The 72,089-nt window shown below is 42.0% G+C and overlaps 2 protein-coding genes across 2 annotated transcripts; both read left to right on the top strand.

Annotated features, from left to right (window-relative positions):
- Window positions 1-17,820: 17,820 nt before the first annotated feature.
- Window positions 17,821-18,960, top strand: LOC133384307 (uncharacterized). The gene is made up of 2 exons (XM_061626226.1): window positions 17,821-18,188; window positions 18,519-18,960. Exons 1-2 carry the CDS (start codon window positions 17,821-17,823, stop codon window positions 18,907-18,909), a joined length of 759 nt encoding a protein of 252 aa, XP_061482210.1. The 3' UTR covers window positions 18,910-18,960.
- A 10,429-nt stretch (window positions 18,961-29,389) lies between these two features.
- On the top strand, window positions 29,390-38,673 carry RRM2 (ribonucleotide reductase regulatory subunit M2). The gene is made up of 10 exons (XM_061622784.1): window positions 29,390-29,687; window positions 30,538-30,615; window positions 31,834-31,992; window positions 32,135-32,251; window positions 34,823-34,956; window positions 35,512-35,606; window positions 35,686-35,819; window positions 36,511-36,615; window positions 36,749-36,862; window positions 37,876-38,673. Exons 1-10 carry the CDS (start codon window positions 29,583-29,585, stop codon window positions 38,026-38,028), a joined length of 1,194 nt encoding a protein of 397 aa, XP_061478768.1. The 5' UTR covers window positions 29,390-29,582; the 3' UTR covers window positions 38,029-38,673.
- The last annotated feature ends 33,416 nt before the right edge of the window (window positions 38,674-72,089 follow it).

Below are 72,089 nucleotides of genomic sequence, written 5' to 3'. Positions count from 1 at the left end.
ATAACATTCCAGAATAATATAAAGATCAAATAAGGAACAGATTTGAGGCTTTAAACTTAGTTGATAGAGAACCAGAAGAACTATGGATTGAAGTCAGAGACATTATCAGGGAAGAATGCAAAAAGACAATACCTCTAGTTAATGGATAAAACTCTTAAAATTGTTAAAGAAAGAAGGAAAGCAAGAGCAAAATGAGCCAGAAACACGGTCAGAACCCTAAATGTGATAATACAGCGACTAGTACACGGGGTAAAGAGAACTATTACAATAGTTATTATATAGAAATAGAAAGGGACAACAAAAAGGGAAGAACAAGAGTCCTATTCCAAAAGATTAGAGAAATGAAAGGGAAGTTTAAACCAAAAGTAGGGATGTCGAATAATCAACAGGGGAACATACTGACTGACCGAGATAAAATAAAAGGAAGATGGAAGCAATACACTGAAGAACTCTATAAAAGAGATGCCAGGATGACAGATTCATTCATGGAGGAACCGTATGATGAAGAACCAGGAATCTTAGACTGAGGTGAAAGCTGCTCTTAAAATACTTGGAAGAAACAAATGACCAGGAACAGATGGCATACTAATAGAGTTGCTACAAGTTACTGAGACTGAATCTGTCGAAATTTTGAGAAAAATTTGTCAAGAAATCTGGAAAAGAAAACAATGGCCCACAGACTGGAAGCGTTCCATATACATCCCAATTCCAAGGAAAGGGCAACCCAGGGAATGCAGTAATTATCGAACTATTGCCTTAATATCCCATGCAAGTAAAGTAATGCTCAAGATTCTACAGCAAAGGCTCTTACCATATATAGAGCAAGAAATGCCAGACATCCAAGCTGGATTTAGAAAGGGAAGAGGTACCAGAGATCATATCTCAAACATACGTTGGATAATGGAACGGACCAAGGAATTTCAGAAGAAAATCACCCTGTGCTTTATAGATTATAGGAAAGCCTTTGACTGTGTAGATCATAAAAAACTATGGAATGCTTTAAAAGAAATGGGGGTGCCACAGCATCTGATTATCCTGATGCGCAACCTATACTCTGCACAAGAGGCTACTGTAAGGACAGAATACGGAGAAACCAATTGGCTCCCAGTCAGAAAGGGTATGAAACAGGAGTATTTTATCACCCTATTTGTTTAATCTAAAGCAGGATTGGACCAAGATGAAGGAGGTGTGAAAATTGGAGGGAGAAATATCAATAACTTAAGATATGCAGACAATACCATACTACTAGCAGAAACCAGTAATGATTTGAAACGAATGCTGATGAAAGTTACAGAGGAAAGCGCAAAAGCAGGACTACAGCTGAACGTCAAGAAGACTAGATAACAGAAGATTTATGTAACTTTAAAGTTGACAATGAGGACATTGAACTTGTCAAGATTATCAGTACCTTGGCACAATCATTAACGAAAATGGAGAGAATAGTCAAGAAATCAGAAGAAGGCTAGGACTGGGGAGGGCAGCTATGGGAAAAGTAGAAAAGATCCTCAAATGCAAATATGTATCACTGAACACCAAAGTCAGGATCATTCAGACCATGGTATTCCTGTTTTGTATGTATGGATGTGAAAGTTGGACAGTGAAAAAAGCGGACAAGAGAAAAATCCCCTCATTTGAAATGTGGTGTTGAAGGAGAGTTTTGCTGATACCATGGACCGTGAAAAAGACAAATAATTGGGTGTCAGAACAAATTAAACCAGAATTATCACTAGAAGCTAAAATGATGAAACTGAGGTTGTCATACTTTGGACACATCATGAGAAGACATGATTCACTGGAAAAGGCAATAATGGTGGGAAAAAGAGGAGGGAGTAGAAAAAGAAGAAGGCCAAACAAGAGATGGATTGATTCCATAAAGGACGCCACAGACCTGAACTTACAAGATCTGAACAGGGTGGTTTATAACAGATGCTCTTGGAGGTTGCTGATTCATAGGGTCGCCATAAGTCAAAATCGACTTGAAGGCACATAACAACAACAAAAAAATGGTAGGAAATAAAAATGTTCCTGAAATTGGTTTTCATTTATGAGAGCTTTTCTTGGTGAGTGATTTAGAGGGCATACAGACATACATAAATAGGGGAGTTGCTGTGCCCTTCTCACATTTACCTAATCCTTTGCAGGTAAAACAAGTTCTCCTAGATTACAGAAGCAGCTTGATAGCACAGTGTTGATTGGCGGACACTTGTGGCATCACAAAGCCCCTCCCCAGCAAAGATTTGAGGTGTTTCAAAAAGCTATTTTAAAAATAATAATAACAAGTAGCACTTTCAAGAAAGTGTTGCAATATATCCTCCTCACTTTCCTCCTCCAGGATACTCTGCGCTTCTTGATGTTCAAACAGGACCTTTCTCCACCCCCACCTCATTTTTCTGTTTTTCTTTTCCAATGACATTTAACATTACCTAGTTACTGAGCATGGTCAGACCTCATTGGACTGTTGAGGGGGATTATTTGCACCCTTGTTTAAAAAAATTTTTTTTTTGTTATGTCTGTAAAACTGGGGCTTGCTCTGAGGCCAAGAATATGATACCTCCATCTTGATTCTCAGTGACCCCCTCCATGGCTCATGTCTTGTTAGCATTCACCACCTGATTTTGCTATTAAATCAGAGGCAGCTACAAGGCAATAATTTCTGTGTTTATTTATTTGCAAGAATGTCCCTGCTGTCAACATTAAAAATATCACGGTGGTGAATAGTATAAAAATCAACAGTAAAATTACATTCATACAACAAGTACAACATATATCACAAATCAGTAATCAGATTGATACATCAATATATAGCTGGATCACCCCGCCAGGAAAGCCTGAGTAAACAGATGAGTTTAAAGCTGGTGCCTAAATGCCAATGCTGTAAGTGCCTGCCTGATGTTCATTGGAAGCGCATTCCAAATGGGCAGGTGCGACCACATGAAAGACCCCAGTCTTGGTGGATACAAGATGAACCTCAGACAAAATGAACTTTTAATTGTTGAGCATTTTGATGAAGAAAAAAGATGGACAGCTTGAAGGAAGCAAAGAGGTGCCAAACAGGCCACCTGAATACAGCATTCAGTATGCTGTTTAATATGTCTGTCCACTGAACACAGAGGTTGGTGGGGGAGGAAAGTGGTCTCACTGGGAGGGAGAAAAAGAAACAATGAGTTTGGTCTGAAGGTACATCATGCCTCCATAATACACCATAGTCAGAGGCAGCATGCTTCTGAAAAACAGTTACCAGAAGCAGCAGGAGGGGAGAGTACTCTTGCACTCAGGTCCTGCTTGTGGGCTTTCTATGGGCATCTGGTTAGCCACTGTGAGGACAAGATGCTGGACTAGATGAGCTGCTGGCCTGATCCAATAGGCTCTCCTTAGGTTCTTAACACTGACATAAACTGGTCCGCTTCCTCCTTTCCTCCCGCCCTTTTAGAACTGGTGAGAGGCCTCACAGACCCACTGCGAGTAACTAATACAATTTAAAACTGGAAAGCACAATTATTTGTTCAACTGGCAATTTGGAAGAGCCGGCCTGATTAAAAACTCTATAAACGCCACAGGATCTGACCCAAGATCAGTGGAAGTTCCTTTGCATTGATAAGGTTGCCCCTATAGATGTTGCTATTGATACATTTCCTCACCATTTCATCCACCTGAACGTGTTTTTAGGGGCTCTCCTCATTCTGAAGCACTGTACTCTCTTGATCCAATTGACTGTTGGCCTGTAAAACAAACTTTTTTGTTTCTTCCCCAGTGCTATGGTTACTTAGGCACCTCAGGGCCTCGGATGGCATTTCCTTTTGTGTGGTACATTCCTTTCCAAATAGCACAGCGCTCATGGAGAAGCAATCTCCCTGCCTTTTTAGCAATGAACAGTGAGCAAAGTCTGCTCCATCTTTTCTGTCAGCATTAACTGGGCCAAGCTAAGGTTAATGTTTGCTGACTTCCTCTCACTGGAATGTAAACAGAGCCTCAAAAACAGGAGTTGACTAGCCTCTCTCTTCTGGGATTTACGAGTGTCACTGCTGCCTCCTAGACTATCCTCAAAAGCAAAAGCAGGCCTTCTAGTCATTTTTAATTCAGAAATGAAAAGGAATGAAAATGCAAGATGGGAGGACAGACTTTCCCTGCTTCTTCGAAATACTTCATAGGTACTTCTCTGGAAATAGCATTCCCCAGGGCTGAGGCAAGCGTCTCAGTTCTGAAGACAACTTCCCAGATTCAATTTTCTGAGCTGCAGGCAGAGGTAGTGTTTTTGAATTACTTCACATTTTGACATATGGGAAACTTTTCCGGAGTTTTTCAGTATTCTGCATTCTTGGGTGCAAAATAAACGACAGCTTCTGATATGGCCAGGTTCTGGACTATTTATGACTGTAGTGTAGGCTGGGTTAGCAGCAAGAAAAACCTCCACTCAGTGTGACTTCTTTAATATGGGGAAAGGAACATCTAAACCATGATGGCATGCATTTCAGGTGCCATTCACAGAGGTTGTTCATGTGAGCACATTTTCCAGCTGCCCTGCTCCTGCAAATTGCCACTGGAATAGTGTGTGTGTGAGATAATGCCTATTGCTATTTTGCGATAGGATTCAGTCACATACTGGCAAATTCAGGTTGTGCATTTAAAGATGATTTGCACAACAAACCCGCTTTTCCACAAAACTGGACTTTTTGCTGTCTCCCCACAAACAAACCTGGATGACTACTCAATAAACAGGTGTTCTTTCCTCCCCGTGCAGTTGCACTCATGAGGGCTCACCACATGGAGGATTTTCTAGCCGGGTGAGAGACTGCTCTGGTAGCAGAAAGTTTTCTTTCAACTACAATTCTCATTTGTCTGTTTTCTCAAATAATGTCTTAAGAATGATACCTCCTAAGTTAGGAAAAGTGTCAGCAGCATAATTACCTTTCTGTGTTTAGTTTATACCAAGCTGTTCAACAAAATTCTCAGGGCAGCTTACAAAAGTTTATTTACATAGGGCATTTCCAGACTGTTGCTATTTTTGAGTGGGATGCAATCACATACCAGCAAACTCAGGTTGCACAATTACAGTTGACTGGGAGCTCTTGTGAAACAAATCTGCTTCCACCCCTACCCCATCCTCAAATCAAACCTTTTGCAATAAAGAAAGTGACAGGAAGTGTGGAATAGCATTTGCTTGACACATGGTTGCATAACTTCCCTGCAAACAAATCAGAACAAATGCTCAATAAACAGGTCATCTGGAAACAACCTGACTTACATAAAGTGGTATTCAATGCTAGTCCTAGAGTAAACCCACTAGAGTTAATAGACATGACTAACTTAGGTTCGTTAATTTCAGTGGATCTACTCTGAGTAGGATTAAGTTATCTACAACCCTCAATTTATATTCCACACCTTCAATTTAAATTATTGGCTGATATTCAATGTTAGCCATACTCAGAGGAGACCCATTTAAATCAATGCACTTAAGTGCATTGATTTCACTGGGTCTACTGTATGTATGAGAGCCAGTGTGGCGTAGTGGTTAGAGTGTTGGACTATGAGTCTACGACCTGTGGGGTTCAAATCCCCACACAGCCATGAAGCGCACTGGGTGACCTTGGGCCAGTCACTGCCTCTCAGCCCCCAAGGAAGGCAATGGTAAACCCCCTCTGAATACCGCTTACCATGAAAACCCTATTCACAGGGTCGCCATAAGTCGGGATCGACTTGAAGGCACTTCATTCATTCACTGTATGTGTATCACCCTATGTTCCCAGGGCAGTTGATACAGTAGTGAGAAACAAAAAAGAACAGCAACAACAAAAAGCATATAAACATGTACAGGAAATTAAAATGGCAAACTAAAACAGCAACAACTCATTCAAATAGACAGTAAAATGAAACTGCTCTAAGTTAAAAATGTTTACTTTTGCAGTTCTTAAAAACCCAGTCAAACAGAAATACAGACTGAAAACAGAAAAATATATTAAAAACAGTAAAATTACCAGGAGCCGCATAACTAGTGTTTATCTTAGGGTTTTAGACTTTGAATTGTCTGCATTCAAGGTAGAGTGATCAGATGCAAATATGGACTGGGCTGCTGCATGTTTAACAGATACGGAGAAGAGGGAATTGTTCACTTACAGTAGGGGTGGGGAAGTTTTTTAATGCCAAACAGTGGTGGCATCAGAATTTGGGGGGGGGCACAGAAGGGGCAAAGTATATTTCTAGGTGGGTGAAATATACTAAGCTTCTTGTTTAGGGGTGCTTGCCCCCCTGACGCTCCTTGGCACTGCCCCTGATACTCTTCTAGGCAACCTTGCAGGAGTCACATGCTATTGGTGGGCGGGACCAGAGGCAAAGTGGGCAGAGCAATGGATGTAAAGTTTACCTGTGTAATGGTTACACACACTCCTCCCTATTCTCCATTTAGGCAAGCAAGAGTCTTTATCAGAGCTCAGGGAGATATTCCAGCCAAGCAAAAACACTCAAGGTATACCTGGGGAGAGTCCCAAAGGCCAGACAGAGATGCCTGAAGTGCTGCATTTTCTCCCAGGCCTGAGGTTCCCTTCCCCCAACTTACAGCTTGCCTCCTTCCTCCTCCTCCTCCTCCCCATCCCCTTTTCCTTTTGTGTCATGTCTTTTAGATTGCAAGCCCGAGGGCAGGGACTCACTTTTTATTGTTGTTATTCATTTGTAAGCTGCTCTGAGAGTCTTTGAAGCTAAACAGCAGGGTAAAAATTATTTAAGTAAATAAAAACAGAATGTCCAGTTCCACATAACTAATGCAGTGTAATCTTATATTTTATGTACTTATATATATCTATTCAGAAGCAAGCCCCACTGAATTCAATGAGGCTTAATCCCAGGGAAGTGTATATAGGATTGCAGTCTTAAAGATATAGTGGGGCCTGCCTTTCTTGACTTTGGTTCCCTGAAGAATGGTGCCATTTTAGCTAGGCATTTTTTTAAAACAAGTAACAAAACAGTGGATTAGCTAACAGAGAATAATAGCTTTCCAGTTACTGAGTACCTTAAACTCTGTCATTCTTCACTGAACAGAGTTTATTTATTAATCCATCCTCCTAATATTAACTTGTGTCTGCACAGGGAAAGCCATCTACTAACGTACCATTATTTAGATACAGTGTGGTTCTCACAGAAAAGCAAGAGGTGTCTGGTGTTCACAGCCCTTTTGTACTGAATGGACTTTATCTAGATTTAGGTGTTGTGTCTTTGGGGGAAAAAAGACAGCCCAAAATTTATTTAAAATAAATTATTTTCAAAGCCTGATGAGGATTTTTTTAAAACAAAAAACCCCTAACAATATACTTGCCAAATGGCAAGACTGTGGCTGCTCTGTAGTTAAGCGAGTCTGTGAGTACCCAACTTCTCTGCTGGCTTTGAATCCCATGTCTTTCCTGTTTTTCTTCTCTGCTTTCTTCCTCTCTCCATTCCTTTGGACTATTGCCTCTGCCCACTGCTTTATCTTAACTCTACCTGAGCCCCCTCCTATGAACAAAGGAAGCTGCCGATACTGAATAAGACCATTGGTCCTTCTAGCTCAGTATTGTCTACCCTAACTGGCAACGGCTTGCCAGGATTTCGGACCAGGGTTTCTCCAGGATGTCAGATAGCCCTATCTGGAGATGTTGGGGATTGAACCTGGAACCTACTCTGCCTCTGAGCTACAGTCCTTCCGAACTATTCAGAGTAGCTCCTCCTTGTGGCCATGTCAGCAAAACTGAGACACAGGGCCAAACTAGACTACTGTTAGCTGTGTATCTGTGGCCGAAAGTGCTACGTTTGCATGTGCTGGTGGCAATTTGTGTTTTAACAAACCTCTGCACTTTAGGATACAGATATAGCTTACGTATTGTCTAGTTTGCACTTTAATCATGTGGCAACTGTAGCCAGGAGCACATTTGCCCAGTTTAGGCTGCATCTGTTCCTGACAAGTTCAGACCCAGCCATCATAAAATGATATGTGCCCTAGTTCAGGGGTGTAGCGAGACAAAAATTGGGGGGGGCAGAAGAGTTGGGATCATTATAAAAGAGGTTTCAGGGGGAAAGTTTTCATGAAAAAATGACAACCCCCCATTTATGCATTTTAATTAGGAACTATGACTTGTGAAGTTTACAAAAAAGCAAATCAATTTAATTACAATATTTTCCACATGCAAAATAGTTGTGTAAGCTAAATAACAGTAACTAGGAAGTAAATGTATATTGTGCAAGTTATCCTACCATAATGATCTGAACTGCTAATAAAGTCTAATGTGCTGTGATTTCTCTGCAAAATTGCAGAGGAACTATTCACTTGAAATTTCTTCAGATACATTACTTTCAAAAGCTAACATTACTACGTTTGTTTTTCTGTGATGTACAGTGTCAACACGTGTGTCAAAGTTGAGAATGAATTTTCACACACAGCTGTAGATGCACCAAAGGTGAGTCCTGCAGCATACAGAGTGTGCATCTGTGGAAAGGCTTCCTTGTAGAGGTACAATGTTTTACTAGCATTCACCACCTACAGAGGCTGCCTAAGCACTACATCATTGTTGTCAATATGAATTCTCCCCCCCACCAGACCCACACCCCAAATCCACCAAAATCTGACCTTACCTCACTACATACTGTGTTTAATAACATTTTTGGATTATTGTGAAACAGTGTTAGGAGGAATTGCTGAACAAGGTCAATAATAGAATTTAAAAGCACCAGCAACCATTGGTGTGTTGTATTTAAGTTTGGAACTGGAGATATAAATACGCATGTGTGTCTTTTCGGTCTGAGAGAAGTATGGAGGCTTTGCATTCCTGTTTTTTTAGGTTTAAAAAAATGCTCTCTGTGTGTGTGTTTGGCTGGCTACTCTAAGAACAGGATGATGGACTAGATGGACTTTTGCCTGATCCAGTAGGATCTTCCTATGATGATTGTAAGATGTACTGTTTATACAAAGGATATGCCTTGTGGAATCACCTTATTAAATACAAATGGAGATTCCTCATTGGTGAGGCAAGGGAGGAAGTGTGGGATATAAATCTAATAAATAAATAAATTAGAAGTGCACTCAGTGCATACTCAGGCCACTTATTTCTGAGGCTTGTAGTTCCTAATCATAGTTTCCTTTGGTGGTGCTTAGGCTGCATCACACTTTGATTAGGTAGAATATTGCTGGCACATTTTTCTTCTCAACCAGCCAACTGGCAAGAACCTCCTTGTCTTTATACCTTTAAAAAACAAGCACACCAGAGGATCTGGACACTTGACTTAAAAATCTTCCTCTCTCTCTCTCATTGTGTTGTGTTGGATAAATTACTCTGGTAACCTTTCAAACAAAGGGGTAGCCAGCTAGCCATGGCTTACAGCAGAAATGAACCAATAAAGTAGCACTTTAGAGATTGTACAGAGGAACAGAAATGCAAACAATGAAAAATACAAGAAAATCAGAGCTTGGAAAAGTTACTTTTTTGAACTACAACTCCCATCAGCCCAATCCAGTGGCCATGCTGGCTGGGGCTGATGGGAGCTGTAGTTCAAAAAAGTAACTTTTCCAACCTCTGAAGAAAATATTCAAAAGTAGAAATTGTTTTTAAAAGGCTAGATTTTGGCTAGACAGTTTCATGAAATATATATAAGCGGGGAGAGGATAAAATTGACGTATTTGTAAAAACTGCCAGATTCTGACTATAAAATGTTTGACATCCACTAGGTTTCCCACTAGACAGGAAAATTTACCACCAGAAATGCACCAAACCCCCCCCCCCAGATTTTAGCGGGAAAATCCTTAAATTGGCAACAATAGGAGAGATGTTCTGCAATGCGGAACAATACGGTCCTTCCTGCCTTGCCTTCCTCCAATTGCAAACCCTTAGGTTTGCTAACTCCCTCCCCCATCCATCAAGAGTTATGTTCACTTCATTCACACTTCCAACTCTTACATCTGTTGTGTTTGGTACCTACCCCTTTTATTTATGAGACAAAGATACTGTGGATTCTTGAGGAGAACTTTATTGATCACATCCAGCCCCATTCTTGGCCTAATCCCTCCTGCCCCATTTTCCTCTCCTCCCCAGAGCTTGGAAGTAACTCGTTATTTTTAACGAGTTACTTGTAATTAGTTACAATTTTAGATAATGAGCGGGTATTCCATTACATTTGGCAAGTAAAGGAACGACTAGTAATTTCCCTACTTTTCAGCTGCAACTTTAATGTTTCCACGTTAGGTTGGACGTTACTTGGGGGCGGGAACAAGGGGAAGTCAGCTCCTGGCTGTGATTGGTTAACACAAGACATGTGCCTCACACTGATTGGACCTCTGCGCAGACTGTCTCTTCCCTCGTGATCTGTGTTAGGAGGCACGAGGGAAGAGGTGAATAGGCAGGGGGGGGCCTGGTAGCGTCTGACTCTGAGAGGAAAAAATGGACGCCGGAGGACAAAGCCAGGGCAAGGACAAGGAGAAGAAGGCAGCAGCAAAATGGCAGAGAGCTGTAGAGGTGAGTGACGATGATTCGTGTGTGTGTGTGTGTGTGTGTGTGCCCCGGTGTGTGTGTTTTCAGCTGGAGTCTCTGGTTTTGGGGGGGGGCTCCGGCTCTCTGGCTATCACCCCTTACTCTCCGGACTCTCAGCTTCAATTTAAAAAAAAAGTAAGTTTCTAGGTGGTCTAATTCCTGAGATATACACCAAAACGTCAACTGCCCCCCCACAACTTTTTTTTAAACAGATCCATGCTCTAGCTACAACTCCCATCAGCCCAATCCAGTGGCCATGCTGGCTGGGGCTGATGGGAGTTGTAATTTAAAAAAGTAACTTTTCTTTTCTTTTTTTTTTTTTACAATAATTTTTATTCAAATTTTCATAAAACATAGAAAACAAAATCATAAAACATTCAAAGACAAAAAACAAAACAAAACAAAAATGATTAAACAATAAAATAAAATAAAATAAAATGTTGACTTCCCATTTGTCACATATCAAATCAGTTATAGGTCTACAATATATAACAATCCTGTCTCTTAAATCATATTATAAAATCACTTTCCTCCAGTAGTTATCTTAATTAATCATCAAATCTCATAAACATTACTTTATTCTTTCCACAAAAAGTCAAAGAGAGGTTTCAATTCTTTAAGAAATATATCTATCAATTTTTCTCCAAATAAACATGTCAATTAATCCATCTCGTTAATAATTATAATAATCTTATTGTCATAACCATAGTCCAAATAAACATTTCGATTAATCCATCTCATCAGAATCTGTTAGGTCCAATAATTTCAATAGCCATTATTCCATTATCCCTATTAGTTCCATCTTCCATCTTCAATAGTCCTGTTAAGTCCAGTAATTTCAGTGTCCAATCTTCCATTATCAGTATTCCATAATAATCTTGCTGTTGTAGCCATAATCATATAATAAGAGTCTGATGGGAATTTCCTCTATCCCAAATATTTTCTTGCCATCCATTCTGAATAAGTTGCTGAAATACTGTTGTAAAGTCATATCTGTGTTCTTCTTTTTTACCAAATGCACTGGCTCATCTCTTAAGAGTTTTTCCATTGTCACATGGCTGCAGTTAATTCCATAGATTTTCTCTATATCAAGCTCCATCACATCATTCCAGTCCAGAAGATTATCCAAGCCATTGATAACTTTATCTCTAATATCTTCATTAATTTCTTCAGAGATAACGTTAAATTCCAAACAGTAGATTTTATTTCTAAAATCCATAAACTCCAGATCTTTTTCCAATTCCACATTTGTTCCAATCTCCAGGGCTTGTATCTTCCCTTTATTTTTTCTTTTCTCATCTCTGATCTCATTCTCCTCTCTCACAGGGTCCCCTATTTCTTTAAGCTCCTGCGTCATTTTGCTCAGTTCAATTTTCAGCTCCTTACTACCCTGTCGCAGGGTTTGTTTCGTTATCTCAATCTCATCCATTATTTTCTGAAACATAATTACTTCCAGATTCTCAGCCACTTTCTTGATTGCCATTTTTAAAACCACGAAAACAAAGCAAAACAAAAATAAAGAAGAACCACTTCTTATTTCAGCAACAATTGGGTTAATATTCCAGGCTTGATGACATCACAGTATAAACAGAGCAACCTGCCTTATCTCTCTTGTGCAAGAATGCAAAACAAATTTAGTTCCCAGCATCAAAACAGTTAGTGGCGTCGTGAAGAAGCAGATTCGTCAAAATAAAATAGACCAAAAAGAGAATAGTCCCAGACAATATAATATTCCTCGGAATAGAAATCAGGAATAGAAATCCCTCTTCTGTTTATTATCTTTAGAATGCACTTCCAGGACAGCTTTTTGCGACAGAAACAGAGATAAGCTATTAATTTCGTGAATAACAGAGAAGAGCTATATCTCACCCAGAAGTTGTCCAAAGCCGATCAATCTGACAAATCTCCTTTTGCTGCAACAATTTAAACCAAGTAAAAAAAATAATAGAAAGAAGGGTGCTTGCCTGTTAGTCCGTTCTCTCTTTGAAGAAAAGATAAACGTATCGCTTAAGCAGATAGAGCTTGTTAGAAAGTCCGTCCGGCATTGTTGGCTGGACCTTATCTCATAAATTAATGAAATCCAGTCCTCCCAACAAAAACAGGCTTTGAGGTTGATCTCTACGTTTCTCCCTGCCCGGGAGAAATTTCATCAGTCAAAAAAAAAAATGTTCTGACTGATTTATATCTGAATAAGCTTCTTTTGAGGCGGGAGCCCGTCCCAAAAGCAGGCACAAGCGAAGTCACCCTTCCCGGAAGTCCAAAAAAGTAACTTTTCAAAGCTCTGGCTGTAACCCCGCCCTTTCATGATTGTAGCCAATGACGCCAGAGTTGTGACTTGTTGATCCAGGCATGCCTAGGCTGAACGTCAGAATATGGTGGCTTTGAGTTTTTTGCAGTTTGCGTAAGTAATATGGCTTAATGTTTTTTTTCCTCTTCTGTCCAAGAGTCAGACCCTGGGCTATGAAATATGAAAGTATTTAATCCAATATCTGCTTTTCTGGGAGTAAAGCCATTTCTGGGAGTAAAGCATGTACCTGGAGTAAACCCCATTGAACTCCATTAGGACTTGCTTTTGAGTAGACATGGTTAGGATTGTGCTGTAGATTAATGGGACTTGTGAGTAAACATAGCGCAGACTTGTGTTTTTTTAAAAAAATGAATGAAGTTTATTTATTTATTTTTATTTATTTATTATTTGATTTATATCCTGCCCTTCTTCCCAGTAGGAGTCCAGGGAGGCAAACAAAAGCACTAAAAACACTTTAAAAATCATAAAAACAGACTTTAAAATATATTAAAACAAAACATCTTTAAAAACATTTTTAAAAGCTTTAAAAACATATTTTTTAAGAAAAAGTTTAAAAACATATTAAAAAGCAATTTCAACACAGACGCAGACTGGGATAAGCTCTCAACTTAAAGGACTTGTTAAAAGAACAAGTTCCTTATCACTTGAGGCTGCAGTTTTCCCTGGTTGAGTAAGCCCCATTGAATACATTGGGACTTGCTTCTGAGTAAACAAACATAGGATTGCACTATAAATATCTTTACAGGTTATATAAATAAACATATTTGATAGTCACGCTTATATAAATATTTTCATAGAATCATAGAATAGTAGAGTTGGAAGGGGCCTATAAGGCCATCAAGTCCAACCCCCTGCTCAATGCAGGAATCCAAATCAAAGCATTTCCGGCAGATGGCTGTCCAGCTGCCTCTTGAATGCCTCCAGTGTCGGAGATCCCACTACCTCTCTAGTAATTAGTTCCATTGTTGTATGGCTCTAACAGTTAGGAAGCTTTTTCTGATGTCCAGTCGAAATCTGGCTTCTTGCAACTTGAGCCCATTATTCTGTGTCCTGCACTCTGGGATCATTGAGAAGAGATCCCGGCCCTCCTCTGTGTGGCAACCTTTCAAGTACTTGAAGAGTGCTATCATATCTCCCCTCAGTCTTCTCTTCTCCAGGTTAAATATGCCCAGTTCCTTCAGTCTCTCCTCATAGGGCGTTGTTTCCAGTCCTCTGATCATCCTTGTTGCCCTCTTTTGAACCTGATCCAGTTTGTCTGCATCCTTCTTGAAGTGCAGAGACCAGAACTGGACACAGCACTCAAGATGAGGCCTAACCAGTGTCCCAGAGGGGAACTAATACTTCACATGATTTGGAAACTATACTTCTGTTAATGCAGCCTGATATAGCATTTGCCTTTTTTGCAGCCACATCACACTGTTGGCTCATATTCAGCTTGTGATCAACAACAATTCCAAGATCCTTCTTGCATGTCGTACTGCTGAGCCAAGTATCCCCCATCTTATAACTGTGCATTTGGTTTCTTTTTCCTAAGTGTAGAACTTTGCATTTATCCCTGTTGAATTTCATTCTGTTGTTTTCAGCCCAATGCTCCAGCCTATCAAGGTCCCTTTGAATTTTCTTTCTGTCTTCCACGGTATTAGCTATGCCCCCCAATTTTGTATCATCTGCAAATTTGATAAGCATGCTCTGTACCTCCTCATCCAAGTAGTTAATAAAAATGTTGAAGAGCACTGGGCCCAGGACCGAGCCCTGTGGTACCCCACTCATTACTTCCACCCAGTTTTGTCATGCTGTGTCCCTATAAGTATCCAATTGCATACTATGGTTGTACAATACTTCCTTTACATTTTAAGTATGCCTTGGGGTAGTCATGGTTCTCCATTGTTTTCATCCTGAGGGGCAGATAGGCTGAGAAATGGTGAGTAGCCCATGGTCACCCACTACACTTTATAGCTTATTTCCATTTTGAAAAATTAATTAAAACAATTTACATGCAGGCAAAATTTATTAAGCGGATTCACACAATATGTGTAAAGCACATCCAACTCGCATTTAAAGCGCATGACTTCCCCTAAAGAATTCTGGGAAGTGTCATTTCCCCCTCACAGTTATAGTTCTCACCACTCTTAACAAACTGCAGTTCCCATGATTCTGTGGTGGGATTCATGTGCTTCAAATGGGTGTTGAATGTGCTTTAAAGGAATGGTGTGGATCTGCCCTAGGTATGATGTTCATTCAAGAGTGAATTGAAAAGAACAATTTTAAAAGATACTTTATATATATATATATATATATAAATATATATATATATACAGAAAGAAAGAAAGGAGAGATGTAAAGGGGAGTATTTCTTTAGATGTTACCCTACTTTCCATTTTTGCTTTCTATTTGCTTCTAGCCCTATTCTGTCACTCTCCAGTACACATGAAGAAGGGGCAGTGAGGGCAACTCCCAAACCTGGGTGTTACGCCTCCAAGTTAGTTACTTAGAACTAGGTATGCCTTTCCTATCTACGATGTATTTCTATAAATGAAATAGCTTTTCTTATTTTACTAAGTCTTACGTCTCAGTGATCTCAGTGCAGGGTAAAAGCCTGCCACAAACACACACATTGGCACACACAAGCATCATAGACTGTTGACAATCTCTGCTAATATCTATACAAATGTACATAACATGCATCACCTGAACTCACATGATCTAGAGTTACCTTAGATCTTGCAAGATTTGCAAATGAGAAGCAATAGGGTTTTATATTAGTTCTGATTGTCTATTGGGCTATCATAGGTTATATGTTTTTTCATTTTCTATGGCAAAAACTCCAGCTTCAGTGGAATTTATGTGATGTGTTCTAATCATTTGAATTTGGCTAATGAATGCTTTATTCTTTCATCAGAACTTTAGCAGTAGTACTAAAATATTAATAAAAAAGAAAAGGAAAAGAAAAAATACTTTACATACATCATTCAGCTGTATTGCTAATTATAGATATAGATATAAAAGATAAACGGCATTTTGTCAAAAGTATTTTTGTCTACATTTTATACCTCATCCTTGGTTTTCCAAGCTTGGCATGGAATGCTTCTCATACAGAATTAATTTGAAATGCTGCATATTTATTATCATAATCATCATATTCAAAATAAAAAATATGTGTACCGCCTTCAAGTTGATTCCAACTTATGGTGACCCTATGAATAGGGTTTTCATGAGGCTGAGAGGCAGTGACTGGCCCAAGGTCACCCAGTGAGCTTCATGGCTATGTGGGGATTTGAACCCTGGTCTCATTTTGTTCTCACAACAACCCTGTGAGATAGTAGGTTAGACTGGCCCAGGCAGGGTTATTCAGTCAGCAAAAATGATGCAAATAGGATCTCTTTTAATTGTGCTATCGACCTGCTTACTTCCACTCTGACTGGGGGATCTTGCAGCATGGGGAAGAGATGGGGGCACATCACAGCTGAAGTTCACCCATATAGGAGCATTATCTCTTGTTTATTACAGAGACGCTTGTTGCAGGTTTTGCTGCTGAGAGCAGCAGTCAGTTAGTGCGGCCACTTCAGTCACAGCTTGTTGATCCTGAGGAGGCAAAACTAGAAAGTGAGGTTCAGAAAGGAGGCCCTGTGCACGAGGAGGAGGAGGGCATGAAGCAGTGCCAGTTGCCCACAGCCACATCTGCAGAACAGCAAGTACCATGGTTTGGCTTTGAGAAAGCTTGTACATTTGTGAGCCAGAGTGGGAAAAATGTTGTTGTACGATGCAATTACTGCCTTCCAAGGATCAAAAATCTGAGATCAGCTGTTTCCTCCTCATCCAATGTGAAGAAACATTTTGAGGTAAGCCTTTGTCATGCTGGTCCTCAAAGAGTGTCCATTGTCTATTTATGTTTAAATTGTGACGTTTCTCTTCCATTTTTTCTTGGATTCATGCTTTGTTCTTCTTCCTCAGAGGGCACACCCTGAGAAGCTGAGAGCAATTGAAGAAGCAATAAAGGCAAGGAGACGTGGCCTTCCTGAACCAATGCATGACACCCCTCCTCCCAAAATGCTGAAGCAGCAGCAGACAACCCTTGAGAGGTGGGGATCTGGCAGGGAGCCTGTCACCCAGAGCAATCTCGACAGGAGAATCATTGATTTCATTGTAGAGGAGACATTACCACTTCAGACTGTGGACAAACCATCATTCATTAATCTGGTTCGCATTGGACTCCCCAAAGATCTCACCATCATATGTCCCAAGACTCTGAGAGACAGAATTGAGAAGAGAGCATGCCACATGAGAGAAACTCTTGCAAACCGAATGGGTGCTGTGGCATATATAGCAACCACTGCAGATTGTTGGACCAATGGCAAGAAGAGTTACTTTGGGGTAAGAGCCCACTGGATCAACCCAACTACCCTGAAACGTGAGGTCGGGGCCTTGGCTTGTAAGCGTCTGAAGGGGCGCCATACATACGATGTCCTTTCAAAAGCACTGCATGATGTACATGTTCAGTACAGGATCCACAACAAAGTTATGTGCACTACTACAGACAATGGCTCCAACTTTGTGAAAGCATTCAGAGTTTTCATGGCCAAAGAACCTGTGGAAGCTGCAGGCACCAGTGACGATGATGGTGATAACCAGGAGGAGGAGGAGGCTGAGGTGGAGTTTGTGCCTATCTGTGAGATCCTGGACACAGGACCTGAGGCAGAGGAAGAAGCTGCAGACTCAGGAGAGGATTTTGTTTTACCACCACACCAGAGATGTGCTAGCCACACCCTCAACCTTGTGGCAACACAAGACATAGAGGCCATGCTTTCTGACTCCTCCAAAAATAGTCTTCTTGGTCCTTTCAAGAAACAGTTTCGTTCCTTGATGGGAAAATGCAGCAAGTTGTGATCCAAGCAGAACCAGTCAGCACAGATTGCTGAGTATATCCATGCGCAATGTGGTGTGTATCTGAAGGTACCGAATAAGACCAGGTGGAATTCCACCTTTGATGCGTTGAAGCAACTACATGAGCTCCTGTCAACTGTGCCACTAAAAATGCATGCCATAATGGACCGCTGCTCCTTGTCCAGGATCACAGCTGCTGAGATTGAAGTGGTACAGGAATACACAGAGATTATGGAGCCACTAGCCCAGTCCCTAGATATCCTGCAACAGGAGAACGGCATGTTCATGGGGAATTTGCTACCAACGCTCTGCAATCTGGACCGCAAGTTAGAAGGACTGGAAAACAAACCTGAGAAGTACACATACTGTTTTCAGCTGCTGAGAGGTGTGCGCGAAGCCCTAAGAAAGCGGTTTGCAGCTATCTGGGAGGACAAGAGGTTTCTTCTGGCAGCCTGCCTACACCCTCGCTTCAAACTAGATTGGCTGGAATCGTGTCAGGCCACCACCCATACCAACAAGTAAGAACATTAGGGAAGCCCTTTGGGTGGATTACTCCAAGGGAAATGTTGTCTCAAGGGAGGCATCAGAGGGCTTAAGGTGGTAGGCAGGGGCTGGTCCTTTTCTTCCTGGGGCTCCTCATCACAACCTTGGGTTGCTGCAGGTAATCCTTAAGGGTCTGCTGTGCTGCCCCATGAGTGTGGTGACTTGGTCACCTTCCTACCTTCCATGTCATCATCCACAGGCTCAGGCTGGACCCTGAACCAGTGGACATGACAAGCATCAGGAAATGAAGAGCAGATGATGGTTTCCTAACATATATGTGTTAACATATCCTCTCTCTTTCTTAGATACACAATGGAAGCCTTGCTGAAAGCTGAAATAAAGATGGGTGTACTTAATGAGGACAGTGATCAGTCTTCAGATAAAGACCAGGAAGGAGATGACTTAGAATATGACTTCTTTAACTTTCTGCCCCAGGGCAAGAAGTCAGCAGTGGACACTGCTGAGGAGGAACTGGTGAGGTACCTGAGGTCTCCCAGCAGGGAAGTGTCATCACTCCATGGCTTTCCACGTGTGCTGCAGTGTTTTTTGCAGCACAACACAGGCATGCCTTCAAGCGCCGCAGTAGAACGCCTGTTCAGTACTGGTGGCAACATAATGACTGTAAAAAGACATTCCTTGTCTGACATGCTCTTTGAGCATCTTGTTCTTTTGAGACATAACAGAAACATATTATAAAAGCATTTCAAGTGTAAAATTTGATTTCAAGAGTTGGGGTATCTTCATTGCTTGGGGGGATGTGAGATTTTGTTATGCCATTATGTTAATCTTATGGATAAATTTTTTTATTCTACTACCCCCTGTGTGTGTGTGTTTATTTTTAATATTGTTTTAGGCTTCTTAGATGTGCAGCAGCCAAGGCCAGCACCTTGTAGGAGTTTTTAAAAAAAAGTAACTGAAATCTAATTGTAGTGATTACTTTTGAGAAAAAGGAAAGTAATCAGTTACTTTCAGAGCACTTGTAATTGTAACGGTAATTACTACTTTTTTGGGCCAAGTAATTGTAACTGTAATTTATTACTTTTTAAAAGTAATCTTCCAAGCTCTGCTCCTCCCACCTCTTCCCCATAACTACTGGGCCCTGCTCAAGACAAACTTCTTACAGGGGGCTTGGCTGATGGTACTAGAGAAGGGGCCTTCTTGGTAATCGCTGCCATATTATGGGATTCTTTGCCTGGTGAGACTCAGTTGTTCCGCAGTCTTATTGTGTTCCAATGGATAGTAAAAATATTGTTTATTTTGGCATGACCTTGTTTTATCATGTCAGTAATTTCCAGTCTTTCTATATCAGCTGAACCTGTCCAATATGTAATAAAGGGGTGTCTAACCCATAGCACATGGGCTGGAACTAGTCCAAAAAGCCCCAGGAAGTGGCCTGCCAGTCCTCACAGTTTTGTCTGCTGATCTGACTGGGAGATAAAGCTTTCTGCCTGATCTTTAGAGAGTGATTTCAAAAGAGCAGGAAGATGGATCTTTTATCTCAGATCTTAGCATTAAGCAGCACGTTATAACAGATATATCTGATATACAACAGATATATCTGTCTTTTATGCTGTTAGACACAAGCATGTAAATACACATACCTTTAAAATGTTCAGATCCCCACACAGCCATGAAGCTCTCTGGGTGACCTTGGGCCAGTCACTGCCTCTCAGCCTCAGAGGAAGGCAATGGTAAACCCCCTCTGAATACTGCTTACCATGTTCATAGGGTCGTCATAAGTCGGGATTGACTTGAAGGCAGTCCATTAGGGGGAGAAGCCACTGAAGGGTTTTGTTTCTCTCACTAGGGGGCAGCATTGCCATAAATACATATTTAATAGAATTGTTCCATATTTTTATCCAGGTGGGCTCCAGTGGTACCCTCTATCTGATTTGATGCAGCTAACATATTCCTTACTGTCACCATGCAATACCAAGCCAGTAAAACACATTCCTGCTTGAGTAGTTTCTAATAATACCACAAAACAGTCTGGATCTCCTGCCACTTTATAATTAACCATTCTGGGTTACAGGCACAAAAATAATTGTAACTCAGGAATGATGCATAGGGTTTGCCCTCTAGGATTTTTTTCAATGCACAGTCAGGTATTAGGCATTGTGATATGAATATTATTTTGAAAGTTTTGTTGTTATAAGCCATGACTTACTCATGAAGCCCAAACAGTTGCTATCCTTCCCTCCATCTTGCATTTACTCGCTTCCCCTGCTGCCCCCAGAAGTGATATATCCACAGAAAGTAACCAGCTGCAACTGTCTGAGAAGGAACCCAGTTCTGTCATTTTAAGTGGCAGGCCTGATTACTTATACAAACTTGCAAGCTGTGAAACTGCACATCTGGCTTTTTAAAGAGTCTTCAAATGGTATGAAGGAAGGCATCCCTCCCACACTGCACAATCTGCACACCTTTCTTTTGTTTCACTATGGTACTTCTGATCTAGCCAAGGTAGTGCCGGCTTCAGGTCTAGGCAGAGCTTTGGGAAAGATGCCCTCAATAAGCCCCCTTCCCTCAGTGAGAGTATCCCCCTTGCTGGTGCCGACTGCTGCTCTGCCTCATCATTGCTGCTTGCTTGTCAGCTAGCCCACCAGAGCTAATGAGCAAGAAGTGAGGGAGTGGCAGTTCCTCCTCCTCCTCTCTCAGCAGCCTCGTTGTTTGTTTGCTCATCCCCTTTGGGCCAGAGCAAGATATGGAAGAGCAAGCAGTTTGCAATGGTGAAGAGGAACAGGTTCAGGGGGCTCTTGTTAGTGGAATCTTTAAAGCTGGCCCAAGGAATTAGCTTTGGGACAAGAGAGCAGCATCGAGTATTGCGAAGTCTCTGGTCCAAGTGTCTTTTCTCACTGGGGATAGGACTAGAGCTACCAGTTTCAGCATCTCCCATGGAAAAATGATGCTGTCCATATTATTTGTGCCAAGGAGGTCTTCTCTGCAGAAACGATGGAGACAGCATTGTTCTGAAATAATTTAATTTACTGAAGCATGATTGAAATAATCTTAAAGGTCCCTTCCTTTAATTTAAATTATTATTATTATCATTTATTTATCATAACAGGGCTTCCGAGGCTTTCTGCTCAGTGGAATCATTCCTATCCCATCCCTGGTGGAACAAGATGCTGTCTGCTGGGGCCCTGGGAATGCCTGCTTTCAATACCTTCCTCTGCCCCAAAAGTAAGTTCTTGGGCTTTGGAAGGCAGGCAGCACACATAGGGACTCTATGAGCACCTTCCACCCTTTTTTGAGTGCTTGCACTGACTGCTCACGAAAGCTTGTCACCTTTTGGATTGAGTCATAGGAAGTTTGTGCATTCCTACCGGGGGATTTTGCAGAGTTTTTGTGACAATAGAAAAACCTGCAAAACATATTTACCAGAGAAGAAAATGGGATTAATGTATAGCCATCATGAGCAGCAATTCCTTTTTCAAGGCTGCTTTCAACTCCCTTAAAAAAAGTATCATCTGTCTCTTCAGTTTAAGGGCTCATCCAGACGACTGTAAAATGTGTGACATGATCGCTTTGTGTTTTCATTATTTTTCGGTCGTCCATATGACGCCGCGTGCTTTTGCGCATTTTTGCGTGCTTAAATCCGCTCCTGCAATACCGCAAATCATGCGATTTGCTTTTTTAAACCGGGAATCATCCGCTGTACCTTCAGGTGCTCCGATGCAATACCGCGGACTTTACAGCTGTGGGCGTTTGATGGCGGTTCTTGGGCGGTTCCTCATATCCCTTCCCTCATTCTCAGCCAATCACGTATTTCCACTGTTGCGCATGTGCGCGAATGTCCGGGGAAAGCCCGGGAAAAAGGAACCTATCAGAGCAATGGTGTGGTGTTGGGGGCCCCCCTGCAACTTCTACTGCGCAGATGCAAAAAAGCGCATTTGCACAGAAGCAGCAACAGCAGTTAATTTTTACCCAGCCTGCAAACTGGGCAGCCACTCAGGGTGAGATCTGCAATTGTGGTTGTTTGTAAACTTTTTCAAGGGAGAAAATATTTATCTTTGCCTAACCTCCACCTCCCACCCCTCACCCCCCGCATCAAATGCCCTTCTTGAACATACTGGTCTTTGCTTCCAGGCATCCAGAGTCGAGGAGGGGGGAGAAGAGAAATAGAGGCTTTCCTCTTGGATTACAGACACTCATGCACCCTTAGTCAATTTCGCTTTCCTGCCTGCAAGGCTACTCTCTGAGTCTTGTCAATTTCAACCACAGCCTGCAGGTTCTCCGCAGCCCAGCTGAGCTGAAAACCATACAGTCGCTTTTGCAAAATATCACAAATACAAGCAAAAAACCCACAGCAAAGAGCATCTCAGCCACCCGCAACCATAGAGACTGGTGGTCTACCTTCCTAGACATGACACATCGTTACTTCATGTTCTGGAGAAATAAGTAGAATTGCAATCATGTGTATCTCCAGAAACGTTAAAGGTAGAAAAGGATACAGTCGGTTTTGCGAAATATCACAAATACAAACAAACAAAAATATAGGAATTATAGGCATATAAGTGGTTTGCATGTTTCTTTTATCAGAGGGAACACTGCAAAGCCTGTGCTGGTCGCTTCAGTGCAGATTGACACAGCAGCATGTAGGGCTGTTTGCCCGCATTCCCTGCCCGAGCCAAGAGCGGCCACCTGTGGGGGGGGCTGTTTACTTCCCTCAGGGGCAGCATTCCTGCCACCAAGCCGCAGAACGGTCCGGGGCTGAACCCTGCAGTGAATGAGCCCAAGGGTTACCAGGGGATTCGCCCAGCGATGACCTGGATGGTCAGGGGCACCTGGAGACAACCCCCCGGCCGGCGCTGCTCCAGAGTGGTGAGCGACAAGGAACTCCATTACAGCCACTACTACCAAACCATCAGGAAATTCAAACTTTCACGCTCGTACGTTCAAGCACATGCACCTTTTTGTGCTTTGTTGCAAAGGGGGAGGAGCATACGTCATATTTTTGCGGACCAATTGGCTGATGGGGGGAGTGTTATGGGCGGAGCTGGGAAAAAGCGAGAAGTACGGGTCCTCTTGCTGCGTGTGTGGGCGCAAAAAAAGCGGTTTTTTTATTGGGAAAGAGCGAACAAACAGGCAAAGTGAGGACGACGAACTGGATATGGAAAACGTGGATTATCCCACTGTGTTTGGATGAGCCCTGAATGTATTCGATCCTTTCCTCCTCAGCCCTGGGAGAAAGCAAGAGATCTCTTTAATGCAAAGCAAAGATTCAGGCTTGTCAGTTTCAACGAGTAGCAAAGCAAAGTTTATCCCTAGCAAAGCAAAGACAAAGGCTGGTCAGTTTCACTTTGAAGCAAAGGCACAGGCTTGAAAGTTTATCTGTAGCAAAGCAAAGCAGGTCAGTTTCACCTTTAAAAAAAGCCTTAGTTAAAAGGAGCTTTGTTCCTGGAGGATTAGTTAACTGAGGTATTACTGTGTTTGAGTTTCTTAATTTACTTGGGAAATCTTGCGTTGCAATTGCCTATACTATACAAATGAGTGGATTAGCTGGAAGTGTAGGGAAGTTTGATACAGATAGAAGCCAATTGCCTTTTTTACTTCCTGTTGAATTATGCAGCATTGTGTTTCTTTCCTTGTGAGGTCAAATTGCAAAGGAAGGTGAAATGCTTAATGTGTTCGTTGAAGCACTACAGCATACATTCCAGGATCTGGTCAACCAGAGATTCAAACAGCCAAATGTTTATCTTGCTTGTGAACTGTGCCTTGAGTTACATAAATATGTTCAGCTATAATAGGCAATATTTGTGTCCATTTTAAGAAAAGAGCAAAGGCTTATATATGCTCATGAATTATTATGTGAACATGTGGAGTGCATGTGATGAATTAACATGGACTTCAAATGTAACTTCTGAACATAGTTGTAATTTGAGATGACAATTTGAATCTGGCTAAATATGTAGTCTGGGTACCTTGTTTTAAACAGCAAAATCTATAGAAAGGTAAGAGGATACAATTAAAATGCTATTGTTTTAGATTCAATAGAATGGGTGTTTCTGTTCAGTGCATAGCTGGACCAGAAGGCTATGAGTTTTCCTGAGCTGAGACATTTGTTTGAAGGTACAAAACCAGTTCCTCTGTACATCATACATTTAAAGCCCATGACTTCCCCCAAAGAATCCTGGGAACTGTAGTATACCCCTCTCAGAACTACAATTCCCAGTACCCATAACAAACTACAGTTCCCAGGATTTTTTGGGGGAAGACATGTGCTTTAAATGTGTGGTGTGGATTACACTATATGATTCCTTCATCTTCCCCCCCCTGACCATTTACTTCTTTGAGATACCAGTGTTCTCCCAACCCGATAGATAAGAGGCATCAAAACTATGGCTGCAATCCTAAGCACATTCACTAAGCAGTAAAAATATCCACTGAAAATAAAGGAACTTACTTCTGAATAAACATGCATAGGATTGTGCTGCAAAATTAAATTTGTGGCCAGGAAACCTGGGGCAGTTTTATCCAAATACATGTTTAGGTATTTGCTCATCTCTGATCTAAATTAACCTTGTTTTGCAGTTGGCTTCCTTTCAGTTCTGCAGAGTTAGCAGATGACTGGCAGAAAGGCCCTTCTGAAGCTAGAGTTTACTTTTAATCATAGCCTGCACATATGTTGAATGTTGGCAAGCTTTCTTACAGAGCAGCCTGCTTATGTCAGGAAAAGCTGTGTAGAAGAAGATGATAAGAACATTCAGGAAGCCTCTTGTCACTCCTAGGAGATGAACAGAAATAGTTTCTTGTTAACTGAACCAAGGTATCAAAGACCAGGTGGATGGGAGTGGGGAAAGTCTATTAGATGTGGCGTGACACCATACAGTACAGCACTGGGTAAATGAGATCTGCTATTCAATGGCCACAATGTTGCACGTGGACTTGTGCAAGTGACTGACTCCAAGGCTGCAGCACCCAAACTCAAGATTTTCCTGCTGCTGTGTTACTTGTCCTATAGGTCAGAGCTGGGAAACCTGTGGCCCTTCAGATGCTGCTGGACTACAACTACCATCATCCCTGACCATTGGCCTTGCTGGCTGGGGCTGATGGGAATTCAATAACATCTGGAGGGCTGGAGAGTCCCCACCTCTGCTATAGGGGCTATAAGAAAATTTTCCTAGTTGGGGAAAAAAGGTAAACATGGCTGTGGGCACACTAGTCACTTCAAAAGCAGCAAGAATGTTTTTTTCTGGCTGCATTTTGAAGCGATTCTGTCCTTGGCTGAACACACCTCCTTTTCCCACTGCTGACTTCAGACCTTTCAGGACCACCCACAGCAAAGTGTTGGGCCAATCACTGTCCCTGCATGAGCTTACAGCAAAGCATTTCCAGTGGCCACACCTGGAAGGCAAGCGGGTTGATCTACCAATCAGTTGTGAAATCTGCCTGAAGCTGAATTTTAAAAACACACACTCAAGCTGATCTGACCAGGTTTTAGAGTAAAAAGGGGTGGAGTTTGACTGGCGTCATGTGCCCCTGCTTTCAAAAAAGAGAGATGGAGACGCACTGGAACCGGCACAACAGCAAGTGTATCTCTACCCCAAATGGAGGTGGGGTGAGTCAGCTGAATGTGAACCTGAAATATATATTGTTGCAGACGGGGAAAATCTTCTTGTTTCTTCTTTAATTAAAACATTTTAAAATGATGGCATACCTGGTTATGACATTGGAACAAATATTGTAATATAATCCATATGATCATATTCTAGACCCAACTGCGTAGAATGCCCCCAGGATTGCTTTTCCAGTACTAATGTTATTTTGGTGCAGGGCTGACCCAAGACATTTTGCTCCCTGTGGCAAAGGACAAGGAATGTGGGAAGCTGCCTTATACTGAATCAGACCATTGGTCCATCTAGCTCAGTACTGTCTACACTGACTGGCTGTGGCTCTCCAGGATTTCAGATTGGAGTCTCTCCCAGCCCTTCCTGGAGATGTCGGGGATTGGACCTGGGACCTTCTGCATGCAAGGCAGATGCTCTACCACTAAGCTATGGTCCTTCCCCAGGCACCCTCCCACCATTCGGTACAGAAGCCAGTTCGACTGGTAGCTGAATCTCTTCTCCAAGTACCCCCTCTGTTTTCAGTTGTGGAATGGCCTCTCCCTAGTGAGGTCTGCCTGGTGCCTTTACTGACATATATTTGGTGCCAAGGTCGTCTGTCCCAGGCATTTGATAGACTGAGGATGTTGTTTGTTATTAGTGTGCTGCCAAGCTTCCTGTGGTTGTTATGGAGGTTGTTTGTTCTGTTTTTATGGTATGTTTGTGTTTTTAATGTGTTGTAAGTTGCTTGGAGGTCTTTGAGTAACAAGCGATTAACAAGGCTAATAAATTATCATCGTCACCACCAACCTACTTCAATTCTGGTATCAGGCAGCATCTGTCACCACACCCAAGGACAGGAGGCTAGCTTATGGGGTGCTTGGCAGGTTGCATGGCACCACTAGAGGCTGGTCCCTTAGGGCAAATGGGGCCCTACCCCACCAGCCTCAGTCTGCCCTCAGCCAGTGTGCACCTGCCTGCCTTCTTAAGGGGGTGGCCCTGCCTGTCAACGTCCTCATCTTTAGTCTCAGCTTTGCCCTGGTAGAACGAACAGGAAGATGATGACAAAACTGGAATTAGTTGGCTTCACCTGTCATCGGCTCCAGCTCCACTTATCATTGGCTCTGGGTCCACCTACTGTTGGCCTCCCTGTCTTCTGTCCCATCTATCTAAATGGGCACCAGCCACCACCGAGTGGCATGCATAGCCCTGCCCTCCAACACCTTGCAGTTGTTTTCCAAACCACAGCATTTGCCCCCAAGGCAGCTGCCTCATTCTCCCTAATGGTATTGCCAGCCCCATGAAGCAAATGTTTCCTGGAGAAAATATGTTTTAATCCTGAAAAACAAGTGAGCAACAATGTTACATGCCATAAATTGGTCATTTTGGAAAAGGAAGCACCACTATTTCATGGACAAGGCTTCACAGGAGGTAGATTTTTTGGGTGGATGCACAGTCCAGCACCAAACCAGAAAGGTGCAGAGCAACTTTGAAAGAAACACTGGGTTTTGTGCTAAATTTCACTATCTGGATTGTGCCATCTGGCAATCCCACACACCTGCGATTCTCACAGGCCCAGATTGCTGCTGTATCCAGGAGTGCATTTGCCCAATTAAAACTGGTGCGCCAGCTGCGCCCGTTCCTGGAGCTGCCTGATCTGACTAGGGTGATGCATGCCTTGGTTACATCCCGCTTAGACTACTGTAACGCACTCTACGTGGGGCTGCCTTTGAAGACTGTTCGGAAACTTAAATTGGTACAAAGAGCTGCAGCCAGAGTGCTAACCGGGGCTGGTTACAGGGACCATACAACTCCCCTGTTACAACAGCTCCACTGGCTGCCAATTTGTTTCCGGTCACAATTCAAAGTGCTGGTTTTGACCTACAAAGCCCTATACGGCTCAGGTCCAGGCTATTTGACAGATCGTATCTCCCTACATGAACCTGTCCGGGATTTGAGATCTTCAGGTGAGGTCCTTCTTGTGCTCCCCATACCTTCGCAAGTACATATGACGCGGACATGAGATAGGGCCTTTTTGGTGGCTGCCCCTAGGCTGTGGAACTCCCGAGTGAGGTGCGATTAGCTCCCTCCTTGCCGTCTTTCCGGCGACAAGTAAAGACTGTTTTATTTCAACGGGCATTTGGGATAGAGAATGACCAGGAGTAAGTGTCATAGGTTTGATGACTACATTATATGATTTTATTATTTTAAATTGTCAGCTGTTTTTAACCTATGTTTTATGGTTTTAATTTTTCTCACAGTTTAACTCTTTTTAATTGTATACTTCTGTATGTTTTAATTGGTGTCGTTTTTAGTTGTAAGCTGCTCTGAGTCCTATTGGAAAAAGGGCGGGGTAGAAATAAAGTTTACTATTATTATTATTTGCTTCTGCTGTTAATTGTATGTGTGACATGGAACAGGGAGCGCTCCTGAGGGCTATATTTTTATGGTCCAGTGGGCACAAGATACATTCTCAAATCTCTGGTGACTTTTTAATCTCCACCTGAGAACAATACAGTAGCAGATAATAACACACCTGATCCAATAACAGACACATCTGTCATTTGTCACTGAGAAGCCACATATTATTTCTTGATGCATTTTCCCTTGCCTTGATCATATAACCCTGACTACTGCAATCATTTTCTTTCTGGCCTTTTGCTCTCTGGCCTTCATCCATTCACATCTATCCAGCACTTTTGTTACAAAAACTATTAACGTCTCTCTCACTCTCACAATGTGACTCCCCTCCCCCACCCGTCTATTTAAGATTGTAAGTCCGTTTTGGTAGGGAACTGCCATATCCCCACTTTGCAAAGCACCATGATGCTAATTAATTAAAGCAACAATGTTTTCACCAAGATCTTTTCATTTATTTATTTGTACAAAACATACATTCTGGTTCTATAAAAGGTTTTTAATTGTATTTTAGCCTTGCACATCATTACAAGCTGCAAAATTAATTTATATTAGGCCCAGTTCAGTTGTGTTCAAGGAAGCATAAACCCACACATACATTGTCGGTTTCTGTCCCACAGCTAATGTTTAGATTTTACCTTGGGAAATTGATGACAGGCTGAGCCATCCCTCCCTTTTTTAATATAGTGGAATATAGATCTTCCAAATCAGCCCCCAAAGCAGGGGTGCACAACATGTGTACCAACTCTTCCTCCAGTCTATTGCATATGGGTAGATATTTCACTACTGTTGTTGAATCAGAAGTCCTAGATCTACCTGGCAAATCCATCTGCGACCAAAGTAGCAACACTAGTTGCACGATACTAAAGAGTGTTTGCGACTGATTCATCATAAAAAGAACATTGCTGTACAAAATCTACCAAAAGAGATAGGAACAGAAAGAGAAAAGCGGCACCATTGCTGACCAATTGGAAACGCGACAGAGTAATGGATAGTGTTGGGAACGTCAGCTAGAACAATTTTAAAGACCAATAAATAAAGGGAGCGCCGCAGCTAAGGCCCCAAAGAGAGAGCGGGCTGCTGGTAAGGGGGCGTTAAAGAACGGCGCCTCTCCCGGTTCCCGCGAACGTTCAGCCAATAGATGGGCAGAGTGGATGGAACGTTGCCTCAGCTTCTCGCGACTTTTTGGCTCAATTGAGGCCCACAGAGCAATCAACGGCAAGTTGCAGAGGAGGATTCGCTCCGTGATTGGGCGGTCGGGTGTTCTGGCGCCAAGTTCGAAACGCATATAAAGTGGCAACTTGAGCCAGCAGCTTCTTTTACTGCCATCGAGCTTTCAAGGGGAGTCTCTGGTTCCCGGTGCTGCGTCGTTGACCATTCGTTCATCCTCTACCACCGTCGGCAATGCTCTGCGCTCGCAACCCGCTCTCCGCTCGCAACGAGCAGCAGACCCTGAAGTCCCGATTGTCGCCGCTGAAGGATTTGGCCTTGAGCGACAAGGAGAACACGGTGAGTTTAGAAGGGAGCAGGATCTCCAGCACCGGTGAGTGGGAAACGTTACAGCAAGAATAGGGAGTAGCCTTCCTTGTCTGGGGTGGAACAAGCGCGTTCCCTAGAGATTGCTGAGGTGCCTCTCTTCCCGCGCTGTGCCGTTCAGATGCTTCCTCTTGATGTAATTAATGGCTCCATGAACAGCCAAGGCTTTTTTGGAGGCGGGAAACAATCAGAGTGTTATCCTTATTCGTAATTCTGCCCATAGAGTCTCCGGATGCGCCTCACAGCCTAAAACACCCAATGAATCAAAACCATACAATGAATAGTTCCGCCCTGGCTAGGAGCAAAACCAGCAGACAACTCTCTCTTTGAGGCTTTAGCCGTGGCGCTCCCTTTATTTATTGGTCTTTATATAAAAAATAGGGTTGCCAGGTTCAGGGCCTGAGACTGATCTTGTATCTTTAGGAGAAGAGAAAGTCTGCCAAATGCAGGTGTTCTTGCAACACTGTAATGGGAAAAACCACAAGGTGGGATTCTCCCTTCCCCCTGCACAACTTTTAAAAGGTACAGAAGATCTCTTGGAGGCCGGTCCTGGCAACCAAGAGGTCTTCTGTATCTTTAAAAGTTGTGCAGGGAGAAAGAAAAATGTCACATTGTGGTTTTTGCCATAACAGAGCTGCAAGACCACCTGCACTTGGCTGACTTTCTCTTCTCCTAAAGATACAGGATCAGTCTCGGGCCCTGAACCTGGCAACCCTGATAAAATGCGCCTTCTGAGATGTCCCTGTGGATTCCCTCTCTGCCTGCCCCAAACGTGCTGCGCCGAGCCGTCTTTTACGTATCTTTGTCGTCTTTGGGCTTGCAGCCTCCGTCGCTCAGCGCTACCCGGGTCCTGGCCTCCAAGACGGCGCGGAAGATATTTCAAGAGCCCGGTACTGAGGCGGTGAGTCAGTCCATCTTGGAGGCGGAAGCTGACGGCGGGGGGGGGTTGGGTGGCGGGAGAAGGAATGTTACAACAAGGGGGTTGAGGGTTAGGGGTGGCGAGAGGGCTCTTTTCAAGTGGCGAGGCTTCTCTTCCCTCCGCCGTAGGAGTGGCGCCTGAGGGCGGAGCTGATTAGTCTACCCTGCAGCTTTGGCGCCAAATGCCGAACTTGTACAAAGAAACAGGAAGCTCCGTCCTTCTCCAGGAAAGGGTGGGGCAGGGTTCTGGGACAGGAGTGGAAGTATCGGCCTTTGAAGGGGCCATTACTAATGTTTTCTATTGCCTCGGTAACATTTCTTTGCCCAGGTTCAATTGCGCTTCAGCCTTATGTTTTAATACTTAAAACTTGCCGGTTTTCTGATTCTTTAGGTACACTTCCAGGGTGGAGATCCAAGCACACAACAGTTAGATAGTGTTAGTCACCCTATCCCTTCCTATATTCCTCCAAGTTGCCATCTTATCAGCTAACCTATCCCAATTACAATTCTTGCCACTCTTTAAATTATCGTGCCTAACCTACCTCCATTCCTTTGTGCTTTGCTGTGATTCCTCTTGGTTCTAATTTATGTCTGTCAAAAGTTCATCTTATACTGAATATGACCCTTTCAGTTCTAGCACTCTTTTGTAACTTTAGATGGTTAAGTCCAAAATCTCATTCCTTGTGCCTCACTATCCTTGGCATTGGCTAAGCTGGCTGAAGTTGATGGGAGTTGTAGTCCAACATCTGGGGACCTAAGATTGAAGAACAGCGCTGTAAACTGCTTCTGCTTGCTTTCATATGTGACATTGGGTGTGGAGCAGGGAGAGAATTGGCTGCCAGTTAACAACTGGGAACCTTCAAGTGTGCTCCCAGTGGTTCCTTGGCAAGCAAAGGTTGCTGTCTGTACCGATCAGCTGACTGGCAGTGACGACAAGCCCACTGGGGAACTCCATAGCACAGCTGGGCAGTGCTCAAAGTGGGCTTGCTTATAGGTGCTGCCAAGACTATTAAGACTGGGTGCTTACAACAAGCCCCAAAGAAGAGCTTGTTGTAAGCACAAACATTCCTTAAATGGTGGTGCAAAAGGGGGAAAACTAGAGGTTGGGGGGTTTTTTGCATTTGCAAAATCAAAAGATACTGGCTTCATAGTTAAAGTTTTCTGGAATGGAGTAATATATTATACTTGTGATTTGTTTTAGGATGTATCTAAAGGAGTGAAGCAGCTGCCTTCAAGTAATGTACAAGATGAACCTCTACTTCGGGAGAATCCCCACCGCTTTGTCATCTTTCCCATTCAGTACCATGACATCTGGCAAATGTACAAGAAAGCAGAGGCATCATTTTGGACAGCTGAAGAAGTGAGAAGCTTGTGTTGCTTCCTTCTAGATTTGTAAAGACACAGGCAGGATTCTAGCTGACAGGTCTACAGTAGTTGTTGAGGTGCAATTATAATTCTCACTTAACGTTACTGCATTTTCACTGGCTGCTTTGTATACTTAGGTGGATCTCTCCAAAGATCTTCAGCACTGGGAATCCTTGAAGCCTGAAGAGAAGTATTTCATTTCGCACATCTTGGCATTCTTTGCTGCAAGTGATGGCATTGTCAATGAAAATTTGGTAAGCGCTTCTGGGTTCCTCCTTAACCCAAAGAATCTAGTTCAATAAGGTCCACTATTACACAGTCTTCACATGCTTCCTCCTTTCCAAGGTGTATATTGGCTACCTTAGATTAATCCATAACATCCAGAGTAGAGACATGAGTATGGCGCGTTATGCCATCCTGTTTAGTTTAAATAGTATTTTAGAATAGCAATTTGGATTGCAGCACAAATGAGCAAAGCACCCTAACTTCATGGGAAGGCTGGACTATTTCCTTTAGATTGTAAGCCAGTCTTAAATGACATTCTCTTTGCCACCAGTTGATCATATTTAGGGTTAAATCTGTGTACTAGCCATGTAAGCACCCTTTTTGACAACTGCAATACCTAAATAGCAGTTCGCAATATGAGAACAGGCTGGTTTTTTTCTGAACCAGCACAAAGTTTTTCATTCTGTCCCTTAGACCGCAAATGGTAATGGACTCAATCATCCCCAAGATGATATTTTTCTTGGGCTATTAGGTGTCCAGTATCAAATCTAATTGCTTTGTTAGAGCTGGGAGGGAATCTTCTCGTGATTGCTAAAGATTACAAGCTGAAGCATGAAACTAGAGAAACATTCTTCCCTTCTAAACCTCTGGAAATCAAGCTCATCTAAACCTCTGGAAACCAGTAATTAATGGTAGCTTGAACTCTAAGGGGGATGTAATTTAGGAGGTTAGCATCTTTTTCTGGCACTCAAAGCAGCTTTCAATAATGGACTCTAATGCAAATTAGGTACTTCTGCTATAAATTTCTTTCCTACACTGAGTATCAGCAGAGATTGTTTGCTTAGGGTGTTACTTCCACTGACTGCTGCAAACTCCATTTATTTGCTGTTGTTCCTGTGTCTCCAGAAGGGAAATTCTAGCTTTGCCAATTTCTTCTGAATATCTTAAGGCTTATCTGGAACCACAAATACCATGGAACTTCAGCTCTTATTTATTATTATTTATTATAGCTCTTGAAGTAAAAGATCCAGGATAACTGAACTGGATGAATGGAATCTTCCCACAAATGTTCAAATTGTCAGGAGGTAGCTACCCATGGAGTATCTGTTTAAGACAAAGGTCTGTTTTGGTTAGAAATGTGGGCAGAATAAGGGCATCTTTGTCCGTGACACGTGGGCAGATCTAGGCTGATACTCTCTTTTTTCTCTACCTACCAGACTCTGGCAGCTGTGATTCATGTCTTTTTTGCAGTTGGTCCAAGTGTCTGTGTCTCTGTGTGTATAATCCTGGGGTCCTTGAATGCTTGTCACAGCCTTGAAGAAACCCAGTAAAGGGCTGCTTTACACTTAAATTGAGGGCTAGATATCTGCAACATCAAGTGATAGCTTCCATATGTGAAGCCTTCATAGGTATAACACCATAGATAAATTACATCACCTCAGATGCAATGCTTTCAGAGAAGTTGGTTCAGACATCAAGTGTTAGAAAAAGCAAAATGATATACAGTAGGGCCCCGGTTCTCGGCATTCTGCTAATACGGTGCCAGCGGGGTGATCAGCTGGAGGGGGGGCTGGAGCTCCCCGCACTCCAGCTGATTGTGCCGGAGGAGGGGAAAATCAGCTGTAGAGAGCTACAGCTGATCTTCTCCTGGGGGTGAGGGGGTTTCACACGCCGGAGTTCTCTTCTGGCGCGATCAGACTCCCGCTCAAGCTGATTGTGCCCGAGGAGGGGAAAATCTGATCATCTCTGGTGCAATCAACAGGTTAGGTTCCAGACCTGCGCTACAGCTGATCTGCTTTTTGGCGGTTTTTGCTTTCCAGTGGGGGGGTCTGAAACCTAACCTGTATGAGTGGGGCCCTACTGTATTATGACTGTGAATCAAGCCCTTAATTGCATATATTCACTCATTCATTTCTTGAATCAAATCTGGTTAAGACTCCAGTGAAGTCAGGAAATTTGTGTGTACAGAAAGGTGGAACGAAGTATTTTGGTAACTTAGGCAATAATTTGATGAGAACATCTTTCTGCTGGAGCAGTGTAACCAAATGGTTTAAAGATACAATTATTACTGGGCTACAGAACTGAAAGAATATTGAAAACCCAAATAAAACAATGTTTTACTGTCCCTGCACTAATTTTCAACATGGATATTAAAATTGCCTTGCTGTAGTTCAGAATTTGGGTGCTTTATTTTGAATTTTTGCTGTTTAAAACACTTGGGTGAAATAGGTGCCCTCTGTTTCTTTTGCTAGGTGTGGCGAACCTTTGGCCCTCCAGATTTTACTGAAGTTCAACTCCCATCAGCCCCAGCAAGCATGGTCAATGGCCAGGGATGATGGGAGTTGTAACTCAGCAGCATCTGGAGGACCAAATGTAATTTCCTTTGCTAACAATGAAATAACTTTGTGTTCCTCTCTGCTCCCCCGTAAGATTTCACTTGCCGAGATGCTTGTGGATCATGCTGTCTTGCTACTTGACCAATATGTTTATGGCAGCTAACAGAGACACCCTGCAGTCATTATTTGCTGGCTCAGGGTCTTTTTTAGTTTGCCCAAAGGTACAAATACTATGCAACTTAAATGGCATGTTTTGTCCTCTAGGTGGAGAGATTCAGCCAAGAAGTTCAGGTCACGGAAGCTCGCTGTTTCTATGGCTTCCAGATTGCCATGGAAAACATCCATTCAGAAATGTATAGTTTGCTTATTGATACTTATGTCAAAGACCCCAAGGAGAGGTTAGTGCTGCTTTGAAACAAATATTTGGTATTCTATACTGTTTTTTTAAATTAAACATGCATAGTTTAAATGCTAAAATGTTTAAGATTTTAAATTGTTTTCAAAGATTTTAAATTGTTTTTAATGATGATTTTAATATTTTTTGTAAACCACTTACAAGTTTTATACAATCAAGTGGTGTATAAATGTTGTTAAAAATGTACAAAACCTAGGTCATGGTTTTGAAAAACTTTGGGCATGGAGTTTTTACATATTATCATTACAGAAGGGTACTTGGTTATCTTTTATAAAAAGTGCAAAAAATCTTATACCCTTGGATTTTTTCATTATGATATAGACTGAAACCACATGAACTTGGCTATGTAGCTGCTACTGATTTCTTTTGTCAGGTTGTTTCTCAACCCATAATTGTATCATGGGTTCTAATCCTTGCTAATTTCTGGCCTCTTATTTATCAACCTAGCCTGCCATACAGGGCTGTTAGGAAGTTTTGGATACAAATGTGTTACAGCAGATTGTACACTTAGCTGTATTATTGTATTGTGTTATTTTAGGGAATTTCTGTTCAACGCCATTGAAACACTGCCTTGCGTTAAAGAGAAAGCTGATTGGGCCATGCGTTGGATTGGGGACAAACAAGCCGCTTATGGTGAGTGTTACTGTGGCTTCTCCTGTCTGGCATTTGACAAGTCTAATGATCAAATCAACAATGGACTCTGTCCCAACAGGAGAACGAGTTGTAGCCTTTGCTGCAGTGGAAGGAATCTTCTTTTCTGGGTCTTTTGCATCTATATTTTGGCTGAAGAAACGAGGGTTAATGCCAGGACTCACTTTCTCCAATGAATTGATTAGCAGAGATGAGGTAAGGCTTAACATTTCCAATTTAATTGAACTATTTCTACCCTGCAAGACTGTCCCTTTCCTCATGCTTCTAAAATACAGAGCTAAAAGGGATTGGGAGAGAGGAGGAAAGAAGTAAACACAGGCATTAGTTTAAAAATTATTATAAACCCTCTTTTTGGCAGGCAGGGTAGAAGTAAGCTCCCTGCAGCTGTTCCTTCTCTGGTTGATGGATAAAACCAGATTGGTCTTGCCCTTGCTGAGATGTTCTTCCTGGGTGTGCAACCTCCCACTGGCCTTAAGACCCCTGGCAGATGGCAAAAGCCACTGTTGCCCTTCAGTTCCCTAATCCCAAGCAGACTGTCTGGTGGAGTTGCATGTTCTTTCTGGTAAAGGAGTAGTAGAAATGGATTGAAATCCTTCATAGCATCTAATTACCCACTGATGACTGAGCGAGTAACTTGCACCAAAAAGGTAGCTTTTCTAGATGGGGAAATGCTCGAGAGTAAAATTACTCTCACCAAGAATGAAAATTTGCTTTATTCGTAACAATGGAGGACTGCATATCGCAAAGTGCTGCTTATATGGAACCTGCACAGAAATTATCTGGTTCAGCCACTCTGTTACTTTTAAGTTTTTCAGGCTTGCTGATGATATAGAGGTCTATCTTTTCCCAGCTATTCTGTGAAATCTTCCAATTATTTTTTTCCCAGGGCTTGCACTGTGATTTTGCTTGTCTAATGTTCAAACACTTGGTACACAAACCATCTGAGGAAAGAGTGAGAGAGATCATCACTAATGCTGTCAGGATAGAACAGGTAATTGGTAATTCTTTCTGGTGATGGTAATAAGTCCCTGCATCAAGTAAAGCTTAAAACCTTAGCAGGGCATTAAATTGTCTAGATGGTGCAGCGTTTGCATATTTATGGTACTTTGTTCACTTAAATGCAGGAATTCTTGACGGAAGCATTGCCTGTAAAGCTAATTGGCATGAATTGCACTTTAATGAAGCAGTATATTGAATTTGTAGCAGACAGACTGATACTGGAACTAGGTTTTAACAAGGTAAGTTTTGTGCAGTTTGCCTCTTAAGGAATGAAGTTTAATTTGTTTTCATTTAGGCCTGCTTTTTCACATTAAGCAACTCTTCTTTGGTTTGTTAGTGGAAATTTGTGATTAAGAAAGAGACTAATGCAGGGGTACAGCTTATATATTTCAATTTTCTGTCAAAACGCACTCAAGGTAAACATGCATTAGTATAATGCTATTGCATACTTGAATTTTTAAAGTCATTTTGATTAAGAACAATATTTTCACGGGGATGTCCCCTTTTTGCTATAACTGAGCCTGCCATACATGACTTGTGGATTTCATAAAGATAGCTTTTGCAATTACTCGTTATGTTGATTCAGTCTTTGCATAGTCTGCTTAAGTACCTTTAGTCTACTGAAGCTTGTTAAATTTACAAGGCAAGAATTCGTGGTGGTGATGAGGGGGTCCTAACAGTTAAAGCATAAATCTGTTAAATGGTGCTGAATATATGCACTTTTGTTTAAAAGCATTAAGTGGCTGGTTGAGTCAAGCTAAAGTTTCACAGTCCAGAATCCTTTGTAAGAATCCCAGCAATTCATGGATGCTAGGTGGTCCACAAGACATTACCCAGTTATCAACTGATAGACCATGGAGCCTTCTGCTCCTCCCTGCAGAGTAATGAAGAGACAGGTTCTATACTAATGTTTACATTTTATTAAAGGTAAGATATAGAGGAACGAAAAAGATACTTCAGCCAGGGAAAGCTGCAGTGAACACATAGGTCTTAAGAAATCTCTTGAATTTAATAGAATTGGAATTCAGGTGGGAGAGTTACAGATACAGAAGTAGATGCAGGGTGTGGGATCTAAAGATAGTACTGAACAATGAGTGGAAACCAGGATGCTGTGGAGCAGGAGATAATAAAGGTTAAAGTGGGTTGTCTGGGACAAATGTAACAAGAGTATTATGGAGCTGTTCAGCATTGTCTGTCAGATTGCATATCCTAGATAATAAAACCCATAACCTGCCAACTTGCTTGTTTTCAGATATTCCAAGTTGAGAATCCATTTGACTTCATGGAGAATATCTCACTGGAGGGTAAAACTAACTTCTTTGAAAAGCGTGTAGGAGAATATCAGAGGATGGGAGTGATGTCAAAACCCACAGAGAACTCTTTCACTCTGGATGCAGACTTCTGAACAAACCAGGACTGTTTTTGGCTTGGTGGAATAGCTAGCAGTTTGTGCTGTTACCTTCACAGTTCCTGCTCTTATAATGTGTGGTGGTACTTTAGGAAAGTTTACATAGCAACACATTTCTATGTTTCCAAGGCTGGTAAATGTATTTTGTATAATGCATGAGCTACTTGGTTTTCAGAAATATCAATGCTTGTTCCGTTATCTGGTAATAGCTCACCAGTAGTTTGTCCATAGCAAAGCAAGTAATATGGGACACTATTAAAAACTGCAGTTTCATGGCCTGTTGTATGGGCTGTAGACAAACTGAAGAAGCTATATAACCACATTGCCTCTTAGCAGGCCTTAAGTCTTTATTTACTATTTTAATAGTTTGTACATAAACCTGGCACTTTAATAATAAAGGTCTGGCCTACAATTCCTTGGAAAGGCTGGTAACTTGTGAGTTTGGAATAAGCTCTTTTTAGACAGCATTTCATCTTAATTTCTCTATGCTTTTATTTTACTTGTATGTAAATTAAATTGCTGAGATGCTGAAATGAAATCTCTTTTGGATGTGTATGACTTCTGATAAAGTGTGAGTAGACTTTGTATAGATGTAGAAACTTGAATAAAACTCCAGTTTTCAAACTGCTGGATCAAAATATGGAGTTGGCGTCTGAGTGTAAGACTGTCCTTTTGAATGACGCTTGTACAGGAGATGTTATGGTCAGGCAGCTTAGATTATGAATATATGTTTTGTGCTGCATTCCAGACTTGCAACATGCTTTAAACTGAGCTTAACTGCTGCCATGCAAAACTACACCCAGCCACAACAAGGTGCTACTTTGAATGTGCCCTTTCAGCATAGGGCAGATGTGTGGCCCTGTGTTATCTTGGCTTATCACTTTAACCTACGACAAGCTGGAGCAGAGGAAACTTTCTAAATAAGACAATCCATGGTAGCTGGTAGATCTTTGACAAAGCTGATGCAAGGAAAGCTAGGTAAAAATATTTTAATATGCATTCAAAAGGTGTGCTAAATACTACTTGCTAGCAGCATTGTGCTTATCACATTATAATGTTCCCTATTGGATCATGTTCTATAAATTATGTACTTGATAGGCAAATGGTGTATTTATCATAACCTTTAATGGCTTAGACCCTCCGTGGCGCAGAGTGGTAAGCGGCAGTAACGCAGCCGAAGCTCTGCTCACAGCCGGAGTTCGATTCCAACGAAAGGAGGAAGTCGAATCCTCGGTAAAAGGGGTCGAGGTCCACTCAGCCTTCCATCCATCTGTGGTCAGTAAAATGAGTACCCGGCATACGCTGGGAGGTAAAGAAAGGCCGGGGAAGGAACTGGCAATCCCATCCCATATATACGGTCTGCCTAGTAAACGTCGCAAGACGTCACCCTGAGTCTGAAACGACTCGCACTGTAAGTGCGGGGACACCTTTACCTTTTTTAACCTTCAATTAAACTGAAAAACGTAATCGGTAGCTTGGGCAGAGGTGGAGTAAATGGAGTAAAAATAACTTCTGTGGAAAGAAGCTTAAGTAGAGCAATACTGAACCTTCAGATTTTCTATGGTTATAAAAATATGCACAAGGCATCTCTGGGTAGTGTTTCATATCCAGAAGGCCATGTATCCCATTTTTAGATCTTGCCCAAGTTTTTGTGGTTTTTTTTTAATACAGGGAGAGTAGTTTGCTATCCTGCCTTACAGGATAAATGGGAAGATACTTACAATCAATGTTAATGATGACTGTCCTGTTTACACCAGGTGTTGCGTGAAAGTGATGGGAAAATCATATTTTGTGATCTACTTTTTATGGGCATAGTCCTGCATTTGTTATTTGTAATGGGTGTGACTGTCCCAGCACTCATTGTTCTTGTGTTTTCTGTATCAAAATGTAGTATCTCTTACAAGCGAAGTATTTCTGGTAATGAAGTGAAGGCGTGGATATGAACAGACATTTAAGGTAACATTTTCAATAGTGAGGGATTGTGGACAGATAAATAAAGGAAAATGCTTTAATTGGGGAAGAGTATGAACTGTAGATGTCCCACTTGAGGAATCTGGGGCCAATCAAGTGCTACCCTTGTGTTGAGAAGGTCCCTTGCACTAACCAAAAGGGGGGGGTTGTGGAGGATAACCAGTCATCCCCTCAGATGTACTTTCAACCTGAATGGGTTCAATTGAACCCCCCTCTGGAGCAGAGCTTGGGAAAGTTACTTTTTTGAACTACAACTCCCATCAGCCCCAGCCAGCATGGCCACTGGATTGGGCTGATGGGAGTTGTAGTTCAAAAAAGTAACTTTTCCAAGCTCTGCTCTGGAGTCGGACCATCTAGTTTATTCCATCTGCCTACTTCCTGTGAAGAAACTAGTAAGCAGAGTGCTACTTAGGGACAATTGTCCTATGCACATGATCCCACCTCTGAACTTGTGCAACACCTTGTGCGAGGATAAGCATTTTTTAATAGCCATCCTTTGTGGTTGCTAAAATGACTGGTGAGAAGGTTAATCAATGTGAATTTCACACCTGCTTACATTCTGGAATCTGGGTCTCGCTAATGCAAGCATAATTTACCCACTTCTACGTATACTGGAGGAAGGATTGTATTGGAAATGCTCTTCAGTGGCATCATTTCTTTGTCTTCAATGACAAGTTGCTGCTGTTGGGACACCCATATTGCGAAGGAAGACTTGACAGTGCCAGGGGTGCAACTGCTAGTAGATATGATCCATGACAATGTTACCGGATTTTTTTCTAGAATTTATTCTCGACTCACTTATATTATCTCGACCTATTTCTTAACATACCCTCTCAATGCCAGCCCGTTGTCAAACATCTCTGCAACTTGGAAATATGAATTTCTCACACATCCACCTCATTCAGTAAGTGTATCAACATTCTGAATAAAAATCTTTTATTATAAACTTCTGCCTGACAAGAACTCTGTCACAACTTGAACAGAATGCCAAGGAGATAGGGAACCCATGGCCCTTCAGATGTTAAGACTCCAATGTCCACCAGCTCCGGCCAGCAATAAAGGGGTGTGTGTTACAGGTTTCCTACCCCTGGGCTAGATTTCATAGCCATTATAAATGGTTAAGTTGTTAAAACAATCTGGGCATTCTAAAACTGCATATTGCTGAAGGTGGAGAGCTAATGGCTTGCTGTCTTTTTCTCTGCAATCTAGAGCTTGGCTGTGTCAAACACTGCTGAAGCCAAAGGGAAGTAGGCTGTGATTTTAATTAAAGCTGCAATCTAAATGCTCTGGATTGGAAGCCCCTTCTGCATGGAGCAGGGCATAGATTGGATTGTGATGTTAACTTGTCTCATGCACTTTAATTCTTCCCATATTGGTAGCTGTGGCTGGACCAATTGGGAAGTCTTGTTTACCAATTAGTGCCTCATCCTCTCTTTCATTCTGCAACACATAACTTTGTGCCAGAAGCAAGATGACTTTGTTCATTAAAAAAATGTGTAGAAGGTAGTGGAAAAACTGGCAATGAGATAGTCTTGGTATGAAGGTTTCTTTAGAGTTATGAATTCTGTTGTCAGCCTGAAGGAGAGCAGTCATGTATTAACAGCAGAAATACACAGAGGTTCTTGTTTGACGCACCCAGAGAAAGGCAACACCTTAGGCCAAATTTAATTTAATCCTCTTTAACTTCTGAAGTAGGCATGTAGTTGAGAACAAAGGAAAGTGCCTGTTGGTTTCTCCACAAACATGCAGTCTGGGCATTGCCAGTTGCCCTAGACTGCAAACAGTAAAAATGGAAACTGAAACCATAGATTTGGAAAATCATGTTTCTTAAAATGCAAGTTGTTCCTGATCCTACATATGCCTGTGATCACAGGAAACGTTTGTGTGGCAAAATCTGGATGTGGCCAGAAGCTGTTTTATGCACCGCGCTGTGATATTTCCCCAGTTACGGCTGTTGGATCAACGTTACCTGATGTGCACTGTGTTCCTAGTAGTGGAGTGACCACGTGAAGGGAAACAAGCAGAAGAGGGACTCCTTGCTGTAGAAGACAAGCTTCACCTACAAAAAAGTCCTCTGAGAGAAATAGAGGTCTCCTATCAACAGTGGGGAGGAGAGCCTGGCTGGGAGTCCAGAGTCTGTGTTCAAATCCCCGCTCGTGTCTCCTGGGTGTCAAGGGCCAGCTAGAGATCACCCCCACAGTGAGTGGCTCAGGGGTTATGTGCCCTGCCACCTGTGGAGCCGTGGGCAAGCTGCATAGTCCCATGGAGCCCAGTTGCCCCCCAGCTGGCAGTTGTGGACAAGGAAGGGACTGGCTTGTGCAGCTGTGGCAAGCTGAGCAGGCCCTAGCCAGCTGGGGAGGCCTAGCCTCAGAGGGAGGCAATGGTAAACCCCCTCTGAATACCGCTTACCATGAAAACCCTATTCATAGGGTCGCCATAAATTGGGATTGACTTGAAGGCAGTCCATTTCCATTGCAATAACCCAGCACCTTTCACAAACTACACTTCCCTGGATTCTTTGGGAGAAGCCATGACTGGTATGTATGGTATGAATGTGGCCTGAGCTAGCCTTGAAAGAATTGATGTATATTCCCCACCAATATATGAGAACCATAAACTACATCACAGATATTAAAACACTGGTTAAAAAGGAATTAGGATTCAGTTCTTTATGAAGTGTGTAAATGATCCAAGTTCCAGGCCTTGGGGGGGGTCCTTAAAGCATATACAGTAGGGCCCCACTCATATGGTGGGTTACATTCTGGACCCCCGCCGAAAAGCAAAAACTGCTGAAAAGTGGAACTCTGAATAGAATGGTGCGTGATGCCTGAAAACCGCCGTAAAAGCGGAACAAGCGCCGTATGAGTGGGGTTTTAGTCTAATTGTGTCTAATTGAGATCGCCGCATCAGCGAAGCGCCATAAAGCGAAGTGCCGTGAAGTGGGCCCTACTGTATCTCCAGGCTTAAGAAGGTGGCTATTTGCACTGCAGTAATACATCTCATCATTGTAGCTTGGGTGTGGCTATTCTGTGGTCCTCCAGAGTTGCTGGACTCAAACTCCCATCATCTCTGACCCCACTGGCCATGCTTCCTGGGGCTGATAGGAGCTGCAGTTCTGCAATATTTAAAGGGCCACAGACTCACCATCCTTGCTGTAGTTGATTGAAGCAGCTGTTCTAGCAGAAGTAAACAGTAAACAGGCGTCCCTCTCAACCACATAAATAGGGAAGGCCTGATGAAGAATCTTGCCTTTCATTTTTTGTAAGAGTAGGCTTTTTGTTGCTCAATTTTGCAGTGCAGCGAGAGGTGCATAAATAATTGTTTTAAGTATATTACATCAAAATTCCCCCAAAAGAAGGGTATTCCTTATAGGTCCCTTCCAACTCTTCTATGATTCTATGAATAGGCATATTTGAACCTATCATCCAATGCGTGAGGAAATACAATACCGATTATATCATCTAGAGTAAGCCACTATCAGAAATGTGGAGTTTCTGAGTAACGTGTTTATGCTGGAGGGAAAAAATCATAACAACCAAATGACAGAGGGCCAAATGTTATTCAGATCTTATTTTCATTATCAATGATGATACCCACTAACCTCTACCAAGAGAGAAAACTTGCTGCATCTTGTATGCGTCAAGGAAAACTACAGGTTTATCTGAAATTTAGCAATTTTCCTCTTTCAATCGCTTAGGGAAACGGTTTCCCTAATTATACTAGTGTTACAGCTGTTACAGTCAATCTACAGTTGCACCAGATTTTCGTTTGCCCTACATTACTGCTGTGGATGCCTTTCAAAAATTGTAGTACAGGATAGTAGGCCATTGAGATTCTTATGTTCATGCACTAGTTAAACTGGCAAGCGTTCAAGGACCTGCCTAACGGGATTTCTTTTTAGAATTATCTTTATAAAAATGCTTTCCCTTGCCAAAATGAAAACTTCTCATGTGATGGGTGGATAAATCATGTTCCATTTTTAGGACAGACTTTTAATCTTTACACATTTCTGACAAAGTTTTTAAAGGTAGGCATAAGCTAACTTGAAATGTGCAAAATAATAATAGTTAATATTTTAAATATTTAATATTGTAGCACTTTTGATATCTTGACATCGCCACATCCTAATAACTTTTAACTAATTTAATTTTAACACTTAGTATCATGTACTTGGTTTTTAGTTATTTTATGTTTAATTATGTTTTGATTTTTTGGTATAATGAACTCATTTTAAGTGTTTAACATATGGTTTTAATTGTATATTGATTGTTTGTCTGTTGTGAACTGCCCAGAGAGCTTCGGCTATGGGGCGGTATATAAATTTAATTAATAATAATAATAATAATAATAATAATAAGGTGACTAGGAATCATTTTGCTTTTGTGGCTTACTGACTTAAATATACATTAGATTGGCCTAGCTGTTCCAAGTGTTGCAGGTGATAGATTTTATATAACTGTATACAGGCAGGATTCTTTTGACTTCAGCAGAGCATTTCCTAATGCTGTTTGCCACAGTGCTACCTCTAGAAATGCATTGGGTTGGACCCAGACTAAGGCTGGGAGTGCACTAGTCGCCTATAGCAAAGAGTTTCCATTAGCCGCATGTGGAAGGGGAACAGGTTGATCTGCCAATCAGTTGTGAAATCCGTTTGAAGCTGAATTAAAAAAAAATGCACTCAAGCTGATCCCACCAGGTTTTACGGTAAAAAGGAGCAGGGTTTGACTAGTGTGTGTCCCGGTTTTCAGAAAAGAGAGGTGGAGACGCATGGGAACCGGCAGAACAGTAATGAATGTTCATTAAGAACAGTCCGTCTTATCCTTTATATACCCAATCGATCACTGCGCTTTGCAGGTGAGGGCCTCCTGCAGATACCATCTTATCAGGAGATCCGTTCTGCACAACATAGGAAATAGACCTTTAGTGTGGCAGAACCTACCCTGTGGAACTCCCTACCCTTAAATATTAGACAGGCGCCATCTCTGTTATTTCAGCACCTACTGAAGACCTTCCTCTTTCAACAAGCTTTTTAATTTGAGACCTTATCCCAGGCTGCATCTGTGTTGGAATTGCTTTTTAATATGTTTTTTAACCTTTTTTTAGAGATGTCTTCAAAGCTTTTAAAAAAATGTTTTTAAAGTTGTTTTGTTTTAATGTATTTTAAAGTCTGTTTATATGACGTTTTAAAGTGGTTTTAGTGCTTTTGTTTGCCGCCCTGGGCTCCTTCTGGGAGGAAGGGCAGGATATAAATCAAATAATAAATAAATAAATAAACAGTAAGTGCACCCTTAGCTTGAAACCAGTGGGATGTAAATATGGGTAACCTAAGGGCCTACTCTAAGCACGATGGGCGGAGCAATCCTAACTCTTTGCCACTCTGGATTAGGCAGAGGTATCCCTTTGCCACCCGCTGCCAGCTGCTGCTGCTGAAGTACTGCAATTGTCACTTTGTTAGTGCAACACTCTCCATTTCCCCTGCCCGTATGAGTTGGCAAGAGTGCCCTCAATGCTATGCCTGCCAGTGGTAGCCAGTGGAAGGTCCTGAAATGGGGCGTTCCAAGAGTGAGGCTGAGATGGTCTGGGTTCTGTTGGATCCCGAACCTGTCTCACTGTGGTTGCAGGATGGCATCAGGGCTGATCTGGGCCTGATGGCTGTGCCGGCTCCAGCATGGTACAGCAATCTTACTGCCTCGCCACTTTCCATCCCGTCCATGGCAGGGCTGTGGATGTTGCAGTGGCTCCACTGCTTTGTAAAGCCCTGCCAGCGAGGGGAAAGTTTTGGATTGCACATTTAATCTAAAATTATTTCCAGTTTGGTTTATGTCACTGAGACGTCTATGAATCTGCTGTCCTATCTCTTAATGTTTTTAACTTAGAGGGACAATTCTGATTAAGAACAAACTATGCCAATTGGTATTCCCCTCCCCAAGGTAGTAGTAGTGCTCAGACACTGTTACCTGCACTCCTCTTTTTATCCAGATTTACCCAGCTCAGGCTGCATTTTTCAGGATCGCTCAGCATCACCCTTATGCTTAAGTGAAACGGCCTCTTAGTTGCTATGAAGGTGGGTATAGCAGGGTGATTGAAGTGTGTGTGTGTGTGTGTGTGTAAGAGAGAGTGATCTTAAAGTAATCTTGAAAAATGTATGTTTCTCTGCATATTTACTCAGAAATAAGTCCTGTGAAGTTCAATGGGATTTACTCTCAAGTAAATATATGACAACTAGGGCCTGTCACACCTGCTTGCTTTGCTCACTAACCCCACCTACCATCACCAATGCTGCCCCCTTCCCCCTGGGTTGCCAGAACCCTCCCCCTTCTCCCATGGGTTGCCAGAGTTCCCTCCTTCCCACCAGACCACCAGAAATCCCCCCACCCCCACAGGTTCCCAAAGCTCCCCCTTTTGTAAGCTTACAAAAAAATATATCAGACCAAAGGCTATATCAGACCAAAGGCTTATCTAATTCAGTATCCAACCAGATGCCTTGATAACTTTATGTAATATCTCATTTGGCATTGTAAGATACTTTGATCTTATTGTAATTAAAAAAAGAAGAAGATATACAAACATTTTACCTGTTTTTTTTGGCAATCTTGGTAATACAATCATTTTAATACTGGCAACTTTTCCCAGTCAGGAAAATTTAAAACCAGACCATCTGCTTAACTCTTCCCTAATGTTACTCCACAATGAAGCATTTCTGTTTTTCTTCAGTGTCACTTACATCTGATATAAAATATAGTAGCTATGGCAGTTTTTATAAAATACCTTTTGGCCTTCCTGGTGTTACTTATATTTAACCTTAATCGCACAGTCTTTGCTCTGTTGATTAATATTCAGGCAACTGGACTCCCCTTCAGTGAATCAATTGGTTGTGTTGCATCAATTTGCTTTGCCCGAGTCTATTCTTGTTTGAAGAGGATAAAATTTCCCAGGAACGAACATCGTTTCTTCAAAGTCATGACCAATGGCTAGCCTACATTTCCATAACGTATAAACAATGGTGGCCATGGTGTAACTAAAAATGAAAGGTTTAGGGTGCTGAATCCAGGTATCTGCCAAGCTGTAGTACTCGCCGTTCTCCTTCAACTTCATAAAAACTTAAGAGGAGCCTGCAGGATCAAGCCAGTAGCCCATCTAGTCTAGCATCCTGTTCTCACAGTGGCCAACCCATGGGAAGCCCACAATCAGGACCTGAGTGCAGGAGCACTCCTCTTGCGGCCTGCGGCAACTGGTTTTCAGAAGCATACTGCATTTGACTATGGTGGCAGAGCACATCTGTCATGACTAGTAGCCATTGATAACTTTATTCTCCATGAATTTGTCTAATCTTTTAAAACTATCCAAATTGGTGGCCATCACTGCCTCTTGAGGGAGCAAATTCCATAGTTTAACTATGTGCTGCGTGAAGAAATACTTTCTTTTCTCTGTCCTGAATCTTTGAACATTCAGCTTCATTTAATGTCTACGAGTTCTAGTGTTATGAGAGAGGGAGAAAAACTTTTCTCTATCCACTTTTCCCATGCCATGCATAATTTTATACACTTCTATCATGTCACCTCTGACTCAAAAGCCTCCTCACAGGAGAGTCGCTCCATTCCCTTGATCATTCTGGTTGCCCTTCATAAATGAACTCGCTTATCTGTCCTTGCAACAGCCTTGTGAAGTAGGTTAGGCTGACTGACTTGCCCAAGTCCTGCCCAGCAGGATTCACATCTGAAAAGAGATTTGAGCCAGTGGGTTGTATTCAGCACTAGTCCTACTCAGATCTGACCCGATGAGTGATCTTAAGTTAATCATGTCTATTAATTTCAGTTGGTCTACCCTGAGTAGGACTAGCACTGAATGCCATCCAGTGGTTTTCAGACATAAACCAGGCTGTGTAGCTGCTACCCTACATAAGCTCCTCTTTCCCCAGTGTGCCAGAGGAAGCTTCAGGTTCTGGGGAGGACTAAAGTGACAAGGTCTTAGGGAGATAAGTAAAGAGCTTTTTAAAAAATGTGTAACTTTGCAAATGACCAACTATGAGAGTTCTAAATCAAATGAACAAATTCACACATTATGGGAAGTGTGTTATGAATTTGTTTGGATGTGAGTGTCTGGGTTAGGAAGGTGGCTTTCGCACTATTGCCTGACCGGAACAGGCAAGGGAGTTTGCTCTAGCCACAGTGTGCCATATTTCAAGCGCAATATGTGCTGCACTGCACTGTGGAAACAACTTCCACTGAATTCAAAGGAACTAAAGGGCAGGGCAAGCCCGGCAAGAGAAAGCCACCTTAATTTATCTCCAGGTAATTATGTCAGTAGAACGTACCCCTACTCCAAACTCTGATCAGAAGCAGGGCTACCACTGGCTGAGCTGGCCTGAGCCTGGCAGAGGGAAAGCCAGCCTTTAAAATAGAGTTGGACTTACACTACCTTTTTTGCCAGTGTAACTCCTGCTAGGTCATGTTACTGAGCTGAACGGAGTTGGGAATAGCGATGAATCTCTCCCTGCTACTCCCTTAGAACACCCCCCTTTTTTGGGACTTATCCTGTCCTCGGCTCAGCCATCTAAGTCCCAGCTGAGCCAGGATGGAGGACTTACACTGGTGTATCTCTGGCTAAGCTGGGATGAGGGGTTTCAGTTGGCTGAGCCCAGCTATTCCAAACTCCCGACATCTTGGTGGATCTTGGATTTTGATTGCTCACTGCAGGTGCATAAGAAATAAACCTGTATACATCATGTAGAGTTTTAGACAGACCGCTATGCATGGAACTTTCATCAAACCCATTATTGGATTAAAGTTGCTTCTACCCCCTTCCCTCATTTCCACTCCATGCACTGATTGATTAGGGCTGACAAAGCGTAAGCAAAAAAACAAGCAACTTCACATATTTACAGTTCAAAAACCATAGTTCAAAGTAACAACCATGCTAAGCCAGTTTCATGGTATCCAAAATTATCTATTCTTTGGTCCTTTTATGATAAGCAATTTGTGAATATTAAAAAAGTTCTTAATAAATTGGTTTGCAGAAAACGCATTTTATCTTTGAACGTTTTTTTTAATAATTCATCAGGTTGGATATTGGTAATCATTTGGATCCATTTTATTTTATCTGAACTTTAATTAGATTAACAGTGTTTTAAAAAATATTGTGGAAGTGTGTGATAAAGTAATATAAATGCACAGGAGCTGTCTGGCAGTTCTTGCAATGTGTTGTGTTCCAGGGGCTGCAGTGAGAAAAGATGTGGATCATTGGAATGAATCAATTCTAAACTTATAGAACCTGGCACACATTTTCTTAATACCAAGCTTGAGAAAAACAGGGCGCAGATGTTTCTCCTGTATCAGGAATGACAGGGGTTTTTTTGGTGTGTGTGTGTGTGGGATTTATAAACTTGAATTGTATATATAATCATCTGTTTTTTAGAATGAATGCTAAATGGAAGACACGTTTCAAAATGCTACTGGTGGAACATCTTAAAATCTGAAACCTCAAACTGCTGCAGTCTAGAATGTTAACATATACTGTATAGTATAGGTCAGCTTCAGATAGAAACCGTAGAGCTGCAGGTCTTGAATTAACATGTGTGGTGCAAGCATTTGTCACCAGAGGGCAGATGACTGTGATTATGTGTTTAACTGCTTGGGAAAGATTATGATTATGGGAATGTACACATACATATTTGTGTGCGTGTGTGTGTGTGCTCAGCACGCATGCTTAATATTAAAAAAATTCTGTGTGTGTATATGCATACATACATATATGTTCTTAGCCATATGAATGTGCTCCTAATGGTTGTTAAAGCAAAACTTGCTCAAGTCTGTTGATTAGCACTTCCTTCTCTTTTTAAAAACAACGTGCATAATAACCTCATGGTACAAATAATTACACCAAACGTTAGTCAGCCCCCCCTCCAATTTAACCACTCATGGGGTGGGGAAGAAATTGCATTCTGTTTAAGGGTCAACATACCTCTTTTGCACTTTCCAAAATAGCATGCACACCGAAACAGAGCTATCTGTCGAAATTCACACTTATCCGAATTTTGCAGTGCAGTTTCTCCAGCCAAGGATTGTGTACAAAAATGCATATACTATGTCAAAGTGTGCATATAAATGCATATATTCGTAAAAATAACATACAAAAATGCATATTAGGTGAAATTGCTTTGGGAAAATGTGTAGAATAAATTTGCACTAAAATGCTAATGAATTTTCACGCGGACTTCTTTTTTAATTGCAAACTGATGCAGAAATGTGGAGAGCTGAACTGAAGACTGGAAACGGAGAGAAACTGAAATTGATACTGTTATGAGCATGGGGGTTGGGTTGGATGATTCCTGTGGGTCACCTTTCCAGCCTCTGATTTGGAATCCTATGCCTGGGGGCTGGCTCTGCTAGCCAGATGAATCTCCTTTGTTAACCAAATAGATTGGCCAGGTAAGATAATGGGCCGATCAGTTGCCTAGCAACGGTGAATGGGCCAGGGAGACCCTTTTGTCATTGAAACTCTTCAGGAGAGGATCCTCTCCCCCCCCCCGAGCCCAGGAGAAGCTGGTACTTTTTGAGTGTGTCTAGATAATTGCTGGGAACTGGAAGGCATAGAGAGACTGGCTCTCTGCACTATGGCCTTTGGGGTGCCTCCTGCAACCCAGATGGAAAAGCTGGGTATTGGACTGCTGATGCATTGAACCCCCTCCATCCTTGAGCTCAGGTTGGAATGTGTGTAAATAAATAAACCATATTTCATAAAGACACCGCAGTCTCCACTGACCTTCTTTCCCAAAGGAAACCAAACCCCAGAGAAGCGCAGGGACCCCCGAAATCTCACCGCTCAGAGATTGGGGGAGGCGCACAACAATATAGTCATCCATCCCTAGCTGTCCACACCTCTGGAGAGCAGGAAATGAGAGACAGAGAGAGACAAATGGAAGGTCTCACTCCTCCCTGGAGTTGGGGCCCATTTTGGTGTCATCATCCTTGATGTAAAAGAAATATGGAAGCGTGGCTGTACTTGATAACAGGCCACTCCAAGTGGGCCTGCTGCCAGAAAGAGCTGTTGACCGTTGCCATGTTGGTCAAGGAGTTTTGTTGTAAGGTCCCCTTAAGACAAACATAATCCTGACCCATGAGGCTGCCTGCTTGCTGCTAGATATGGTTTGGATATAGAAAGCTGGGGCAAGGCTGCCTCCAGGTACCAGCTTCTAACATGCTACAGTGGAACTGTAGGCAACTTCACCAGTTTTGTGCAGTGATTCCTGGCCAATCCTCCATTTGGATTGAACTACCACCGCTGATCTTGCTAGCCTTCTGCCTTTTGGCACAGTCCTTATGTGAGTGAATCACACTCATCTGGGAGCCGTTGATGGCGGTCCATACTGTAAGGACTGCCCTTCCTACTGCTCTTCCACTCCTGTGTGGCCCTCGTTTTCATTCAGTGGTATGCTGAAGAATTCCTACAATATTAAGGTCAGGAGTGCTTTTTTGAAACATTTTGAACCTTCTGAATTTTGTTTTTGTGATCCTCTAACTTTACGGCCCAACAATCTGTTCCTCACAAGTGACGGCATGACGATTTCTGTCCACACTTTCATACAGCCTTCTGCTTTTCTGTGGAGTATTAAAGCACTGGCATTAGAAGCAGAACAAGTGGCACCCGTCACAAAAAGCTGCTGGGTGAAGTACTCCCTGTTCAGGATTCCAGCCACTCCATTTCCCCTTCCCCTGGTTTTCCCCACCCAGACAGTCAGCATTCTGTGGTCACTGTGGACACTCAGTCCTTGCTCAGCTATTTTTAGGTTTGCCCCCTTGAGGGGTTTATCTTGGACTGATGCAAGGTGGGGAAGAAGACTCCGTCTGCTTCAGAGTCATATTCCTCTGATCCTTTTTCCTACTTTCCTGTCTCTTCCAAAGGAGAGGAGGCATCCCATGCTTGGCAAACCACTCAGCCATAACAATTTGCATTTATTGCTTGCAGATATTCATGGGTACAATGTGCAGCAAGAAGGAAGCAAATCAAATGTTTTATGCACCTTAAAGGAAAGCAATCCTTTTGAGGAGCACCAGGGCCTGTCTGCAGCATCATTTTAATATCATGTGATGAATAATGATAGGCCATCTCTTGCAGTGCTGTACAATTGCATTCAAAGGAAAATACCGTTCACATTATACCATAGTCAGGATGAGGTCAAATTGAAACTGACTAAATTTTTAACCTTACATCTGGGATAAGATTTTGTGATATTCACAGAAAAGGAAAGTAGCATATACTGAAAGCATTTCCATAAATTATATTTAAAACACAACACACACCAGCTGAGGGGCTATACAGCAGAGGTGAGGTACTGGTTCTGGCCGGAGGGCAAGTTCCAGAAGCAGCCAATCCTCCATTGGCCACTTTGAAAGGTGAGCAGGGCCAAAGGAAACGTCTTCCTTTTGACATTTGACTTTACCTATCCTGTGCCTAATGTCATATGAATTGATGGACGCATAGGTGTGGCAAACGACAAAGGAGGCTAAATAGGCAGCTCTGGCATGAAATCTCTATGTCAGTGGAATGCAAGATGCATGGCTACCATGGCCAGATTTATAACGGTGCAAATTATACAATTGCACAAGGGCCCATTTCTGCAAGGGGGCCCAAACTCTGAGATTTACCTCTAGCCCTAATAGGAAAGTTATGAAGCAAAATGTGCAGGTACCCTGTGAAGGGCTGTAGCTCAGTAGTAAGAGCGTATGCTTTACATGAAGAAGGTCCCAGGTCCAATCCTTGGCATCTCCAGGTAGGGTTGGGAGAGACTCCTGCCTGAATCCCTGGAGATCTGCTGTCAGTCAGTGCAGGCAGTACTGAGCTAGATGGACCAATGGTCTGACTCACTATAAGGCAGCTTTATGTTCCTTCTTTCTGTGAAATGAGCCAGCCCATCTTTCAGTGGTTTTCGCCAATGAGTGAAGTCAGAACTGTGGTTAATGAGTGAGTTATTTGGACACCAGGATCTTGCTTCTGTTTCATTTTCTACTCCTTGATCTGCTACCATTAAAAACACTTCAGTAGAACATCACAGGTATGCTAGCGGAACATTCTACTGACAGCTGTTCTGCTGATAAAGATGCATTGTCAGAGCAGCCAAAATGGGATAGAGTTACGTTGGAACATGGGTGGTATAGAGAAGCAGCACACATGATGCATCTGGTACTTCTTCAATCCATAGCCACAACCCCCCCACCACACACACACCATGCCACAGGATCTAGGGAAGGGAAGGGCTTGTGGCAAACATGAAGTGGTCCAGGCAGGCAGTCCAGGCAGAATAATGATTACTGAAGGAGAGTGAACCCTCTTTCCATCCAAGAATGAGAAAAATCAGGTCTGTGCAGGCTTCTACAGAAACGAGAAACAGATGCACACAGATCCCATCTTGTGAGTGGAGCTATGCTGACCATTGGCCATGCTGGCTATGGCTGATGGAGCTGGAGTCCAACAACATCTGGAGGACCACAGGTTGCCCATCTCTGAATAATATGTTGCCCAATAACCATGTGTATTGTGAATATGCAGAAGATCATTGTAATATCGTAGAGTTAGTGAGGTGTGATGCCCTTCTTCCTTGTTGTGTTTGGAGAGACTACCTGTAGTGTAGTGTTGGCAGTGGAATTGAGAGCAGTGTGTTTATGTGATTTACCCATAAAGGAGTCAGGCTTTTACTCTGCTTTAAACCACTGAAACGTCATACTTGATTGAAAATAAGAAAAGCTACTTTATTTATAGAAATACACAGTTGATAGGAAAGGCAATCTAGTTCTACTTAAGTTGGAGGCACAATGTCCAGGTTGGTCATTGCCCCCATGCTACAGGAGAGAAAGAGAGAGACAAAGGCAAGATGTCTCCTCTCCCTTCGGTGGTCAGAGAAGAAGCAGGAAGGAGGGGTCAGCTTCCTCAAGGGTATCAGTTTACAAAGGAAGGAAGACAGGTAGATGAGTACAGATCAGATGGACAACCTAGCACTTGGACTATCTCTCTATCTTCCCTCTGGTATGCAGACTTCAACCCTCAAATCTGAGCTGCAGTGTTCCACACTTCCAACATTCCTTTCATGCCCAGCTTGCCTGACGTCTTTAGTGGTCAGCCATGCTCTTTCAGCCATGCCATTCTCTGTCCAGTACAGTTCTTTTCCATAGGTCTCTAGGGTAACTGTTGTCCTTTTAGGTTTGTCTTTTCCAGGCAGAAAAACTGTAGATCTTCCTAATTATGTCCAAGTTCTAGGAAGTGTTGGACCGTGGGGGCTTGTGTCCAGTATTGACTGGTGGCTCTGAAGTCAGTGGGGCTGTGCATCCGCTCCAGTTTTCAGTCTGAACTTACAAGGAGCTGTCCAAGGAGCTGAAATCTATTCCCAAAATAGGTTCAGCACCTTGAATAGCTCCTTGTAACTGAAACCCAGAGCAGATTCACTGCCCCGCTGACTTTGGAGCCACCGGCCTCCACTGCTTGTGTCCTTTGCATGTCGATGCAGCTTTTATGTTCAGAAATAAGGATTTGTTGGCTCTTGTGGTCATTCCTACATAGACTTTCTTGTATGTGCACAAAGCAGCATAAATCACACCTATATTTTGCAACTGTAACCCCAGGGGAGGGGCAAAAAGAATTGTACTGGGTTGACATGTTGAATACAGTGTCACCTCATGGACATGATGAAGAGATCAACTGGAAGTGCTGAACTTGTAAATTTATTCAAATAGCATGTATATTTGTGTGTATTTAAATATATGTATTCTTGGCTTTTGTACTGGATGACAATTTTTTAAAATAAAAGTCACACTATGCAACAAACATAACAGGCTGATATGTGCAGGATCAGGATTAGTGATTTATTACCTCCATGATATAGCCCTTTAAGCATGACAGGGCAAAATTTAGATCAACACTTGGACGAGGTTCTATATTAAGTAAACCTTGAGCCACCTAACATAGTTTGCTGGCTGACCTTTGGGAGAATTACTACCTTAGTGAAAGTGAAACTGGTGTGATACTTGGAGATACTTTATTACATTAAAATTGGATCATTTTGACCTTGGTATTGCCATCTTTTTAGACTGGGCAATCCATATTGCAATAACTCAAGATTCATCAAAGAGTTTGTTGTTATGTGCCTTCCAGTCGATTACGACTTATGGCGACCCTATGAATGAGTGACCTCCAATAGCATCTGTTGCATTTTGGATACTCTGTTCATAGGGTTTTCATGGTAAGAGGTATTCAGAGGTGGTTTACCACTGCCTTCCTCTGAGGTTGGATGCATCTTAGTCTGGTGTCTCAGCTTTGACCAGTCTGCCTTGGGTGCCCCTGCTAGGAGTCTAGCCTCTTGGTCTAGACTCCTGACAGCATTGCTCTCAGCTTCTTCAACACTCTCAAACCCCCTCACCACGTTAAGGTGTGCATCCTAGAGGGGGTCATCAAAGAATATTAATATATTTTTAGGAGAAGATAGGTGAGTGCCATAGAAATAAATGTAAAACAAATTTAATTTTTCAGTGTTGGCAGGTACATTAGTTTGTTTTTTATTTACAGGACAGTACATAACTTATTGATACCTCAACAAACTGTATTTTGTATTGACAAGATTGAACCACTTATATATATTGACCACTTAAGATGACCCTTACATAATTGTTTGTTATATGATCTGGTTTGTCACATTACTGCTGGCTATATCAGCTGATACTTGGATATAATTCCAAATATATGTTCACAACAAATGAGAGTTCAGATATTTTATTCATTGGTATATATTTTGTTGTTTTTTGTATATTTATATACATATTTCTCTATTAAAGTTGACTGTTCTTTTTCTATTATATACTCTGGCATACTTTTTAGACTTAGACGTGCAAACCCAATTTTGTCTTGGGAGTCTGTTATTCACTGTTTTTCTTGGAGCCGTCTCAAAGCCAGCCACCTGTTAAAGGGAGTCCATATTGGCTACTGGTCACCACATCATTTACCTGTGCATGAAAATGTTGTCAAGGATTGTAAACCAAATAGCAGCTGTGCAGCTTTATCAGCATATTTGGGCAAAATGCGTTATGGTCTATGAGATTAAAAACAATATATAAATAGATGAAGAAGCTCTCTTTCTCTGGAACCTCAGCATAGACCAGAATAGGCTGTGCACCAGACCTCACATGAGCTTATCCCTCACCCTTCTGAGGGGTTCCCAGTGACTGAAAGGACATCTTGGAGAGGGAGAACTTCAGTGCCGATCCACACTGCAGATGGTGCTGCATACTGGCCATGAGAGGGACACTACTGTACTTACTCATGTAACTAAGAAATGAAAACTATGTTATGTCATATTTATCATGCTTTTCCTGCCTACTAAACACTTTCCTGTGTTGGGTCAAATGGTTTGATAAAGCAATTCTCCAAATGTGATCATACCACCCACTCTTTAAAGGGTCATCAGAGTCTTTACAGTGCCTTGCCACTTCCATTCACATAGCTTCCAAGAGGAGGAAGACTAGGTCTTTTATTTATTTATTTATTATTTGATTTATGTCCTGGAAACAGAGGTGGATCTTGCAGGACATCAATGGATAACAGGGCCAAAGCAGGATTGAGTTTTATCTGTCTTCCTATTATACTCAAAATCTCTGTAAATATATCTTCCCAAAAGGGAACTACTTTATGATATTCTCACCAAAGGTGAATTGGTGATCATTTCATCTCACATCCCCTCCAACAAGAGGGTGGGATAGACCGGACTATGTGTAACAAACTGGCAGGAATCCAGTGCCATCTCAATATTGTCTTTAGCGAATTTTCCTGAATCTGGGAGGATGTTGTGTGCAGAGGGGTCTTGTCCCATTCCCCCCCCCCAGTCCTCCTCTGTCAGTTGTAGCTCCAGGTCCCTTTCCCAGGCTGATTTTAATCTTTCTGTGGAGTCCAAAGAGAGTTCAACTAGCATTTTATATATATTCACTAATAGGCAAGAAAACCTTGCGATTTAAGAATGTACCTATAGCCAACAGATATTTCTATCCAACTTTAAAAAGCAGGGAAATCGGGCAGCTATAGTGAATGCACCAGGGGAGCAGGAGACCTGAACTCCTCTCTGTGATATTTTACCGCCATACAAATTTGTCAAAATGCAAACACAATTTGGGTTGGTCTTTCACAATCCAATCCACTTCCTGTGTAGCTTGGAAGAATTTGGTAACATGTGCCTCTGAGCATATGGTGAGTGGTGGCAACACCTGCCATCTCCAAAGATGGAGAATTATATTTTTGTATGTTTGCTGGTGTTCTTACTTTGCTTCTTTCCTGTGTTACTAATGTTTCTACAGAGAATCTAAACTAGAAAATTATATTTCTCTCATTATTCATCCTAGAAATCTGTGTCAAATTTATTTTTATTAATTTCAAAGCCTTTTTATTGGTCAATGTTATATGATGGTGAAGACAACCTATTGTGTTTCGAACTGGAGGTTATGTTCTATTACTATTTTGGGTGCATTAACAGTTGAATCTGAAACTGCAGTCTGATGTAAAATCACTGATTACATTATGTTACTACTACTGAAGCAATGAATCTAGCTGTTGAAAAAAACAAAATTCGCCTGGCCAAGATGCATGTGTTCAGCCTGCTGTGCTTAAACCACTCCACTTAAGGAAGGATGGGCATGGTCAATTAAAAACATAGAGCACACCTAGAAATTTGCTAGAATATATTTCACCTCCCACTGTTTTATCTTGTGCAAACTGAGGCACTCCTCATGTCCATTGGAAACTATTCTGCAGAATAGTCAGTGCCATTATTCCAGTTTTGCAAAGTGTTGCTGTACTTCACATATTCACAGAATCAGAAGGGAAAAAAATGAAATTTCACTAAATAGGAAATTTCACTAAAATTGTAAAGTAAATCAAACATGTTTAAAGTGACTATTTGAACTATATCAAGTTTCTTAATGTTGTTGCTTCCTCCCTGCTAAAACAAGATCAGCACAGCACATGTCCTGTTTCTGTTTTTTGGGCTGATTACAGGCAAGGAAAGTGTTACACACACACACACACACCACCACCACCACCACCACCTTCCTGTTTCACAGTATACCTTGCTTTAAGATTGCAAACCTATGTATGTCTGATAGCAGTCAGTTACTTCTGAGTAGGCATGCACTGTGAAAAAGGGTCTGCTTAGGAGAGTTATATTTTTTATATGCAACATCTGCCTTGTTTGGCACACAGAGGTAAACTGACTGAAAGAAGATAGGAGCTTGCACTTCTGACTGGAACAGTTTCTTCTTTTTAATCATCAATTATGGCTAAGAATAGAAAATGTATTTTAATATCATAGTCTTTATGGTCTTCTGGTCACCAGGCTGCCATTTGTCTTTTTTCGAGTTTAAAAGTTAATGACACAATTTGATGTTATATGCTAGCACCTTTCGTACAGAACATGCAACAAATGCTTTATGAATATGAACTTTAAACTTTCATATCAAAACCAAAGGGAACTCTGTCAAAAAACAGAAGCTCTGAAATTCATTAAGTTGCTAGCTGGTGGACATCCAAGAAGAAACCGCTAAATGAGGCCACATAAGTCATTGTCTGTCTGAGCGGTGATGTTACTTAACCTTGATGCTACTGAAGCAATGACTTTAGTTGTTGGAAAAAATAAACTTGGCCTGCCTAGATGCATGTGTTCAGCCTGCTATGCTTAAACCACTCCACTTAAGGAAGGATGGGCATGGTCAATTAAAAACATAGAGCACACCTAGAAATTTGCTAGAATATATTTCACCTCCCACTGTTTTATCTTGTGCAAACTGAGGCATTCCTCATGTCCATTGGAAACTATTCTGCAGAATAGTCAGTGCCATTATTCCATAATTGTTTTTGGAGTTTTTTTAGTGTTGCACAGTGTTGCTGTACATCACATATTCACAGAAACAGAAGCAAAAAAAAATCATTTACTGTAAGAATCTTTACTAAAATTGCAAAGTAAATCAAACATATTTAAAGTTACTATCTGAACTATATCAACTTTTTAAATCTTGTTGCTTCCCCCCTGCTAAAACAAGATCAGCACAGCACATGTCTTGTTTCTGTTATTTGGGCTGATTGCAGGTGTTGCCACCATTACCATATGCTCATGGGCACATGTTACCAAATTCTTCCAAGCTACATAGGAAGTGGATTGGACTAGGAAAGACCAAATTGTTTGAATTTTGACAAATTTGTATGGCAGTACAATATCTCAGAGAGGAGATCAGGTCTCCTGCTCCCCTGGTGCATTCACTGTAGCTGCCCAATGTCCCTGCTTTTTAAAGTTGGATAGAAATATCTCTTGGCTATAGGTACGTTCTTAAACCGTAAGGATTTTTGCCTGTTAGTGAATTTCTCTGCCTTTTAATCTGGTAACGTAAGAAGTGGATTCCTGTGCAACTTTGCTGAGAATGGACCGGTCATTTGCATGCTTACTGAGTTCAGTGGGATTTATTCCCCTGCAATCATGCTTAGGATAGGTGAAACTGACCACAGGGGGATGGGGAGGGGAGGAGGAAGAAGGGCAGGGATAGGAGAGGAAGGGCAGAGGGGAGGAGGGGGATGGCAGGTTTTATCATTTGCATATTTATTGAGTTCAGTGGGACTTACTCCCGTGCAATCATGCTTAGGATAGGTAAAACTGACCATGGGGGAGAGGGAGGGAGGGCTGGAGTGGGCAGGGGAGGAGGAAGAAGGAAGAGGAGGAAGAAGGGAGGAGGAAGGGAGAGGAGAGGGGAAGGAGGGGAAAGGCAGGTCTGATCATTTGCATGCTTATTGAGTTCAATGGGATTTACTCCTGTGCATTCATGGCTAGGATAGGTAAATCCCATTTACTCTTATCCTCACTGTAGCGGTCGAGTATAAATGATCTAGAAGTTGTTCAAATCTCTTGCCAAATTTCATATGTGTCACCAGTTTCTTTAAGAAAACCCATTCCATCCTATCGAAAGCCTTGAAGGCATCTAGAGAAAACAAAGGAACCTTTTAAAGCTCCATGTTAGCTGGATATATAATGTTTAAAACTCTTCTAATAGAAACTGCAATCTGTCTCTGGGGCACATTGATCTGCACTAACTAGCATGTCTACGAACATGTTTAAGCATTGAACTAAAATAGAGGTGAACAACTTATCATTATTTATAAGTGATATTGGATGGCACGACCCCATTTGAACAGGTTCCTTGCCCAGTTTCAACAACCCAACAATCTGAGATTCCCTCCAGGAATCTGGGATATCTGCACCACTTAGAATAGCATTGAACAACTGCTTTGGATGGGGGAGCAGTTGTTCTTTAAAGAGCTTATAGAATTCCCCACTAAAGCCATCTACCCCAGGAGATTTCCCATGTTTCTGCCTAGTGATTGTATCTTTAATTTCTTATTCAGAAATTTCTCTGTCAACATGGCACTCTGATCTTGTGATAGTTGTGGAAGTTTAAGTTTAGTTAGGTACACATCTATATACTTGGGGTCCGGGTTATCAGAAGAATATAAATTTTCATAAAATTTAGCATATGCGTGTGAAATATCCACAGAATTATGACAGATTTCCCTCTCCCTATTTCTGATTTCACTATCACATTGCAAAGTTTTTTCTTTTTAATTGCATTAGCTAGTAACTTTGACCCCTTATTATTCATAGTATCTGCTTTGCACATAAACTATTCCCTTCTGTATTTTCTCCACATCTAAGGACTGCAGCTCAATTTGTTTACCACATAACAGCGTATAAATGTTTGAACTTCCAGTTCTTTTATATTCCGTGCTCACTTGCTCCATGTCAGATAATAGCACTTCCCTTGCAGCCTTTTTATATTTATTCAGGTGACTCATTTCCCCAATGCATAAGCCTCTAAGAACTGCCTTCATTGCATCCCAAACTACTCTGCCCTCCACCCCTGGAGTGATACTATCCTGAAAATATGATATATTTTCTTTCAGTGACTCACATATCTCCTTATGTGCTAACAGTTGGACTGGGTGATGCCATTGGAATGAACTACATTGAGGATCAGTTCTTTCTAGTGAAACAGAAATAAGGGCATGGTCAGATACTGTTATTGTCTCTATGCGTGATTCTCTTATTTTGCCCCAAACTTCTTTATCTACCAGGATTAAATCTATACGAGAATATGTTTTTAAATATCAAAGAATGGAAAGTATAATCTCTTTCCATTGGATGATGTTCCCTCCAAACATCTATCTAGTCATATTCTTCTATATATATTCTATATTTCTGAAGGACCACAGACCCTTGCAAATTATTCCTGCTCCTGTCTAATCTAGGATCCATTACCTCATTTAAATCTCCCCCAACAGTTAAATTACTCTTTTTAAACTGCGATAATGTGATAAACATCCTGTCACTTTGTCCTGAGTTTGGAGCATAAAGAGAAACAAATGTGAAGAACTCCACAAGCAGGGACCATTTAACAAATGCATATTGCCCTCCTTCATCAATAATAGTGTCCTCAAGGCCAAATGGACATTTACTTGCAAAAAGTACAGCCACCCCCTTGGACTTAGAGGTGCCCAGCGCACTAGCTTGTGCCCTCAGCCATTTCCCTTCCAATATTGGCCCTGCCACTCTCTTTCGCTGACTGGTCTCTTGCAGCAGAATAACATCCGGGTTCTCTTTGAGCACCAGTTCAATTCGCGCTCTTTTAATAACAGTCCCCAACTCATTCACATGCAGAGAGAGAATTTTAATGCTGTCACCTGCCATTTTGCTACCTTGTCAAAATGCTTTGTTGCTTCATATTTCTTTGCACAATATCCCCCTGATTTGTTAACATCTGTACACTGTAACTGTGAACTAAAAATGAACATATAAACAACAGATAACAAACACTGAATCTAGAACACCCTCTCACACCATGTTTCTTGAACTTGGAAACCTCAGCCATGGGGCTGGTATAGGAGGGCATATGAGGACTTGGAATGGTCCTGTGGTGATGTTAGCAGGTATCCCCCCCTTTTCTCGGGATATGCAAATAGCTGATGTCAGACCTATAGCTATAGCAAGTTTAAAACAAGTGAATACAATTACTTGAGGGTAATAGTGTGAAGTATTGTTGATTTTCCACCAGCCCTTTTGTTTTCTTATCAAGTTTCTCTTTTGTTTTCCAGGATTGATTCCCCTCCATCTGCTGTGCGCCTTCATCTTCAGGTCTCTGTTCAGGATTCCAAGTTGGGCGAGACTTTTTTCAGCTTGATCTACACAGTGAGCAGTTAGCAACTTGTGTCTGTGGGTAACAACCATTTTAAATGGAAAGCCCCATCGATAAGAGATTCCCACTTCTTGTAGCACCGTTGTGACTTGTTTAAATTGCTTCCGTTGTTTTAAGGTTTCTAGACTGAGATCTTGAAACACTTGAACCGGGTGGTCCTTGTAGCAGAGGTCTTTGATATTGGGGAGTGCTTTAAAGACTCTATCTTTAACCTGGAAGCGTTCAAACTGAGCTATAATGTCCCTTGGATGAGCATCCGAGGGTGGCCTATATCCAAGGGCTCCATGTGCCCTTTCTATTTCATCAGCTGGTAAGGTGAAGCCCAGTTGCATTGAATTTATCCAGGTAGCTAAACATTCTGACATATCCACCCCTTCTTCTAGTTCAGGAATGCCCCTCCATCTAATATTCTGACGATGATTTCTGCTTTCTTGCTCTGTCAGGTAATAATCCAGATCCATAACTGACATTTTTAACTCTCTGACTGTGGGCTGGAATTCCAGACTTGAATTCATAGCTTTGTTAGCAGTCTTAGCTATATCATCTGGTTTTAAGGAAAAGGCAGATTCCAACAGATCCAAAGCTTTTGCCCAGTCTTGAGACATACCTTACATAATTTGTCAATGTATTCATCAGATTCAGAAGCAAAAAGCCTCACTTGCCAGTTTCCTGCCTTTTACGGCCTTTCCTCCATTACGAGCCATGGCTATTTTACTGTCTGCATTTGACAGCTCCTCCATATGTGATCGGATTACAGGGTCTTCTTGGAGCCGTGGAAATTTAGCCTGAGATCACAATGGGCTTGTATTCATTCCTCTTAAGTTTACTTTATGCAGTTTCAGAAAAGGATTGTTTTACCTTGCCATTCAATTCTTATTCTAAGCCTGATTTGGGGGAGCTAAAGAATTACGCATCCATCTATATTATTTGATTTATTTATTATTTGATTTATATCACGCCCTTCCTCCCAGCAGGAGCCCAGGGTGGCAAGCCATGCCCCTCCTGGCCAGACATTTTTAAAAAAATTAAACTGCAGACAATGAAGGTCAGAGTATGGGGCAAGGACAGTAATAGGATTACAGGTACTCTGTGAACATGGCTGATTTTTAATGAATTTGAACTGATTATGAGAACTCTGACAGAAAAAAGTCCAACAGGGCTCTGGTTTTTCTCTCTCTCTTTTTACACTTTGAACTCTCAATTCTCTGTGACTGTTTTGTGTATCACCATGAAAATTGAGAGGGTGGATAAGCAAGCAATTCTGAGTTCAGAACTATATGTTTTGTAAGGTATTGTTTTGAAATGAGCTTATGGGAAGCATCAGAATGGCATGGGGTTATTTTCAATTTAATATTGCGGAATGCAAAAAATCCATGCTGGCTATAGTACACAGCCACTCTTATGGCTGTATAATACAAACCAGTCCCCTTTAGGTGTTTGTCCTGCATGCAAAGAAATTCAAATGTAGTTTGAATTTAGCAATCTATCAATAAATTATTTGACCTGGAACAATTGGAACCAATTATATTTCATTCCCTGTATCTTGTCTCACAGAGCCTCAACTGACATGGAGCGACCTCTGTCCAACAAATCCCTAAGTCAGAAGATGTCTTTAGATTTCCAGTTTCTAAATTGACTGTATTTATCAACCACGACAAAATCCAGGATTGTCCAAGAAGGGGAGTAGAGGGGAACCTTTTGGGGGAAGACTGTTACACTATTGTTGCCAGACAAGCAAGGTGACTCTAAAGAATGGGTTGCCCAGCTTCTGGATGGCTGTTCAAGAAGGATGTAGCAGTGGGAGAGCTTGAATTGAAGGGGTTGAAGGGGACATTTCTATTTGTACCCAGGGTATGTGGATGTAATCTTGAATGATCCTCATTACCTGTTTTAGCTGGAATGCTTCATAATACAATTTCAGATTTGCCATTCCCAGTCCCTCTCTATTTTGTGGTCTATATAGAATGTTACAGGCAACTCAGCTGCATTTCCCCCGGCTATATAGCCATTCAAGAGCTTCTGCCATTTTTTAAACCAAGTATCAGGGATGTGATCCGGTAGGACATGAATCAAAAACAGAAAGTGGAAAAGGATGGACATCTTAATGGCAGCTATTTTGCCAAGCCAGGAGAGTCTCACATGTTGCCATCCTTTGATTTCTTACAAGACAGAAGTGTATAAACCTTTGAATTTCTACACTGTAATTGATTCAGCTCTCTCCTGAGAATTATACCTAAATACTGGAATCCCCAAAGCACAGAGTGAATGCTGAGGAAGATCTAATCCAGGCATTATCCTCCATCGGCAAGTTAATTGGAAAAACAACCAATTTAGTAATATCCACTTCCAAACCAGCTGGTCTGTGGAATAGGTCTAACACCTCCATCAGTCTAGGCATATCTTCCCGTGGATGGCTTAACATTAGGAGCGTATTGTCCACAAATAAATTTATCCTAAGTTCAACTCCTGTATTGCAACACCCCTGATTCCCTCATCTGCTCTGATTCTACATGCCAGTGTTCCAATGACCAAAGCAAATAGAAGGGGAGACAGGGGACATCCCTGTTTCATTCCTCTTTTAAGTTGTATCTCTGGGGAGCCTAACCTATTAATCCCTATTATTACTGTGGATGGCAAATACAACTGGTGTATCAGCTACATGATTTTTTTTTTTTGCCAAGGTTCATTGTGCTAAGTAACTGGTGTAGAAAAGACCATTCAATGTGGTCAATGGTGTTATAAATATCCAATGACATAATTGCAGTGCATGAGCTTGAGTGCTTCACCTCCCACACTATGTCGATCAATCTGCATATGGAATCAGCTATGCTTCTGTTTGGGATGAACCCAGGCTGGTCTGGGGAGACGTAACATCCTTTAAAAACAATCATCCTCTTTACCATAATGGCTGAGAGCAGTTTAGCATCTATGTTAATCAACGCTGTTGGGAGGTATGATCCAATCTGGTCCGGGTCCTTACCCGGCTTAGGAATTACCACCATATTGGTCCATTTCCATGTGTTTGGAGTAGTCTCACCCTGGAGAATACCATTAAATTGTGATGTTAACCAAGGGGCCACCTCCTGATGAAATGTTTTGAAAAGTCCCCACTAAACCCATCAGGGCCTGGGGACTTCCCTTTTTTCAACCTTTTAGTTGCCTCCATCACTTCTTACTCCAGAATTGAACTGTTAAGGAAGTTCTGGTCCTCCTCAGACAATCTTGGCATTTTAGCCTGGGTTAAGAAATCCTTCAGATTGTTCTGAGAGGGGTTCTGAGGAATAGAGTGATGCATAAAAGTCAGTGAATTCTTTGCTTATGGCTTCTCGTGAATAACACCAGCCCCCCTCTTTTTTGCAGATCTGAAGAATGACATTCTTGGCCCGTTGCTTTTTCAGAGAATGTGCTAGCATACAGGATGCCTCGTTACCAAATTTATAGTGCTTGTTGTACAAGTGCACCAATGCTACATAGATTCTGCCAGTCTAGTCCTTGGAGCTTGTATCTTTTCAGCTGCAAATGTGTATAGGTTTTAGTAGAGCTGCTTTGCCTGAATTTCTCTTCCAGCCTTTGGATGTTGTTGATAATGAGTCGGCTTTTTCTTTCTCTCTCTCTCTCCATAGTCTGCAGCCTTCACTGATGCAGCAGCCTCAAACCACTGTCTTCATTACATTCCAGATGAATGGCATACCCATTCCAGGGGAAACATTCTTTCAGAGCATCTTTGGCCGCTGCATCAGGTAACAGGTTAGAGTTGAAGAACCATCTCAGAGGTTGAGGATGGAGTTTTCCTGGCACCAGTAGCATGGATATTAGAGTGTGTTCAGAAACAGAGATGATGTAGATGCTCATCTCTTGGATCTGTGGCCAAAGGATGGTTGTTGTCAAGAAATAATTGATTCTGGAGTGGGGCTTGAAGCGATGAGAGAAGGTGTATTCCCTTTGGTTGGGGTGCATTACTCTCCAAACATCCACCAAGTCATAAGCTTCCAGCAGTCATTGCAAAGATCTGCCTCTGGAGGAGGTTGACTGTCTAACTCCTTGTTTATACAGGTATTAAGATCGCCTCCTCTCACCACTTCTCCCGTCTGTTGAATGTAGTGAGAGTGGACTAAAGAAACTGAGCCTGGTTGGAGTTAGGAGCATATAAGAAGCCCTGTGTTTAGCGAGTACTACCTGTCACTCTTTTCACAAACAAATATCATCTTGCTGGATCAGCCAGGGTGTTTTATACAATGAAAGGGCACTTGTTTGCTGTTAAAATAGCTATCCCTGTAGCTTTTGAGGAACCTGGGGCATAAAGCTTGTCACCCACCCATTGGCCCTTCAAAGGTTTTTGTGAGAAGGTTTTTTCTGATGGGTTTCCTGAAGCATTACTATATCAGTATTGTCTCCTTTTAATGCCATTTCCACATATGAGGGCTTAACCACTGTGCCCAGCCCGTTCATGTTAAACAATACAAACTTTAATCCTCTTAGGGAAGTGTCTCTAGGGCCTGTCATGGGGCTCCAACCTGTTTTTGCATAGCATCTGGGTGGGACGGTTTAGCTTTTATTTTGTTGAATTTGTCTTCTTTGTTAATTTATTTATTGCATTTGTATACCGCTCCATAGCTGAAGCTCTCTGGGCGGTTTACAACAATTAAAAACATTAAAAACAAATATACAAATTTAACAGCACATTTTAAAAAAGCAATTTAAAAACACATGCTAAAATCTCTGGGAGAAGAAAACAATTAACAAAATAGAAGCAATTTGGATAGCACCCCAACAGGAGGATTGTCAAGAAACTCCACAAACTACTAACCTTATGGCTTGGGCACCCCACATAAATGGAAGTGTCCCGGGCAAGTTGGAGAAATGCCCCGAAGATCAGGTTGATTTCAGGAGCAGCGGGGAGCACATCTTAACTCCAGATCCTCCCCTCCCCTTTGGGAGTAAGCCAAAAGTGTAAAGCAAAGTTGTAGGCAGCTACTTGAATAACTCATTAGGGAGACAGGAATATATGGGAAGATCAATCTTACAACAGGGCAATGAAAAATCAAGCTGTTACAGCCTGCCCTTTCTCCTTTCTGTTCAGTCTTTGAGACCAATTAATGCCACCTGTTCCTCCTTCACAGTGTCAGTTCCGTGCCACCTCTTCTTCAGGAAGAGGCAGCTTTAAGTCGCTTGTTAGTTTTTTGGCTTGAAAATCATTGCTCACTGTCATGAATTTGCCCTTGGAGTGCACAACTAACTTGAAAGGGAACCCCCATCTGTAGGCGATTCCCACGTCTTTCAGAGCATTGGCATAGTGCTTAAAAGATCTGCATCTCCAGAGGGTTTTGGGGCAGATGTCCTGAAATACTTTCAGATTCACTTCTCCATATTTCAGCTCTCTAAAGTTGTGGAGTGCTCAAAACACAGCTTCCTTAGTCTTGTATCTTCCAAATCTAAGTACAGTATCTCTAGGGGTATAATCCTGGTGGGGTCCTGTCAAAAGGTGAACCCATTCAAGATCAGAGAGTTCTAGTGTAACCCCCAGATTCAAGATATTCAGCCAAACTACTATAAATGTTGTTAAGTCAGATCCCTCCTCTTTTTCAGGAACCCTCTCACTTTAAAATTCTTATGGTGCTCCCAGTTTTCCTGCTCCTCCTGCTGCAATTCAATGTCAGAGGTCGCCATTTTTAGCATTTGTAACTCCATTTGATTATCTAAGCTCAGTTTCATTGCCTTGCTTGTAGTCTGTACTATGCCCTCTAATTTTGAAGATAACATCTCTATTTTCCCCCCTAGAGGTTGGAGAGTGGCACCCCAATTTGCTGACAGGGCTTCTCTTAATCACATATTCATCCGTATCATTTTCTGCTGTCATAGTGGATGTCAATTTTGTGCTCTTTTGAGTCTTTGAGCCTCTGCATGCCATGTCTGAGTTGCTGTCGTCCTCCCAGAGCTCAGAGAAACTATTGCTGGGATCTCCTACTGTAAGTAGTTTTGGGATTTTTGCTGGAGGTGTTCACATACCTTGCACTTTTTGAAGTTCAGTGCTATCTCTAAGACACCTTTAGTCTTTCATTTGCCATTTTATGTGCCTTTAACATCCCGAGGGTCACAGAGATTTGTTAAAGAGCCGCCATTAGGCTTGCTAGCAAGCCAGGCTCCCCACAATGTATTTGATGTGGGAAGTTTTCTGTGTGGTCTGGTAAAAGTTAAAACTGTTGCTTGGGGCCTTAATTGACAGATGTGAGGAAGGGTTTGTATTAAAATTCTCAGTATGCAAAAGAAGGATAGAAGGTATGCATATTTCAATTGGTGAATGCAGGTTTAGAACTTTTAGTTAGAGTGTGTCATTGCCGAGAGCCTGACTAGAGGGGCCAAGAGAAGTGTATATATGGCTGGGTACTGGTCAGCAGAGGTTAGTTGGTTGCAGTTGTTGGTGCCTGGTGTTTGTGGAGTCAGCCAGAAGAAGGAGATGACAGCAAAGGAAGAGGATCAGAGAAGAAGGTATTTGAGAGGCAGGTGGCCCAAGACTTACTGGTGATAGCTGGTTCACTTGGCTTTGGCTGAAAAGACAATGGGAGAACCTGTCCATAGTTCTGAGGAGAGAAGTGAGAAATAGCTTGGAATGTTGGTTTCTGGTGAGTGGTAGGACTACCAGAGTGAATGTTGAGGGCAACAGAGCAAGACAAACATGCGCTTCAATTGGTCAGTAAAGAGTCTGGAAAAAGAGGCTTCCCACAGAGTCCTCAAGTGAGATTTAACTGAGGTAGAGTGAATAAAAGGACAGTTTGGCAGAAGGGTTTTAATTACTTTAACTACTTCCTTCAAGCTGCATTAATTGTTAAATATAAGCAGTTAGTATTTAAAGTGACAGTAGCAAGTTAACAAAGTGTGTACTCATTTAAACAGTGCTATTTTAAAGTAACCACATAAGCTTGTACACTTAGGGCTTGTTTACACGGCAAGAAAATCTGCATCTGGTCCAAAATGGAGATCGTTTAAATTTGGACCGTTTACTCGACGTTTTAACAAAAGCACGTGCATTGTGCTGCTTTTGCTAGAAACACCGTGTTTAATGGATGCGGTTAAAAACAGGATTTACCTTGAAAAACCGCATCCACTTCAGTGTGTGTAAACGTTTCTCTTCTTCTTCTTTTTGGATCCTCCCCTATGCCGCCCCCTGTCATCTTCTCTCATTTCATTTCCGGCTGCTTAATAGAAAGCTTCCTCAATGGCTCTTGCTGCTTCCTGCACAATATATTCCATCTGAGAGCACCAGGGGGCAACCTCAATCCAGGTTTTCCCGGGAAAGGAGGCGGTGGTGGTGGAACTGTAGACCCCAGGGAGGCTGATTAATGATGCTTGTGTATGGAGCTGTTTTTACTGGCTATTATGTTTGCGGTCCCCTGCCCACTGCGAGAGTGCCCAACAGCAGATGGGTGTGGGTTCTGTGAAAGCCTAATGCAGGGGGAGCCCCCAAGCATGCCCAAGGGTGCAGCGAAAGTGTACTGTTTCATGGACAGGTGGTGGCTTTCAGCGAGCATGGGGCGGGGAATGTTTGCCTGTAATGCAGGGACATGGGTTTTGCCTGGATGAAGCTAACAGCAGAAAATAGGAGAATAGCACCCCCCAGTGTCTGCAGACTTTACCTGCAGGAGACAAGGGAACACCGCCCCTTCAGTTAACATTTTAATATGGGGGCATGGCAAGAAAAAACCCCGAATGCAGTTAACGTGAGTGCATGTGAACCCAAAGAAAAAAAATCCACAGCGAGGACGGACGTATATGAACCGTCCAAATCAATCCCACAGCAAAAAGCAGCATTTATAATGTGGATCGAGGGACACATGTAAACAGGCCCTTAGTAATCTTGTAATAATAATTGATTCTTGCTTGATTGGTTCTTTCATGTTTTTGTTCTGTTTTATCATATAAATAAAAAGCTATAAAATAATCTTGTAATAAATAAACATAAATATCTTTGTTACATTTAATATCTGTATCTGACTTGTTTTATACCATTCCTGTACCCCACAGTTACCAGGTTCTTGATAGGTTAAGGGTTCAGAAGGAATAAGTGAGACTAAATAGTGGCAGCAATGTCGTTTTAGTGCAATCATTGGAGTGGGATTTGTTAACAAAGCTGAGTCCCATTTGGGGCTCTGAGCCATAACCAGTTGCTGAGGATATAGTCATTGGGGTAGATATTACCATTACCCCTTGTGTGTAAATACCTTTGGCATCTGACTGGCCCACATCCAAATGCTTAGTAAGATTACCATTCTCTTGTTCAACCTTATGACTAAGGGCACTTCCAGATTGTTGCTATTTTGGTGGTGGGATTATGCAATAAGTTTATTTGGGGGTCTTGCACAACAAATCCACTTCCCCAAAAGACCAGACTTTTTGCATTAAGGAAAGTGATGGGGAAATGGACTGGAAAGTGTGGGATGACACTAGCTTTGAGACAGGGCTCATCTAGGCCATACTAAATATCCTTATTGAAATTGTCTGCTGGTAGTCCAAACCTGAATGGTTTGTGCTTTCTTTGTACTCCGATCAACCTTTTTCCTCATCCATACTTGTAGCCATGCCCCTTTTGTGTTTACTAACTCCCCCTCCCTCCTTCTCATCTTGTTGTCTTGCTGATTGACTCAGATCAGAAGGGAAGGGCTGAGGGAGCTAATGGGAACCCAACAGAAGCAGGAGGTGTGGAAGAAGTGGGGTTAGAAGTTAGAACCACGCACATAGGAAACTGTGAATCAAAGCAACTGGCCTCTCTTCTCAGCAACTGTTTGTAATCACTGTTTTTCTCCTTTTTGGTGTATGCTTGGTATTAGAAACTTGGATCAAGAGAGGGGAAAGTGTGAGAAGGCAGTGATTGGAGGAGAACGTCATATGGATGGGGTGAATTAACGGAGGCACAAGGGGTTTCCATTACAGATTATACAGAAGTATGGATGAATTCGCAATGTTGTCTAACCTTCCCACAAACAAATCAGGATGAATGCTCATAAAACAGCCAATGTTGTCTAGTTTCCCTGCAAGCAAATCAGGATGAATGCTCAATTAATAGGGCATCTGGAAGCACCCTAAATCTAATGTTAAATAATGGTTTAAAAAATAAAAAAGAAAGGTGACTGACTACTAAATTGCAGCAGTAGAGCTCAATAATTTGACAGTGGCTTCCCCTTCATGGAACATGGAGAACAAAGAGTCCATTCAACCGCACAGCTGACTCAGAGCCATCAACCACTGTTGCTCCTGCCTTTTGTTCCCTTAAAGCACGGATCTGAGGAAATGAAGGCTTAAAGCATAATAAAAAATTGCATTATTGTGTCAAAAGCATTTAACTGCTCGGAGAAGCTATGTGCTCATCTTGTTTTTGAGGAGAGTGCGCTAAATGATAGCAGATATTTCAGTGGGACAAAAGCCTGATTATGAAGTAATCTGCAGATGGGTAATTAACAGGGGCTTGTCAATATCTGCTCCTTATACAATTCTCCACATGGGACAACAAATGGAAATTATCCTTATGCACATATTCAGAGTGATGTTGTTTTCTCTTCCTTGAGGAATAATCAGACCACAGTGGCCTCGTGAGTGGAGTATGGCTCTTTTATGATGCTTCATGCCCCTACATTAAAAACTCCAGAAGCATAGAAGAGACTGAGGCTCTGACAGAGACTGATATTTACTGTGGAATAGCCAAATATCCGCTTTGCAGATACCATGGACTGCAAAAAAGACAAATAATTGGGTGTTAGAACAAATTAAACCAGAACTATCACTAGAAGCTAAAATGATGAAACTGAGGTTATCATACTTTGGACGCATAATGAGAAG

The sequence above is a fragment of the Rhineura floridana genome, chromosome 4 (genome assembly GCF_030035675.1).
Source record: "Rhineura floridana isolate rRhiFlo1 chromosome 4, rRhiFlo1.hap2, whole genome shotgun sequence".
NCBI lineage: Eukaryota > Metazoa > Chordata > Lepidosauria > Squamata > Rhineuridae > Rhineura > Rhineura floridana.
Note: the sequence above shows the minus strand (reverse complement) of the source record. Positions and strands in the feature narration are given on the sequence as shown.

What these genes read in the sequence shown, in the direction of transcription:
- RRM2 (XM_061622784.1), top strand. Translation starts at nt 29,583, where the DNA reads ATGCTCTGCGCTCGCAACCCGCTCTCCGCTCGCAACGAGCAGCAGACC. An exon ending in TGAGCGACAAGGAGAACACG is followed by an intron (nt 29,688 to 30,537) that starts GTGAGTTTAGAA and finishes TTGGGCTTGCAG; the next exon opens with CCTCCGTCGCTCAGCGCTAC. An exon ending in ATGCTGTCAGGATAGAACAG is followed by an intron (nt 36,616 to 36,748) that starts GTAATTGGTAAT and finishes ACTTAAATGCAG; the next exon opens with GAATTCTTGACGGAAGCATT.
- LOC133384307 (XM_061626226.1), top strand. Translation starts at nt 17,821, where the DNA reads ATGCATGCCATAATGGACCGCTGCTCCTTGTCCAGGATCACAGCTGCT. An exon ending in GCCACCACCCATACCAACAA is followed by an intron (nt 18,189 to 18,518) that starts GTAAGAACATTA and finishes TCTCTTTCTTAG; the next exon opens with ATACACAATGGAAGCCTTGC.